The sequence below is a fragment of the Gossypium arboreum genome, chromosome 12 (assembly GCF_025698485.1).
Source record: "Gossypium arboreum isolate Shixiya-1 chromosome 12, ASM2569848v2, whole genome shotgun sequence".
Lineage (NCBI taxonomy): Eukaryota > Viridiplantae > Streptophyta > Magnoliopsida > Malvales > Malvaceae > Gossypium > Gossypium arboreum.
The window spans coordinates 98,395,550-98,467,638 of NC_069081.1; the positions used below are offsets into that span (position 1 = coordinate 98,395,550).

General features: G+C 32.2%; 4 protein-coding genes across 14 annotated transcripts; 1 reads left to right on the plus strand and 3 right to left on the minus strand.

The window, feature by feature from the left end:
• The first annotated feature begins 10,481 nt into the window (after positions 1-10,481).
• LOC108479885 (GSH-induced LITAF domain protein-like) lies at positions 10,482-11,547 on the plus strand. Its single transcript, XM_017782725.2, has 3 exons — positions 10,482-10,778; positions 10,937-11,063; positions 11,231-11,547. Exons 1-3 carry the CDS (start codon positions 10,585-10,587, stop codon positions 11,312-11,314), a joined length of 405 nt encoding a protein of 134 aa, XP_017638214.1. The 5' UTR covers positions 10,482-10,584; the 3' UTR covers positions 11,315-11,547.
• LOC108479884 (uncharacterized protein At2g33490-like) lies at positions 11,318-19,016 on the minus strand. 4 transcript variants are annotated; one of them, XR_001870524.2, is made up of 13 exons: positions 18,658-19,016; positions 18,211-18,283; positions 18,021-18,080; positions 17,310-17,381; positions 16,840-16,901; positions 16,654-16,722; positions 15,738-15,766; positions 15,438-15,645; positions 15,050-15,331; positions 14,778-14,825; positions 13,151-14,103; positions 12,618-12,669; positions 11,318-11,883 (listed from the first exon to the last, which is right to left on the minus strand). XR_001870524.2 is itself a non-coding variant. In XM_017782723.2 (12 exons), exons 1-11 carry the CDS (start codon positions 18,775-18,777, stop codon positions 13,189-13,191), a joined length of 1,938 nt encoding a protein of 645 aa, XP_017638212.1. In that variant the 5' UTR covers positions 18,778-19,014; the 3' UTR covers positions 11,318-12,669; positions 13,151-13,188. The 4 variants fall into 4 exon arrangements, 2 of the variants coding, with proteins under 2 accessions (XP_017638212.1, XP_017638213.1); XR_008276034.1 differs by lacking the exon at positions 18,021-18,080 and having other exon boundaries at positions 18,658-19,010; XM_017782723.2 differs by having other exon boundaries at positions 11,318-12,669; positions 18,658-19,014.
• A 10,980-nt stretch (positions 19,017-29,996) lies between these two features.
• Positions 29,997-37,179, minus strand: LOC108479742 (pyruvate dehydrogenase E1 component subunit beta-1, mitochondrial-like). Of its 8 annotated transcripts, none has more exons than XM_053023088.1 (17): positions 37,049-37,179; positions 36,803-36,936; positions 36,414-36,462; positions 36,235-36,309; positions 35,777-35,857; positions 35,647-35,673; positions 35,497-35,559; positions 35,240-35,326; positions 34,131-34,256; positions 33,773-33,906; positions 33,582-33,654; positions 33,360-33,425; positions 31,069-31,107; positions 30,857-30,981; positions 30,653-30,767; positions 30,425-30,507; positions 29,997-30,224 (listed from the first exon to the last, which is right to left on the minus strand). In XM_053023088.1, the coding sequence occupies exons 3-16, from the start codon at positions 36,435-36,437 to the stop codon at positions 30,439-30,441; spliced, it is 1,104 nt and encodes a 367-aa protein (XP_052879048.1). In that variant the 5' UTR covers positions 36,438-36,462; positions 36,803-36,936; positions 37,049-37,179; the 3' UTR covers positions 29,997-30,224; positions 30,425-30,438. The 8 variants fall into 8 exon arrangements, with proteins under 8 accessions (XP_052879048.1, XP_052879047.1, XP_052879046.1 ...); XM_053023087.1 differs by having other exon boundaries at positions 29,997-30,271; XM_053023086.1 differs by having other exon boundaries at positions 29,997-30,271; positions 36,803-36,942.
• Positions 37,180-55,600: 18,421 nt separating this feature from the next.
• LOC108478051 (probable LRR receptor-like serine/threonine-protein kinase At4g36180) lies at positions 55,601-57,454 on the minus strand. The gene is made up of 5 exons (XM_017780486.1): positions 57,160-57,454; positions 56,905-57,007; positions 56,443-56,629; positions 56,219-56,353; positions 55,601-56,170 (listed from the first exon to the last, which is right to left on the minus strand). Exons 1-5 carry the CDS (start codon positions 57,452-57,454, stop codon positions 55,601-55,603), a joined length of 1,290 nt encoding a protein of 429 aa, XP_017635975.1.
• Between the last annotated feature and the right edge of the window lie 14,635 nt (positions 57,455-72,089).

Sequence of the window (72,089 nt, forward strand, 5' to 3'; positions counted from 1 at the left end):
TTCGGTTGCAAGAGTTGATGGATAGAGGTTTCGCTCGATCGAAGTTTCTCGCCTTAGGGTGCACCAAGATTGTTTGTGAAAAGAAGGACGGAACCATGAGGTTGTGCATCGACTATCGTCACCGAATAAAGCGACAATAAAGAATAAATATCCGTTACAGCGTATTGATGATTTGTTTGATCAACTAAAGGGAGCCTCGGTGTTTTCAAAGATAGATTTGAGATCGGGTTATTATCGATTCTTGAATTCGAGATTCGGATATACCCAAACCGCTTTCGAATGAGATACGGTCACTACGAGTTTTTAGTGATGCCGTTTGGGCTTACTAATGCCCCGGCGGTATTTATTGATTTGATGAATTGGATCTTCAGACCGTATTTGGATCGGTTTGTAGTTGTGTTTATCGATGATATTTTGGTCTATTCGGAAAATGAAACCGAACATCTTTGAGCACACGAGATTAGTGTTGCAGATTCTACGGGATAAGCAGTTATATGCTAAGTTCAGTAAATGTGAGTTCTGGTTGAGAGAAGTTAGCTTTTTGGGGTATGTGGTATCTACATTGGGTATTCGAGTTGATCCGAGCAAAATTTTAGCCATACTTAACTGGAAGCCTCCGAGAAATATTACTGAGGTTCGGAGCTTTTGGGACTTGCTTACTTACTACTGACGGTTTGTAAAGAGTTTCGATGATAGCCACACCAATAATGAAACTACTTGAAAAGATGTTAAGTTTGAATGGACGGAAAAATGTCGAAAAAGTTTTGATCAATTGAAAACTTATTTGATGAAGCTCGATACTAGTGCAAATTTAATCGGGCAAGGAGTTTGTCATTTACGGTGATGCATCCTCACTTGGGTTGGGTGGTGTATTGATGCAAGAAGGTCGAGTTGTAGCTTATGCGTCGAGACAATTGAAGCCACATGAGAAAAATTATCCAACCCATGATCTCGAACTGGCTGCCATCGTATTCGCCTTGAAAATATGGCGACATTACTTATTTGGTGAGAAGTGCCATGTATATTCGGATCACAAAAGTCTCAAATATTTGATGACTCAAAGAGACTTGAATCTGCGACAAAGGCTTTGGCTTGAGTTATTGAAAGATTATGAGCTTGTCATTGACTATCACCCGGGAAAGGCTAATGTGGTTGCGGATGCTTTAAGTCGTAAATCACTTTTTTGCTTTCTGACGATGAATGTACACTTGTGCATTCTATCCGACAATGTGTTAGTAGCTGAATTAAAGGCCAAACCATTGTTGATTCATCAAATTCGTGAAGCTCAGAAAGTCGATGATGAATTGGTTGCAAAACGGGCTGAATGTGTTTTGGATATGGAATCAGAGTTTCAAATTGACAATGACGATTGTTTGAGGTTCCGAAGTTGTTTGTGTGTTCCAAGAAATTCAGAACTTATTTCGATGATTCTGAACGAAGCTCATTGTAGCCGAATGTCAATTCACCGGGAGTCGAAAATGTACAACGATCCGAGGCGTCGGTTTTGGTGGCATGGTATGAAACGAGACATTTTCGATTTTGTTTCGAAGTGTTTAATATGTCAACAAGTGAAAGCGGAACATCAAGTGCCTACTGGTTTACTTCAGCCGATCATGATACCTGAATGGAAATAGGATCGAGTCACGATGGATTTTGTATCTGGGTTGCCATTGTCGGCAAGTAAGAAATATGTGATTTGGGTTGTTGTTGATAGACTGACTAAGTCGACTCACTTTATCCCCGTACGTACGGATTTTTCATTGGATAAACTAGCTGAATTGTATGTTTCTCAGATTGTAAGATTACACGGGGTACCTATTTCTATTATGTCGGATAGAGATCCGAGATTCACCTCGATTTTGAAAGAAATTGCAAGAAGCTTTGGGTACCAAGTTGCATTTTAGCACCGCTTTTCATCCACAGACTGATGGTCAATCCGAGCGGATAATTCAGATACTCGAGGATATGTTGAGATGTTGCATCCTTGAGTTTAGTGGTTTATGGGAGCGGTATTTACCTTTGATTGAATTCGCTTACAACAATAGTTTTCAATCAAGTATTAAGATGGCACCTTACGAGGCTTTGTACGGTCGTAAATGCCGTACACCATTGTTTTGGACCGAGCTCGGTGAAAGTAAAATTTTGAGTTGATTTGATTAAAGATCTTTGAAAGAAAGTAAAAATAATTCGCGAAAGTCTGAAGGCAGCATCAGATCGTCAGAAGTCGTACGCGGATTTAAAACGAAGAGATATTGAGTATCAGGTGGGAGACAAAGTATTTCTTAAAGTTTCACCTTGGAAAAAGATACTCAGATTTGGCCGTAAGGGCAAACCGAGTCCGAGGTTCATAGGGTCGTATGAAATATCCGAACGAGTTGGTCCAGTGGCATATAGATTGATTTTACCCCCTGATCTCGAGAAGATTCACAACGTTTTTCATGTTTCAATACTTCGACGATATAGATCTGATCCTTCGCACATAATAAATCCCTCTGAGGTTGAAATTCAAGCCGATATAAGTTATGAAGAAGAACCGATTCGTATCCTAGCCCGTGAAGTGAAAGAGTTGCGAAACAAAAGGGTTCCATTAGTAAAGGTGCTATGGCTCAAACACGGGATCGAAGAAGCTACTTGGGAAACCGAGAACTCTATGAAAGAACGATACCCAAACCTATTTACCGGTAAGATTTTCGGGGACGAAAATTTCTTAAGTGGTGGAGAGTTGTGACAGCCCTAAATTGACCCTAGTCGGAAAGCGATTTCGGGACCGCTAAACTGAGTCACCAAAGTATTTGAATATGATATTTATTGTCTAAAATATGTGAATATGAATGTGTGAAAGTTTTAAGCTTCGATTTAGTCGATTGCATGTGAATTTAGTTAACAGGACTTATGTGTGACACTTTTGAAATGTGATAGGTTAATCTATAAGGACCTATTAATGCATGTTGTATAAATGATGGGTTTGCATGTCAAATTACCCAAGTTTTAGATAGTGGCCGGCCATGCAATGGGTTAAAACATATTATAAACATTTTGTGTTAATGTGTTGTGTTAAAATAATAAAATAAAAGGTTAGTAATAAAATAATGAAAAGGAGGGTGATGAAAACAAAGTTGTTTCATCCATGCTCCTCCATTGCCGTGACTTGAGGAAGGAAGAAGAAGAGGATTCTCTTGCTTCATGTTCGGTTGGTTGATGTTTAGGAAGAGGTATGTTTGATGATTATTCCATAAAACTCATGCATACTTTTAGTTGTTAGTTTGAATTCTACCTAGCCCATGGTTTAAATTTTTGCTATTTGAGGGAGATGATACTCGGCCATGGAAGTTGCCTTCCTTAGTTGGTGTTTGATGTTGTGGTAATGAGGCTTGAAGATGATTGAGTTTGAGTTCTTAACAAAAAGGATTGGATGTGAGGGTGTGTGAGAATTAGAACAGGATGGGTCTTAGCAACTTCATGAAGTATTCGGCCATGGTACTAGAATGTTGTAATTGTGTTTAAACTTAGAATTATGTAGTTGTATGGTTAGTATAGGTAGGGATGACCGAATATGAGAGCATGAATAGATGAAGAGTTTTGTAATTATAAAAAAATTGGTTAATTGATATGTGGTAAATGTTAAGTGTTAAATGAAATAGGAATGATATCATGTTGGAATAGGTGTATTCGGCCTTTGATTAAGTATGTAGATGATAGTGATAGATTGATGTTGCACATTCGGCTATAGGTAAGCATATTGATGATCTATCTTGACTTAGATAATCGGCTAAAGGAGAATATTAGCTAATATGTTGAATTTGATTCATGATTTCATATATATGACTCTAATGTCTGATATATATATGGGCTAAGTACCTTGAATTTCTCTCGATGTTCAAGATGATTAAATCAATTTATTTGTTAAATTAAGCTCAAGAGCAAAGGGGAACTAAATCCGATAAAGGGAAGGAAAAAGTAATTGAATAGCCGTTGGAGTCGTTCGACAACATCCGAGGTAAATTTTCGAGTAATGGAACTTAGTTTATGATTTGTTTAAGTCATGACATATAAGCATAACAAATAAACGGTGATATAATGATTCTATTTGAGTTATATATTGAGGTAATTAGTTCATGCTTATGACGGGCAGCTGAATGCGTATAGAGATCATGTTATAAAGCAAATCGAAATCATGTTCTTTGTATGTGGCTATTGAGCCGAAAATGGTAATGGTTGATAAATGTCTTGTGTTTGAATTCTAGTATGAAAATGAAATATAGATGTGTTATGACTTATTGATATATGTGCATGATTATTCGGATGATATCCGGGCTAAGTCCCGAAGGCCTTTGTGCTAGTGACTATATTCGGGCTAAGTCCCGAAGGCATTTATGCTAGTGACTATATCCGGGCTAAGTCCCGAAGGCCTTTGTGCTAGTGACTATATCCGAGCTAAGTCCCGAAGGCATTTATGCTAGTGACTATATCCGGGCTAAGTCCCGAAGGCATTTGTGCTAGTGACTATATCCGGGCTAAGATCCGAAGGCATTTGTGCGAGTTGCTATATCCGGCTAATTCCCGAAGGTACTTGGGTTTGGAAATGAGTGATCTTGCTGTAATAATTTCAATTAACACGCTCATAAAATCCAAACGATAAGGTATGTTCTGTATATGCATTGGAAAGGTTGAATCCTTTCAAATAGTATTCGCTCAATTGATTAACGAGCTTCCGGCCTCTAGTTAGGTTTGATTCCCTGTGTATGAATATAATGGTTGAAGCGTGAAGTGAGTACTATTTTGAGAACATGCATATATGAAATTATTCATTTAGTCATATGAACGCTATACTTTAGTCGTAAATAATTTCATTACTCAAAACTTACTAAGCATTAAATGCTTACTCCGTTTCTTTAATTCTCTGTTTTATAGATTTTGTTCGTCAGCTATCGGACTCGGGATTGTCAAAGTCAAAGTCGTCCACACTATCTAAGCCCTTTTGGTACTCTTTTAGTTGAACTTTGATAGAGGCATGTATAGGACTGACCTTGTTGTTAATTAAGTACCTTTTGGTAATGTATATATTCGGTTGGCCATGCGAAAATGGCTTATATATTTTGAGCATAGCGTTATAATCATTTTGTATATATATGGTTATTGAGAGGTGTGGAATTGCTTGGCAATGATTAGCCATTGGAATGGTTAATCACGATCATATTTGGTGCTATGAACGTCAAATGGCTAGTTGAATCATGGAAACTATGAAATAGGTGAGATTTGCCTTAAAATAGATGCTGACAGCAGCAGTGATGTGAGTTTGAAAAATCACTAAAAATAGTAGGAATGTAATTAAATAACGAATAAATTATGTAATCGAATCTTGATGAGTCTATTTTCATATGAAAGAAGCGAAACGACCATATGAGCCGTATTTTATGAGATGTTTAAGTTTTCGTGAAACAGGGCCAGAGCGATTACTGGATCCCCTGTTCTGACTTTGGAAATTCACCATAAATTAACCAGAGATAATTAGAAGTCATGCCTTATATGTACAGATTCCTTTTTGAGTCTAGTTTCATTAGAAACAAACGGAACATGTATTGGAGCCCTGTACAGGGAGATATCTAAGTCATAATGGATGAAGGTCAGAGTAGTCGAACCCTGAAATAGGGGAGACTTTAACTAATAAACTGTACTAATTGGCACGATCAAAAATTCTAGAAAAAAATTTGTAGATGGATATATGAGTCTAGTTTCAGGAAAAATTTATCAAATCAGTTTTCGAATTTTGGAACTCGAGATATGATTTTTGAGGTGACTGTGATGCAGTTAGCCAGCTTGACTGGAAATTTTAAAATAATCTGTGTATATAAATGAATTAAGTCCGTTAACACCTCGTGTTCGACTCCGGAAACGGTCTCGGGTACGGGGCATTACATAACACCCCTGAAATGAGAACAGTGTCAATTCGATTTTACATGTGTTAGAATTTTTCGATGTAGATAAAATAAAATATTTAAAATTTGTGTGAAAGGTAATTGGATCTTATAAGAAATTAAAAAGGCTTTTGGATTTAGATAAAATAAATTGAGGTATTAACTAAATCGTAAATGTGTGAGAAGTGTTGGCCAATAACGTAAAAATTAAAAATAAGAAAAGACTAGATTAGATGGATAGGAAAAAGATCAAAGGACCTGAAAAGTAACTTGACCAAGGAGGTATAAGAAATTTTGGATGAAATTGAAGTGTAAGTGAATCACATATATGGCATGATATGATACGATTTGATTTGATTAAATATTATTAAAATTTTAAAATAAAAGAAAATGGAATAGATTATTAAAAGAAGAAGAAGAAGAGTGGAATAGATATTTTATTAGACAGATGTAGAAAAGCTAATATCATCATCTTCATCTTATCACTCTCACTCTCCCTCATCTCTCTTTTAGCTCATTTTTTTTATTTCTTTCATGTTAGTCCCTATCTTCTATTTCTAACCCTTTTAAGCTTTAATCTTCAAATTTCCTTTATAAATTTTTAGTGAAATCACAAGGGGTAACTCCTTGGCAAGCTAAGTTTTATGTGAACTTAGCTAGAATACATATTTGAGGAGAGAGAAAAGAGAAGTTATGGATTGAGAAAGGTTAAGGTAAAGATGATGAGATTTTCTAAAGGGATTTCATATTTATCTCATTTGAAATACATGGAAATGGTATGTGATTATTGTATTGATGTTTAAATATTGTGTATATGTGCTATATTTATGAAGAGAAAGAAAAGAGAAGTGAAGAACAAGTTGGGGATAAAGGCAAAGGTGTGGCAAATGAGTGAAGGAAGGGGGAAGATCTCATTCCAAGCATTTTATTGTAAGTATATCAAGAATTTTACTTTACCTAAGTAAAACCCAAAATGAAAACTTGATAAATTGTTTTAGAAATATTTATGGGATTTATGTGTATATGAACATGATGGTTTGAATTATGAAAATTATTTGAAAGTGAAGTTGAATTCTTATAATGAATTAAAATTTGTGTATGTGTAGCGAATTTGGAGAAAAAATACTAAATTGCAAAGAGTGTAAAATTTAGATAGGTGAAATAAGTATTATTATTTTGAAATATTTAAGTGAAATGTTAAATGTGGATAAAATAAATGTTAGATGAAATTTTGATGTTTGTTAATTATATTTAGATAAGGACTAAATTGTAAAAAGGGTAAAGTTTGAATTGGTTTATTTGTTGAGTAAATGTACTAAAATTGTATAATTTAAATGTTCATGTAGACAAAATGAGAACTAGTAGGATATAAATGGCATGCTATTAGGAAATAAAATTTTCTATGCGCACAAGTGATAATAGCACTATAGTGTAAAGTGATGTTTGAAAAAATCCGGTTTAAAAACGATTTTCTTGCACAGCAGAAAATTAAAATTTTGAAATTTGAGCCAGTTTGTGATATTTATAGCAATAAACACTTTACCAAAATCGCACATATGTTGTAACGCCCCAAATTTTTGGATGTCTAACTATTAAATTTCATTGTATTTAAACCTGTTGTATCTGTGGTTATGTGCTTTGTGTATATGTTTGAGGTTAGGGGTTCAACTTGCATCTTTGGAAAATTTTGCTATTTTATTCTAAGTTAATCTTTATCCTTAACTATCAACATAAGTTTAATTCTTTATGAATTGATGTTAAGAATGAGCCTGCTAGTTTACTAGTTAAGCTTTTGTTTTCTACTTGGTTTTATGTTCATGTCTCGGTGTATGCGTTAAGGAATATTTTTGCTAAATGTTAGAAATCTTACCGATAGTTAAAATATAAATTTAACGCTCTCTTTATCTCTTTCCCTTTTCCATTTTCTTTTCTTCTTTTCTTTCTTTCTCCTTTCTCCTTTTTCCTTTTACTTTTCTTTTTGATTACGTTTGTAAAGTGGCTATCGGGACTAATTGAGTTGTTCATTGCGTCATTGGAAGATCTCTATGTAAGTTCTGTCGTAAATTCTTTTCATTTCTGCGAGTTTTTGCTACTAAAATTTCTGTTTCAATCATACATTTGGCTCCCTTTTTAGGCAAGGATCTTGTGAGAATCGTTTCACCAACAAGTTAGTTCCATTTTCGCGATTGTGTGCGAGGTGAGTGTTGAAATCTAAGTGGACAGATTGTGTCGAAGTTTTTTGACATAAGAGTTAGTTTTGTATGTTAATTCCTGTGTTTGTTGAGAATAATTGTTGAATTTGTTATTGGATGGTCGTTCTAGGGTTCGGGGTTTTTTTGCGTTGCTCCTATGTCAAAAACTACATCAGGTGCGTACCAAAAACTCGAATATTTACTAATTTTGAACACCGAAAAACATGACTGTCAATGCCACACGACCGTATGGTAGGCTGTGTGGCAGGCCGTGTAACTCACTGTCTACCAAGTAAGAGCCACACGAGCAAGGGACACCGGCATGTGTCCATACCGTGTATGGCCATGTTAGTGCAGGGTGCACACGGGCGTGTCTAAGCTATGTAACTCACTGAATATAAAATAATGTCACACAGGCGTGGTTACAAGCTGTGTAACTGTCTGATTACAAAATAAGGATTACATGGGCGAAAGACACGGCTGTGTAGGGCCGCACGAGCCAGCTACCTAGGCCGTGTGAGACCACAAGGGCGTGTGGGTCAATTTACGAAATTTTACCATATTTCAAGCATCACGCGAACTGAATACAAGCCTTTCGTGAGGCCGTTTAAACTGAATTTTAACTGCATATACTGATATTCTGTGATCCGGAACTTGAATACTGATTATCAATGTGTGTATTGTGTTTGACTAAAATTACTAGAATTGATCTATTGTGTACGAGTATGAGTTGTATTTGAATATTAGTATAGAACTCTGTATTAACTGTTATTGTATTTGAATATTAGTATAGAACTATGTATTAACTGTTATGTGAAGAATGAATATGCATTGGATGGGAATTCAAATTAAGAGGAAGTATTCTGTTCTGAACTAGTGGTTAAATCCTTGGTATTCGTATACTAATCTGACGGCTTGTTTGCAATCTCTGAAACGTGCCAGACTGACATTAAGTGGTGTATAAGATTGGATGGGTAATGAATACATTATTTGGTGTGTTGGGTTGGTCAGAGATGGTGTGTAGTGGTTGGTATTAAGTGACTGCATCTGTTATGTTCTGTCTTACATCTGATTATAGCTTGATCTATTATCCGTTTGTATGACCTTGATTTGTAACTGAATGAACTGTTTCCTTATTCTGAGTCAACATCTGCACTTGGATATCCTGGTTTTACAAATAATCTATTGTATATGTAAATAGTTAGGTCCTTTCTAGTATATTAACTCAGTTATTGTTGAATAAATTTTAGGTAAATCACAGACTTGATTGGGCCGGCGGATGGGGAGCTCGGTTATGTGTTTATACCGTTTAGTACTATGACCATGCTAGTTTTTTTCGTAGTTTCAGTTAGTTGGAAGATAATATTGAGATACCGATTTGTCTTTATTAAACTTTATCAGACTTAAAAGGTGTGTTATTATAAATTGCAGAATGTGTTTTGATTATCATTCATTGTAACTCTCAAGGCTTGACCTTGTCTTCTAGGCCGGGTATGAGGTGTTACATGTGCTTTCGACTAGACGGATCCTTATTGTTCCAAGCTTTCAATTGAACGACCTTTTTCGCTATTTTTTGTACCACGAACTGCTTTGAGTGTAGGCTCAAACACTTTTGAATCAAACACAGAACAAAAAATATTTACTTTATTTTTAGTGGGAAATTAAATCCCTCTTCAATAAAAACTGGTAGAATTGTTATTCCGGAAAATAGGATTTATACTTAGAAAATAAATTCTCACTATTTTTGGGTAGAATAACAATATCTTAAAGTTGTGTATTTAGCTCTACCGGTGCCATCTATTTATAGAGAAACAAAATCATAGTCTAATACTTGTTAAATCTATTTATAGAGAAAGGGGCAACAACCCTAGTTAAATCTACTAGGGTTTGTTGTCCCATGTATTTGTCACGATTGTCTTTTGGGCCTCTCTCGTATCAGGTCCAATTATAAATATTTTCTGGATTTTTAACACAGTACTTTATAATTCAATCCAACCTAATACTTGTTTTTTTTATTTCCCAAAATAAATATCATAAATTAATTTAAATAAATAAAATTTCCAATTAAATAATTTACTTAACCTGATTCTGATTCCGTTAAAATCATTAAGATTGTGTCACATATAAAAAAAATTATAATTTTTAAGTGATAACGTGGCAAAATATCAAATTACAGTATTATCATATAAATCAAAACAGGAAAAAATTGCTAAGTTCCATAACTAATATGGTCAAACAAATATTTAGAGACTAAGTTGAAAAAGGTTGTCAATTAAGGGGACTAATTGTTACTTTATCCCTTTAATTAAGTGATACCTACAAGTTATGCGGTAGGAACGGACGCAAGATATAATTTTTCCTCCAAGGTTTGACTTAAGAGTTAAGACGCAGCTTACCAACAATAAGACGATTAGAGGAATCCCGGATTAGTAGTACTAGACATTTTCAATTCGGCCAAGCCCCAAAAGGAACAAGGAATGTCCAAGACAGAGCAGCCGGCGGTGGGAGTTCCATACTATGTGGGGATGAACCCGTACCAGGCGGGAATGATACCGCCGAACGCCATATACGGTGATCCCAAGGGAATTCCAATTCAGCAAACCATGTATCGGGATACCCCTGCTCCTTTTAACTGCCCATTTTGTGGTAATTCCGGACTCACTCTGGTCAGGTATGATAAACCCTCTTGCCCTTTGTTCCCTTATGATTTGTTTTCTTTAAATCGGACAACTTCCTGTTGATCGATTTAAGGATGTTGCTGGTTTATGTTTTTGTGAGTGTATGTTCTGATATAATGGCGGATTACATTCAGTTTAATGTGTTATTCAGATCTAAACCTAGCCTAGCAGCGGTTGTTGGATGCATGATGCCATTTATGCTTGGAATCTGCTTCCTTTGCCCTTCAATGGACTGCCTTTGGCATAAGTATCATTATTGCCCCAAATGCACTGAACAGGTGAGTCTGGGTACTTCAATTTAGGGTGAGCTATAAAAAGGAAGATAGCTCTCACCTCTTCTCCCCCTAATATATTCCCAATCCTTAACGAGTGAGGAGACTTTTTGGCAGGCTTGATCCCACCTTAATTTCAATCATTTTTCTTGTTTGCTGATATTCTCTTGTAGGTTGCTAATTTCGAGAAATCAGATCCGTGCGCAGTGGTGGACATGCCGCAATGGGTGCAGGAGAGTTTTGGTGTGCCTGCATGATAACCCTACGACAAGCATTTTGCGACGCTGCTTTAACAATTTCTATGTGCTTTGATCGCTTTACGGATGACTATATAGCCCATACAAGTACCCAAAAAAAGAGAATCAATGGTTTTAGTATATATATTTTGAATTGTCATACCGCTACTTTGTGGTATTGGAGTCCTTCGCAAGGCTGTTGTGAATATTGTCGTTTCCCACATTTAGTAAATAACATGGATGATGCTTCTGAACCTTCATGATTTTTTTTTTTTAATTTTATCTTAAAGAACATCCTATACTACTAGCAAATAAATATTTAGAGCACTAGATCCCAATAGCCCATTTTATTTTCCATTTTATGTTTGGATATATAGCAGAGAAGAAATAAAGCTAATGGAAATGGAGTACTCGATATTTGTGGAGAAACCTTGGAATTGGAAAACTGCTTCAACAGTTTTATTCATACAGTCATGTTTGACACTTGCAGAATCTTTCAATTACATAAAAAACTTCTAAGAAAAAAATCCAACATATCCATACCTGAATGTGTAACATAGCTTTTCACTACGAATTACTCTACACCTTCACTATAATACAAAAGAAATTGCAAATAAGAATATTTGATTAAACAGGAGATAGTTAAAAGAAAAAGGAGCAAGAAAACAGATCCGAACAAGATAAAATGGGCCTTGAATCAAAATCTAATCCTCAAATTCAACAGAATATGACCGTTTATGTAATCATTATCTTCTGCATAACAGCTGAATTTTGCAACCAAAGGAACCTTATTCGTCTGGCAATGGCAAGACAGAACTGGGCAGAAAAAAATATAGCAGACATCTGGGGAAAAGCAGTTCAGAACTAGAGGAATGACTCAAACTCTAATGTTAGGTGAACTTGAGGAGAACGCCAAATATGATCATGTTCAATCCTTCCAAAAGATTTCATATCTTTAGAGGGCAGACTCTATATCGAAGTTCTTCATATATGTCAAGCATAAGTATTTCAAGAAAAATGTAAATTCGGAAAAACTTAATCATAAACTCGTGAAAATAAGATAACCATAAGACAAACCAATCCACCTATACTGCTAAATAGTATTTAGTGTAGTAATTTGCATAGAGTAAAATAATTAAATTGTCTATTAATACCCTGGAGAAGATACAAAATTTCTCAAAACTTGGAACACATGGCAAGCATCCATGCCAAGAATTCATTGTAATAGACGAGATGCACTAAAATATATAACAATGATTATAGGAAATATTAATTGACAATATGCACAGCTACACCTGTTCAATATAGGAATCACAAATCTTACCTGTGGGTCAGGAATGAAATCAGTACTACAATTAGTTTTAATCAACCATTTCCTGCATTAATCACATACCAACAGTCAGAAATAGAAAAGGATATAAAGAATGCTCCATCTAATGTTGAATATAGCATTTCTATGCTACTGACTATAGATCTTGCATAATAGGGGATGACACCAAAGAAGAAGACCACTGATGATTCAATCTAACCCAACCAATGTTTCTAAAAATGTTGATTGTTTAAAAAAAGGGGGGAACAAGCCACTGCCAACCACTGTAGAATATTATGATGCATTTACTTTTTATTCACAACCTTCATACTGAAAACAGAAATGCTCAAAGTTCTCACACAAGGCATATTCAGTTTCTAAAAAGTATTGAAAAGTTCATATATGCATATACTGAGAAAAAAATTAGCACAATCAATTATCTATCAACTGGTAAAGTCATCTCATCACAGTGTTCCCCAGATAGTACCAACCAACTTACTGAATTTTCATAATTTTAGTGCAAGATTTTCTAAATGGAATTTGATTACCTATCAACAGTCAGTGAGCAAGTTGATGATGGCCAGATTCAAGATAAAGATATTGGTGTCAAAGGAGGTGAGGCAACATCTTGAGACATCCCTGAACTGATGGCAGTTTCCAGTGGATTGGACACAGGTAATGACACCACTCTATGAGTGCTTGAGGGTATGGAGAAACTGCGAGTAACTACCTGCGGAGGTTGTGGCAGTGGAGAGGCAGCTCTTGACATTACCGATTGATTTGTAGCAGAGAGCCCATGACCTGTAGGCATCAAGGGACCTGAATAACCTACAAAGCCTAAAGGTCTTGAAGACTTTGCGGCTGGACTGGCTGGCGGTCTAGGAAGTTCATGAAGCTCACTTATTTTAGGTGAGGAAATAAAAGTAGGGGAAGCACTTGGTGATGCTTTTGGAGATGCTGCTGATCGTTGAGGCATTGGATTTCTCAAAATTGACCCAGAGAACAATTGGGGCTGTTCCACTGAAACAGTTTTGGTAGGCCATGGTTTACTGGTCAATGGACCAGAAAAGGATTGTCGTTTGATTTTCTTAGAATAAGCAGCAGTTGGATTAACTCGAGGGGGTAGTCGAGTTGAAGAGGCAGGACTATTGCTCTCTCTGAGAAAAGACTGTGCATTTATAATAGCAGATCCACAAAATTTCTCATCTCCCAAAATCATCTCATGTTTCTTATGTTCAAGTGGAGATGAATGCCATGAATTGTTTGATTGCTCATTCAAACTTGCTTTTGAAGATTGGGGAGCCAGATTACCTAATCCAATAGAACTTTCTGTAGCAACTGGTGTCGGTAATACATATGAGCTAAACTTTCGTGCTGATAACGGTTGAATTTTCTCATAAGGGTCAGATTTATTCTCAGAAAGAAGTGGAGCTGATTGGCTGCTGGTCCTTATTTCCCCTCTAAATGAAAAAGAATGGCGACGAGCTTTTTCTAGATTTTCCTGTAACATAAGGAAAAGTAAATTATCTCCCAACAGAGTAGATATTTGCTGCAAACACAAGTTGGAGGGGGGGGGGGGGGGATAACCATATAAAATTTGAGACTATAAAGTTGCTTCAGTAGAAGCATAACAGATGTGTTCAGAAAAAGTCAATGGATATAAATCAGTTGACCAATAATATCAGATATTGAACTTGTATGGTTCATCGTAAATCCAGTGAAACAAGCTATGTACTAGAAGGGGTGTAGGGAGGAGGCGAGGCAGGGCCCCTTCCCCTCCATATTGTTTTTATTTTTTTATTAGTTTTTAGTATTTATATACTTCAAAAATTGTAAAAGAATTATTTTGCTCCCATAAAATTTATAATATGATCATTTTTTATCCTAGCCCCCCGATTTAGAATTCCTGGCTTTGCCCCAATGTACTTGGATGATTAGTTTCTAAATATTTGATCGTAACTACTAAATGGAATGTGTGGGAGATAAAAATGTTATATTAAAAATCAATGTCATTACTACGCAGATCAAGGATACATAATATGAAATACAATCAACGGAGTTCATTATTATTAGGAACTGCTTACATGAAAGCTCTATGTGCATATACATACCCCAAATTTGCAAAATCTAGCCTCATATTGCGAACTATAATTAATAACATAATAAGCTCTTTACCTTTGCAGCCTCCACCATTGCAACTTGGGGAAATGCTACTTGATCCAACTGCAAAAATTCACATGGAAGCCATTCTACAATTAATAAAATTAGAGGTGCAAATTACTTCTTGTGTTTTGCATGTGAACCCTATGTGAGGTCCATTGAAGTTTCTTTATAACACTAGGGAGAATGAAATCCATTCCATACAAAAGAAGAAACAACAATTGTGTTTCCGCAAGGAAAAAGTGAGTTAGCTTTTTTTAGCCAGAAATAGCATGTTAAGTAGTCACCTCCATTGAATGCCGTGATGCAAAAAACATGTTCTGATCTTGGTCATTTTGTCTATAATCAAAGCTCAATTCACCATCATTGTGGTCCTCAGCATCATCCTCATAGTTCTCGTCATCACTCTCATCATCATCGTTTTCATAATTTTCATCAGGATCACCATTTTCTGCTTCAGAATCTTCTAGTCCATGAAAGTGGTAATCAATATGCTGCTTTTCAGTGATCTTCTGCACATGTGGCTCTACTTCTTCAAGAGATTTAAGAGCCTTCTTAAAAAAGTTCAGCTGATTTCAAGCAAAAGGAAATGGGTCAATAACCAACAGTAATAAAGATTAAAAATAAAATAAATAATAAAAGAAGTTCAACAAAGAAGAAAAACAGAAAAGAAACCTGAGCAGCATGGTGTCTAGCTGCTTGCGTAAGAAGGCTTCTTGATTGTCCTTGCTTTAGAGATTTCAATCTGAAAAAAAGTAAAGTTGCTTCCTCCTGATATTCGTCATGTGCTACTTGTAAATGTTGTACGGAGAAATTCTCCCCTTTCCCACTTTTTGATCTTCCTTTTTCTTTGTGTCTCATTGCCATGTACTCGTATACATTTCTGTATATAATGCATCGAATATCATAAGCCATTATCCTTGAAAAATGAACTTTGTGTCTCATTATTTTTTAAAAGTTAAATAAAAGTTGGACCTTTTCTCATCGCATTGTCGCTTCATCTCCTGTATCAGCAGAGGGGGAGGGGGGGGAGAGTCAATATTACATCATATAAATGCTTAACCGGCTCTATAATATGTAGTGCAGTAATTTGTGTAACTAAAGAAAGTGATTCAACTACAAAAATTTAAGCTTGGTAAACAATATGAACATAATATCTAAGAAAATGGTTATATCTTAATTCTTTTGACAGGAAATACACACACATGCATACATAACAGATTTGAGATATCAAGAGAAGCCCACAAGAAATCATGTATCCGATGTCAGATTCTTATCTGAGCCCTTAAGATGCTTGAATGTACTTCACCAAAAGTGATTAAAATATTATGCTAAAAAAGCCGATAACAATAAATAAAGCAAGTTCCCTAAGGGTAGGCCTTTTGAGAACATTTTGCATATCATCCGAAGGGGTTCATATATTTTAAGAACAACATGAAGTGGGAGGCATTTCTTGGCATTGATTGGCGAATTCTATCACTTGAAAGAAGTAATAAACAAACAAATATGATAAAGGCTTCTTTTCCCCACAGTTGTTCACTCTTTCAGACAATTTCCAGGTTCCAAACTTTCAAAATTGTTCATATTAAGAGCACAAAAGAGGGTTAATAAATCTTAAAAGAATACCTACTCCTAATCACTTTATCTTGAAGTGTTGGTCTCATCACTAGCCACATCTTGGAATGTACATGTCCAGAAAGTAGAAAATTAAAGAACATTTAAAAGAAGAACGATAGAATCACATAATGGAGCACTAAATCAACATTAAGAGATAAAAAGGCAAACTGGAGGTGACAATCCTCACATGATATAATGATGAGAAATAGCTTAGCACGGCAAAAGACCAAACAGAAGTAGACAAAACTGGATGAAATAGTCCCTATGAACTAACCTCAACTGTTTGAAGTTCATTAAGAAGGGACTCTGATGGGCTTGTGATTGTCTGGATTATATGAGATCGCTGAAGGATGCAAAGTAATAATAATTATTAGAACAGTAAGAAATAAGATATAACATTTTGCAAGAGCTTTCAGATTGTTACCCCGCCCCCAGACCTTAAAGAAGAAGAGAGACTCACATAGCTGTCAACAAGTTTCTGCAGTCCAAGCTGTACTTTTCCAAGCATTGATAATACTTTACCTGCATAAAAGCAGCTTATTTTAACACATCCTTTTGCACAATGGTTAGCTGCTACATATAACAACTATACCATCTGAATGTGCCCAACTGGGTAAAAATAGCATCTATGCTATTTTAAAAAAATTGCATCCTTCTAGAACTTGAGATATTGAATGTAAAAACACAAAGGAATATTCCACATGTCAGATATACTGAAAGTGAATCAAAGATTTCACTTGATTCATCTCTTAAATCCAAGATGACAACTAAAACACAAGTACTTTCGAAGTGGCAATTTATAGTAAAAAAACTTATTTAAGGGCAAGGAAATCAGTTCGAATGTAAAGTCTTACACAGAAAGTTATATGCTATTTGTTCAAGTAAATGGCAACATTGGGGATAATAGTAGAATAATATATATCTGCTTACCACTTTCTTCATCATCATTTACTGCAATTTTTCCAAGACAATCACCCATTTCCTGCAATGACTCCGAGAATTCTGAGAAAAAAAGGACTACACGAGTGATTTCAAGATTGGCATGGCAAACAAAATCTTCCACACCAAAAATTCAAGACCAGATAATTAATGTTTGATCATCATGCTTGTGCTTGAGCCAATATATAAACTACCATCGATGAACCAATACCATCATTCTTACAGCATGGCTGTATGGGTAGATATATAATGTAGTCAATCTCGAGGGCTAGGACTTGAAAAGAAAATAAAAGAACAATTAAGTTCATCATGCAGAAACAAGCATTTAAAACTAGTAGATGATAATAATGCTAGGTCATTCCTAGCCCGGTGGTCAAGTGCTTACATGTTATCCCTTAGTCACGAAATTAAATCCAAGAAAGTCTCTCTATATAAAAGAGGACAGCTACAAACTGTGGGACTTTCTCCTGAGCCTGCTCATAGCAGAACACTTGTGCACTGCATACGGATTTTGGATGATGATGAAGCTAGAGTTTAACTCAATGAATTAATTACAGTTAAAACAACGAAATCAAATCATGCCTTGTGTATTGGGCACAATTTTTAGATAATAATGCTAGAACTGAAATCAGTGTATTAAATTAATATGAAAAAAATTAAACCATTGCATCGAGGAAAGAGCTTGAAATAATTTAATGATACCTATACAAGTGTAACATGGATAATCGACCGAACTCACAGCGGATATCAAAATGATCAACCCTCGAAAAGCATAACAAGAAAGAAGATTCATAACAAACTTAAATGAATTTCATGAAAAGGTCCATTTCAGTTGCACAAATAAGAAATACAACAAATTCAGAATAACAGAGGAAACATATCAATAAATTACCGAAAGCACTATTTGCAGCTGCTGCAGCTGCAGAAAGTAAGCTGTCGTAGCAATCTCTCATATCCTGCATATCCTGCACATTATACAAAACCATAGATAAATCACGTTTGCCCTAACGGCATAATCACATCGGTTCAATTATTTACCGAAAAACTTTAGGAGAATCGAAATTCGAAGCCACAATTTTGAGTGAATGAAATTGAATAGAAAAACACAAGCTCTCTAATAATAATAATAATAATAATAATAATAATAATAATAATAAGATAATGCATTGATGTTTCACTAAAATTAAAAAAAAAATCTCTTAATTATAAAAAGAGCTCCCAAAGCAGAAGGAAAACGCTAAGCGAACATTTGAAAAAAAGAAAAGAGAAATGAAAATTAGAAAATGATTCAAAAAGAAAATGAAAAGAGAAATGTCAGGAAGCAGAGAAAGAGAAAGACCTGAGAAGCCTGATCGAACTCGTCAAATTGAGGCAAAGGCGGAGGATCTTGTTGGTCATTGGTTTCCCCACCGTGCCTGTGAAGTGCAATATTTCGCAATCTTCTCAGAGAAGTCTTCATTTTATTTTGCAAAAATCCTCTCTATCTCTCTACTTCTCAATATAAATATATAGTTTATGCAATTTCAATTTCGGAAATTGAAGGAGTTGCAAAACAAAATCCCCTCCTCCTCCCCTTCTGTTCTTTCAACTTTGCTCCCTGCAGTATTATTATTTTATTTATTTTTTCTCATATCGCACATATATACAATTTTTTTAAGAAAAAATATTTATTATATAAATGATTTTCGTATCTAATAATGTTAAATTCTTTTTATTATAAATGTATACTCTCAATGTGGATAAATATTTAGTTTAGTTAGCACGGTTGTTTCTTAATGTGGATTAAATTTTAGTTTAGTTAGTACGGTTGTTTCTCAATGTGAATTAAATTTTAGTTTAATTAACACGTTCGTTATGATACTAACAAATTAGAAGGATGTTAGTTTAAATAGGTTTACTTATTTATTTTCTTTCGAATAAATGTATATTATCTAATTTATGGGTTAAAAATAAGAATTAATATAAGTTTTTACTGAAGTAATATTATATCATCTTATCAAATCAATTAAAATAACTAGATTGTTATTAATTAGATGTTACGTGACTAATCTTCTCTCTAAAAGCATTACTCTCATCGTAGAGGATGTTCATCTAAACACCCTAGTTTTGCCTTAAGGTTTCAAGTCGTAGCTTTTATCTCTAATTGCTTTTGGTTCCTTTGTGGTTCATTGCTTGTTCAAAATCAAGAAATTGCTTGGTTGTTAGATGTGTTGAGGCAAGTTGTGAAGTAATATTCCGAGTGGTACTTGTTAGTGCCCATTGCAATCCTTCACACAGAGGTAGTGAAAGAAAACTTGCTATATTTGAATTACCAATTTAATGAAGCAAAATCTTTAGGCTATTAAATAAGTTAATATCTTGGAGATATAGAAGTTGATCTATGGAAACTAATCTATTGCTTATAGAGATTGGATTGGTTTGAATCGAGACACCCCTTGAATTGTGGAGATTTATGTGGATCGAGTTGTTTTGCTAGAATACTATATCTTCATCAAAGTGTGTTTAATTGGACTTTATAGTATCTTTGGTATTTTGTAGCTGTTCAATTTAAAGAGTTGTTTTGTCTTCAATCACTAGTATGTTAGTAGGCTAAAACCTAGTATATATATTTCGACGCTTGTATAAGTTATGTAACAAGAGCATATGAGAGAGTTTGTTATTGTTCATTAAGGAACCTATTATGTAAGTGCAATTGAATTGTAAACCTTAGGTGTTTATAACCTAAATTCTTAGGGAGAGGATTTAGAGGTGAGTGATCAGTGTTTAGGTATAAAGGTGAGATCTTTATACTGTGGGAGTGATAGAGTGTGATTTACTTGTTGTACTGGTGGTTAAAGATAGGGAATTACTCATTAAGCTAGGTTCCACAAACATACAAAAATTTAACTACATAAACAAACTCCTGTGTTATTTGTTATTTGTTTACATAGTTTTCACAATACCAAGTCATAGTGGTCACTACAGTCAAGCACTGCTATTCTAAGTTAACAGTTCAAGCAATTAACGACTTAAGGTCCCAACAAGTGGACTTTGTTGATGTGAAGAAAGTGTTTGTGATTCTATTTTTCTTACTTTGTTACATCTGGTGAGGAGGGTACGCCCCGCAAGTGTATTCTTCAGATTGAATTAGAGCGTTGTTGTGGTTGCTCAAAAGAGGTAATTATTGGAGTATTTATTGGGCGAATTGGACATTCTTATAGTTGAAATGCGAAGGATGGTTGCAAGGTGTGATTGGCTGAACTTATTTGCAACCTTAGGAAAACACCATAGAGGGGGCTCTCTGAGCATTTTGAAAAAAAGAGTGAGTAGAAGTTGCTTATGTTTGTTGGTTATTTTTTAAAGTTTCAAGTTTCTTATCTTCTAGGAAGGATGAATAAAGTGCTCATGTTGAGCCTTTTTGCCTTGAAACTATGCACGTTTTGAATTTTCTAATTTTTTTTATATTTTATTGAAAGATTTTATTCTCAAGTGCAAGCTTTGTTTTTTGAAGTATATATTCCATTATTACGTCATTACCTTCAATTGTCTTGAGAATTGTTGCATACTATGGGGGAGTTCTTTAGCTTTGTTTCATTATTGGTTGTTTATTAATTATTTAGCCACATATCATTTTTATATTTTAGCCCCTATTAATCGATCTCAAACTCAAGGACGAATACACGAATCTATCCCCTAACACTCTAGATTATGCTCACGACCCTCATGGAATTAGAGCTAATGATATGTTCTTGATTCTCAAGGAATTAGAGAACTCTTCCACCCTCAGAGAACACGGGAGTCAAATAAAATGTACTCATCACTTAAACTTCCTCTGACACAAATGAATCCTATAGCATTCCAATTATATTCAAAACTATATTTGACATCGTTTAATAGCGTAATCTCATTATCATTTATTTTCGAAACACAATTCAATATAGTTTTCATCAAGAATCATCACATAGTAATATATACATATTGCAACAACCCATTTTCCAGTGGCGTCGGAAATAGTAGTTTCTAGATCACAAATTTGAGGAGTGAGATCGTAAATATTATTAAAATAATATTTACGAGTCAAATATAGTATTTTATTAAAGTTTGATTTGATAATTTTTGTTAATTGAATGAATAGTTAAGTACAAGTGGTTTGTCCCTAAAGTAAGTGGTTTAAAAAAAATGAGGCATCGAGACCTCGTTTCTATAGATCAAGCTCGTAAATATTTTTATTAAATATTTATAGATTTATTAAATTGGTATGTGAAGATTTGGTTAAGGAATTTTAGTGTTTAGCTAATTAATTAAAGAAAAAGAACTAAATCGTAAAAGATGTAAAACTTAATCACTATTGAAATTTATTAGTTAAATGGTCCAATCAATAAATGTGTAAGGGTTTATGATATAATTTGTCCACAATTAAGTTTACTGGACGGTTGGTGGAGATTTTTGGTTGAAATTTAATTAAAAAATTATAAATTAAATTAAATAAAGTAATTAAAAAGCTTAAAAATGAAAACCATCATCTTCCACTTAGCATTCTACCATCAAAATAGGAGAAATAAAAGCTTGAGAAGCCATTGTTGATAGCTTAAGGTTCGGCCAACATTTGCATATAAGTGTATTTTTATTTAGTTTCTTGTAAATTTTTTGTTTTTGAGATATTGTAGCTTAATCTAGCTAACCCAAGGACTATTTCATAAAAATGTTAAAGATTTTAGGATTTTCCATTAATGAATTTTAGTTATTTTTATGTTAGTTAAAAGATATAAAATCTTGGTTGTTGTTTAGAACTAATTCGTAAAAGAATTTTTGTTAGTTTTAAACCTAAAGGCTAATATGAAATTTTGTAAAAGTTTAGCATTCTAAATTATAAATTTTTGAATGATTAAAGGCTGTATCAGGGTTTTATTAAATTCGATTGAGAGTATTAGGGGTTAAAAATGAAAAATTAAATAGTTTTGCTGTTAAGGACTAAATTGAATAAAGTGTAAAAGTTTAGAAAAAATTTATAAAATAAAATTGAAAGGTCACATGCATCGAAATAAGATTGATAATGTATTTGAATTTGATAAGCGAATCTAATCATTATATAGATCAAGAATGAAACCGTATGGAGGAAAACCGGGGAAAAGGGAAAATCGTGGATTAGCCCCTACGAGTCAACCGATAGCGTATCTTAGGTAAGTTCATAGTATAGATGAACAAGTTTATATATTTGTAATTTATATTGTTTTGAATTTGTTTGAATTGAAATGTTGTTGAATATTTGACATTGGAATGTTAATTATAATTTTTTACCAATAAGTATAAGGTAAGTGTGTATTTATTTGGGAAATGGTTGTGAATATGAGTTATTTGATCTCAGAATGGACATAATGGATTTACATTATGTGTACAGATAATATGGAAGTGCCTCTGATTGATTAATATGATGAAGTCAATTAAAATGCTTGTCTGAATGTAGTAAATAATTAGGATACGATTGGCATGCCAATAGGGTTAGAACGCACGCTTGTACGGGATTGCACTTTAGTGCCTCTGTTAGCATTTCAATGCTCTCTGCTGTGTTTTACTGAAATATTGTATCAAGAATGATCAAGCACGTATGTTACATTATAACATTGTTATAATGAAAATTAGAGATATTTATATATTAAAATGTATGAAATGTTGTGGTTTGAACCATTGTGGGATATGAATTATACGATGAAATGTTTCAATACTAATGTTATGTGATCTTGTAAACGGTTTTCAAGGTTAAATAATTTAAGCTCTTTTTTGTATTCAAATATTAATTGAGGTAAGTTTATTTGAATTTTAGCTATTTTAGCTATGGACTTACTAAGCTTCTTAAGCTTACTCGTTTTATTCTTATTTTTTGTAGTTAACGTTTTGCAAAACTGGTTGGATGGGTCAATTGCAGAGCTCACACTATCTAACCTTTGTTCGATAGTTTTTGATTTGGTTAATTTGGTTTGTGGCATGTATATAGGGTTTTGAAGTTGTCAAATTTTAAAGGTATAGTTGAAAATTTTAAATTAAGTGAATGTTGTTACATGATATTAAGTGTATGTTTCATGTTGATCTTGTGATGAATGTGAAGTAAATAGTTGAATTATCATGTTGATCTTATTTGGTATGATGGTTTGTGCCATTTGATTTGTAGGCATGACTGGGTAAGTGGTGAAATAAAATGGTAGTTAGTTTTGGAGTCTTGCTTGTGAATAGATCTAGAAATGGTCATTTTGGTTTGGTAGATTATAGTTTTGGGAATGGCTATGTTGGCAATTGAAAGGCGGTATAAAGGATTGGTTTTGGTATATGGCAATTGAAACTTTGTTGATGATTGAATGAGACTATCATGTTGTTTATGTCTTTAGTGTGTAAGGTTGTTGCATATGTTTTAATTTGTGGTGCCAATGAGGGCATATAGGTTAAGTGATTTTGGTAGGTTTTAGGTATGTTTATATGTGTTTTGAATATGTGAATATGGTTGGAAATGGTATGGCTTGATACCTAAGAAATAGTTGGTGAATTTGCTTCTTTAAGAAGTGATTTTGGTTGAACACAGCCTAAGACACGGGCTGTCACATGATCGTGTACCACACATGGCCACCCCACACGATCATGTGTTTTATTGATTTTTAGGTGCAGGAATTTTCACATGACATCAGTCTATTACACGGCCTGGCGACGTGACCGTGTGACCTTATTTCAAAGTGTACACAGTCTAAGGACATGGGCGTGTGGAATAGCTACATCGGCTGGTCCCTTTCACACGGTCGTGTGATCCTTGTTTTCAATTTCTACCTTATTTTCATGTTTTGATTCAATTTAATCCCTGATTATTTCTAAACCATTTTTTTAATGCCTTCTATGCTTGAATTAAGCCCCGTTTATGTTTGAACGACATGTTTATTAAATGAAATTATTGTTCAGTGATTTACAAAAAAAAAAAAAAGAATGAAATGAAATATTCTACTTGTGTTTCTTTATTTACTGTAACTTCCTGTAACCTTAATCTGGTGACGGAGACGGGTGAGAGGTGTTAATCATATCATTTTTAGTTTACCACTATTTTAAACAACACATACTAATTTTTTCATACCTTATAACCAATCAAAACATCATCAAATCAAGACGACACCATTTCATAATATCAAATGAATCATTATGACTCATCATAATATCATAACTAATCACACATCTAGTTAATTATCATCATACTAACCATATTTAAACCATCAAAACTTAGTGGCATATTTCATACTTTTAGTCATTATTAATAATAACTTAAGCTTAATTACTTAACAAGTTTATGTAAAGAAAAAAAATTATATTAGCACAAACTAATATCGCCACTCATCTACCACCCTTTTCCTTTCTTTTATCTTTCGAAATCTCAGCCTCATCTTTAACTACGTTCGATATTCAAGCAAAAGCAATATTAGATTCCACATTCACACATAGATATCATTGAAATCAAACATGTTATGCATAGTCTCAACTTCACTCTTTAGAACATTATTATTTAAAATTCATGTAACTCAAAATTCTCTCTTTTGAATCGATTTTTGACTTTAGAACTATAATTTATGGACCCCAAGGTATCCAAAAAATAGCTTTTAAGTTCTCATTATTCTCTCTCTAGTTCCTAAGTATTCATCAATGATAACTTAGACGAACCTTAACAATTTCTAATTCTAATAAATGGACTTAGCTTATATATCATCTTAAAATAAAACTCCAATTAGAATTGTAAGAAAAACTCTTCTTACCTTGGAAGATGGCTCTCATAGTTATAAAGGATAATAACTTGAAAGTTCTTTTCTTTCTTTTCCCTATTTTCGTTTGATGAAGATGAAAATGGCCACTAACATGTTTCATCTTTTCTTTTATTATTATGATTAAGCTTAACTAAACTTAATCTAATGGCTATCGTTTTAATTAAAAAGTGTTTAGTGGAATTTAATGACAAAGATCATCCCTCTCTCTTATCTTAATCTTAGTGATCATTTTATTGCTAACAAGTCCTTGGTGTAATAACACACTAAGGATTTTCTTAATCTCTCACCTACTTCCTTAAATTCTAGTTATGTTGCAGTTAGTCATTATGCATTAATTACTAAATCATCTAACTAATTACTAAATAATTCTATCCTCTAATTTCATATTTGTCTTGTAAACTCCTCATTTAAAATTTTTGGACCAACTTAGTTTAAGAAATTCGGCCCCGAAATTGATTTTACCAACACCAATGAAAATTCGAGTTATTACATTGTTGAAATATTTGAAGTGTTGCAATTTGCCAATGGAAGTTCCCACTTCCATCACCACTGCGACAAACAACAACTTACCTTATTTGAAAGATTAACAATTTATTGAAATAAATCTCTAGGTTGTGATAATATCGTAGAATGATTCAAGCCCATCAATGAATATTAATTCACTTGGAGAAACATATCCTGAGGATAGGATCAAACTGATGTACCAAATCCCTTGGATCAAGGATATTGGGTCAAGACAGAAACTTGAAGACTTATCTACCAATAGTCTATATTACTTTGGTTGTTAATATTATATTGTATTTAGCTATTTTAGTTGTTATTTAGAAGAGAGTTGTGATTGATCTTTTAGTATGCTAGAAAGTCTAAAAAATCTTTATATATTTGAGGGACTTGTATAGGTTTATGTACTAAATATTGAGAGCACTTATTGTTGAAAAAATCCGATTAAGAAAATGGTTTTAATAGTTACAATGAAAGTTTTAAAATTTAAAATTGGGCCACTTTGTGATATATATAGTAATAAACCTTTACGAAAAAATACTTGTGCTTTGTGCGAGACAGATTCGAATCGATACTGACTTTTAACAAACAACCTTATACATTATCCTTGTACCCCGAATTGCACCGAATGTAGGCTAAAGCAACATGAACCAGACACAGAAAAAGAAATTATGTAATTATTTTTAGTAGGAAAGTAATTTCTCTCAATAGAAACCGGCAAGCATCGTAATTCCTAAAAAAATAGAATTTATTCTTAAATACTAAATTCCCACCATTTTCTGGCAGAATAACAGTGTGTCAAACTTATGATTTTAGGTCAGTCGATGACATCTATTTATAGAGAGAGATATAAGAATCTTGGTTGAATAAGTCATTGTAAAATAATATTATTTAAATAGAAAACACTCCTCTAATCTAATTAGAAGAGAGGTAGGCGGCACCCCTTAGTAAATATTACTAGGGTTGTCGACCCTTCATGTACATGAGGGGTAGTATTTGATATTTCATGTATTGGATCCAATTATATATGCTTTCTTGACTTTTGATCTAACACTTTATAATTTAATTCAACGCAATACTTGTTTTCTATTTCCAAAATAAATTTTATTTATTTAAATAATTTAATTAACTAAATCAATTTCCTAATTAAATAATTTTCCCAACCTAATTCTAATTACATTAAAGTTATAACAAATTTACCATAAAAGAATCTATAATTAATTAATTTAATTTCATTTTGAATAATTAAATAATAATTTGAAAAACCTTAAATTAATTTCAAATCATTTCGTACTTAGTGAGAAAACACATTCATTTCTGGATGCGACCCATTTCTCTTCATCATTTCTATTCATTTGGTTCTAAATACAATCCATTTCTAATTTCACCGAACTAGCGGAAGAGCTGATTGGACATAAATAATTAGGGGTCAAATAATTTATAATTAAGTTCCAACTTTTCGCCTGTTAATTATAAATTTATTTAATCACAAAATCATTCCATTATAGTATCGTAATTGAGCTCTCCCTAATTACATCCCATTATGAAAGTTACTTAATAAGTGCTCGTCCAATGACCTTGTCATAAATGTGTTACCCTTATAGGATATTCTTAATCTCTTTGGATAAATTTGTTCTCCCAATATGATCCTATTTTATCTTATGATAACCATTACATATTCCTTCGTGAAAAACCAATTATTATAAAATAAAATCAAGTCATTTATCACAAAGAAAACGACTTGTGGTCATACTTACTTTTTATCTATCATGTAATGCAAATGGGAAGATATGATTTATCCTTGGGTTATGAATTCCATCATTGTGAATAATGTTACATACTGCAGAACTCATATACCCAACGCACCAGCTTTTAGTTCCTCATCTTTTGAACTCAGACTTTTACTTACATCAAAGGATACCAGTCAAGTATACATAGTCCATCATCCACTCAGAATTAAGGCATGTCATACTATAAACATCACAAGTGAATAAATCTATAAACGAATCTAAGATCTATTTTAACTTGGGTCTTATCTAATGTATTCTCAATATAGTCTGTCACATCTATGTTTCTATCTTTTAGGAGTCGTTCGCACCGATGCTCCAAATAAAGCATCTCCTCAATTGGACTTTATAGACGATATATTAGTTAAACGTTAGATAATTAGACGTCAATATATGTTTCCATTTTGTTTTACATGCAAAAACCATTAAGGACAATATACAAAGAATATTAATGTAATAAACGAATATTTTACTAAACCAATTTGTTCGAAAAATACAAGTATACATAGACGAAAATACTACACTAAAAGCACTAGATCTAACACTTATCAATTCCTCAAGGAACATTGTTTGTGAGAGTGCCTTTGTGAAAGTAAAGCATTTGTGATTGGTTTTACAAGCTAAGTTATTATGAGGAGAATTTAATGGTGAGAGGTCTAGTTATTTACTACAAAAGTGACAATTTTTAGTCGGGATGTGTTAGAACTAGGATGGTTGTATTTGCTTCAAAGATAGTAGATTCTTCTCACTAAGCTAGGCTCCATAGATATAGGGAAATCGAACTGCGTAGCAATTTTGTTGTCTCCTACTTTTATTATGATTGTCTCAGTTTGATCAAAAGTGCCCAATTTCGCTGTCACTTTTACTCATACTCTGTTCTTATAGTTTAACAACTAGTTCATATTAACAAGTTAGAAATAAGTAGAAATCAATACTTCTAACTAATTTAAACATAAAATATATATCATTCAATCGGAATATGTATGTATGTATGTATGTATGTATGTATGTATGTATGTATGTATGTATGTATGTATGTATGTATGTATGTATGTATGTATGTGTGTGTGTGTGTGTGTGTGTGTGTGTGTGTGTGTGTGTATGTATGTATGTATGTATGTATGTATGTATGTATGTATGTATGTATGTATGTATGTATGTATGTATGTATGTATGTATGTATGTATGTATGTATGTATGTATGTATGTATGTATGTATGTATGTATGTATGTATGTATGTATGTGTGAAAGTTGAGCGTCGATAATGACAATGATTCATAAAGAAAGAGAGAAAAAAACACACAAAATTTTATATGGAAACCCTTTCAAGAAAAAACTAGGGGCAGAGGAAAAGAAAATTCATATGTCGAAATTTGAATGATACAAGAGAAGTACAGACTGTGTCTATTATTCTAATTAAAGTCAAATAAAAGTAATGCAGTAAGGTTAAAACATCTTATTCTAATTAACATCAAATAAATGAAATAAACTTTTATACGAATTTCATTTGTGCACCCCCAGTTGCGACCTCAGTCCAATATTTTGCTTATTGGGGATCTACAATGGGCTACAGCCTTGACCCTTATAGATTCCCTATCTTGCCACTTATATTATATTTTAACAAGAATATAAGTCACACAATTTTTTAACACTATGCCAAATATTATCAGGATATAATATATAATAAAATCAACCAATAAAATAAAACACAATAAATTATAGATGAATTTATACAATGATAAAAAATAACATATCAATCGTAATTCATTTATAATGAGAAACATTTCAAAAGACATTATCATTTAATAAAATAAAACGTATCAACTTACAAATGCTTTATTATTATGCTTGAAAATTCCTAAACATATATGCTATCCTACTGATAAAGAGAAGTTGGCGTAACAATAGTGTGAAAAATTACTTTTAAAGGAAGATAAAATGGAAGGATAATTCTATTTTTTATTTGGATGCCATAAATTTATACACACTCTAATTATAGAGTTTTAATCACAGTAGGTTACAAATTCATATATAAGAGGATTTCTAAATAATGTATTTAATAATTTACAAATTGAGTTGAAAGTTCAATTCATAATTAGTTCCCAATCACAAAACCTATTTTTATTTATAATCTCTCCTATCCTTAAATTGAAGGGAAAAAACAAGACTTGTTTGTTAAAATAACAATAGTGATAATTGTGCTAAGGCTGAATCCACAACCAGATATGAAGATATTACTTAAATGTGAAAACGATCCAATAAAAAAGTTTAAAACACTAACCACAATATTGTAATATTTATCATTTTTACCACTTATAAATAGAAATTTCCGAATATTTTCTAAAAAGAATCGGATATACAAACATCTATAATCAATTAATCAAAAGTTCCAAAAATATTAAAAACCTTCCCAGGTTAGCAGGGTTAGTTTCAACTACGGAAAGTTCGAAAGACAAATTCATGCCAACTCGCTTTCAAATGAATTTTTTTTTTTTTTTTGTGTTTTTAAGATTTGAATTTTGTTATTCTAATCAAATCAAGTTGGTGAAACGGATTCGAATACGTACAGGCAAATCTTAGAATTACAATACATTTGGGATGAAACTTGGGCCATTTTCACATATTGGTGTCATCCACCTTGTAAAGCCAAGTGGTAATCTTTTATTACTTGGTATTAGTTGTAATCATCCTCCACGAACATTGAATGATTCAGCGCCATAATATTTGAAATACAAGCTCAGAAACAGTAAACTACTTAAAATGTGGGAAAGGTTATGGTCCAATGACAAATAAGTCAAAATTTCCAGCCATTTCTAACAATTTCTGTGTTATTAAGTTAAAGCACTTCTTCCTGCACCCAAGTGTCGACAAAGGCAAAAATCAGTATCCCTCTAATTCCTGAAATAATTCCATTTATTATGTTAGGAACTGACAGCAGATAAACAGGCCCAAAGGCAGGACAAAAATTTATAAAATACCTCATTTTAAAAAATAATAAATAATAATAGAAAATGATGATACAAATTGCCTATATTAGGATAAGTTTCCTGCCTGGATTGGTTCAATTAGGCAGTAGCAGCCAATGGTACAGATCGGTAGCATGCTCTCTTTGCAGCACGGACAATATCTTCAACCTACAGAATTCATAAACCAATAAACATATACAATGACAACTGTACAAATATAACATAAATGCAGCCATCATACTAGCTGGTTTGACTAATGATTGTACTAGAAAGAAGAGGGAATGGATTAAAGAAAAGGGAGGAATAGAATCACCTGCGGCACAGCCATTCTCTCAAGATTTGCTGCATATGGCATGGGAACATCAGCTCCAGCGATTCTCTCAACTGGTGCATCAAGATATGAAAAACTCTCCTCCACAACAGATGCACTGTGAAATAAGTAGGCTTCATAAATATATAAGATGCCAAAATATGTGGTGAGGAGAAACTAAACGATTCAAGAAGAAAGAACTCAAACCAGATTTCAGCACCGACACCGTGCTGGGGAAACCCTTCTTCAACTGTTATTAGTCTGTTGGTTTTCCTGACTGATGTGTTTATTGTGGATCTATCTAGCGGCCTAATAGAACGCAAATTTATAACCTGTATTTTACAAAATAGTAATTGCTCTTCTTAGCTGAAAGATCAAATCAACTTGTAAGACTTGCATTTCTATGTGTTATAATTTACCTCAGCATAAATTCCATCCTTTTCAAGCATCTCAGCTGCCTGAACAACAAACAGTCTATTAGTTGATAACTCCACAGCCAACATATTACCATAAAGTTACATTTTCAGGAAATTACAACCGAGGCAAACAGAAAGAAACAATACTGGACATCCCATTAAGAAGTGCACTAAGCTGTAATCCTAAAATTTGCACTCATATTCAACTCATTCAATCAGAGGCAACCTAATAGCCACACCATATTTCAGGCAGTTCTCGAGCCCAGAGATTAAAAGATAGTCTAACGAAACATGGGACCCTGCAACGCGCAAGATAAATAAAGAATCCACCACAGTCACTAGCAGCAACGAATAAATCTGAATAACATGTTGAATATTATAAATAAATCTGGTCCAATAATCTTTTAAGCTCAGAAGTTATTACCAAATAATGTTTTAAGCCAATCAACCAAAAGTCTATTTAACGCAGTCCAATATTATAAGAAAATTCTAGAAAGAGCTTCTTAAATGAGCTCCCCATGAGCTCAATAGAATTTTGTAAGAAATTCGGCATTATCCAGTTATAAGTAACTTTATAAGAGATTCGATTATTTGCATTAAAAGAAATTTAGTTATTTACTGAAAACATTACAGTCTCGTAACAGAACACCCCAATATTATAGCCAAGTTTCATCCAATTTGGCAATATATGAACACATTTGTCTCTTCCTTCCTAAATATGTAGCAACTGGAATTGCTTGGTTGAATATAACAGCTAGGGCTGAGTTCAGTTCGGGCAAACTTTTTGGATTTTTTAATTGCCCATGATAATTCGGTTCTGTTCGATTCTTGGTTCTTTCATACTTTTTTTTTTTTTTGGATTTTTTAACTTCATTTTGACATAATAGCTTTGCTTTAGGGCTTTCAAATATTATTCAACAAAGTTTCAAAGTCTTTTTCATATATATTTCTTAAAAATTAAAATTTTCAAGTAAAAAAAAAAACCTATAACTTTTATATTGTATTTTTTCAAATTAGTTTTTATATAGTATTTTAAAGTTATTTTTACTATATAAGATATTTATCGTTACATCATAAAAACATTTAAATAAAAATAGAATTCGGTTCAGTTCAGGTTACAGCCAGTTTTTAGCTTATGAACCAAAACCATCCAAACATCACTAGTTCAGATTGCATTTTGGTTTCTTGTTTGTTTTTTTACTCAATCCTATTAATAACCACCATCTCCTGGACCATCTTCTAACTTTTCACCACTAAGGTTTTGTTTAGCATTGCTCATAGAGGTGGAAAAGCACTTTTTGACAGCATAAGCAATGCCAAACAATCAGCTTTTAACATCAAATTAATTTTCACCACTAAGGTTTTGTTTACCATTGCTCATAGAGGTGGAAAAGCACTTTTTGACAGCATAAGCAATGCCAAACAATCAGCTTTAAAATCAAAATAATTGAAAAAAGCTAAAAAGCCAAATTTAAGTGCTTTTGATTTTTATAAAAGCTATTTTGGAGATGAAAATCTAAAATTATTCTCTCATTTCCCTTTTGAAATTTATTTTAAATATATAATATTATTGTATTTTAATATCTAAATGTTACAAAATAATTTATATTAATTGCTTAAAGAATATTTAAAATTTATATTTCATATGTCATAATATTAGTGAATTTGAATATAATCTAAATTAAATTATCTTTTACTTTCCAACATCATGCCTAAATGGACATTTTAACTTTTCACATCACTTTTTGACAACCATGCTAAACACTTAAAATTAAAAACCAATTTTTCCATAACACTCTTCAAAAGCACTTGTTCCAAACAAAGTTTCTCAAAAGTATTTTTCAACCGCAATAGCAATGTTAAACTAGCCCTAACTGGAGTATCAACTACACATTAACCCCAAGGCCAAAAGGAAAAAAGATTGGTTTGTTCTCAATGTTTCCGTGTTCTATTTCTTTGGTTAGTAACCACTAACACTAATTTTATTTTCAATGCCAACAGCAGGAACCTTTTTCCCCTTATTGCTGTGTCCATGCTGAATCTGGTATAATAAGTTCATTATTTTTATTTTTCTGGCATATCCAGCAGTACTTGACACATCTGCTATTTCAAACAAGTGTCCATGTCGGAAACATATCCTACATGAATACATGAGAATAGCAGCTGTATCCATGCTTCATATCTTTAGATTATTCTTTTATATATCGTATAGAATCTTGTGCAATTGCATACAATCTACCTCAAATAGAAATTAGGCACAGCTTATCCAAATAGACACTACATAGAAGACATACCTTAAGTGCATAGCCCACCATTTTTGAAAAAGCTGTAATAGTCACATCTTTTCCTTCTCTCTCAATCTGTCAAAGTAGATGGTCAAAAGATAACTTTAACTGCTATCAAAATGCAACATCATGGATACGAGTTACAGCAGAATCACTGACTGCAGAAGCATCAATAATAGTTATAACAATATCCGTGAGAGTAAAATTTAAGGAGAATCATATCAGCATTACCTTAGCTTTCCCAATTGGAAGGCAAAAACTGGAATCAAGAACTTCATCAGAAACAGGGAATGACTCACCATATCTGAAACAGTATGATTATATGAGAGCAATGTCAGACATTAAAACTCTAACTGAACACTGGACCAGTAGAGTGGCAGCGCTCAATACATAATTCAATCACATTTTATTAATTCACTTACAACAACTCGTTTTCAAGGAAAACAACTGGATCAGGATCTCTAATAGCAGCTTTGAGCAGTCCACGAGCATCTTCAGAATTATATGGTGACAATACTTTCAACCCAGGACAAGAAGCATACCATGCTGCATAACACTGGATATTAACCAAAAAGACAAGTAATTAAAACAAGTTCTTAATATATTTAAAGTCAGCTACACCTCTATAAAATGGGAATAATCAAATGGTAAATGCGATATGTAATACAAAATAAATCAATTTTCAACCTCTGTAGGCTCTCTCAGGAACAGAGGAGAGTTGTGTAGGTGACCAAACCAAATAACAGGTCACAGTGCCAGTAACATACGAGGAAACCATACCTGAGAGTGTTGGGCACCAACACCAGCAGCGGCACCATTAGGTCCTCTAAAAACAATGGGTACAGATATCTGGCCAGCAGACATATAGTTGGACTTTGCAGCAGAGTTAATAATGTGGTCAATTGCCTGCAATAAAAGACAAAAATGTATTAAAGAAAATTTTGCATCGGGGATTCAGGACAAGAATCTCATAAAAACACATTGAAAGAAAGTAATTAAAATTTTTTATTACCATTAAAATGACCAATAACTAATGTAGTACTAAATCCGAAAAAGTCTGGCACACAATGACTAAATCTAGACCTAGGCAAAACATCATTCCTATATCCAAGTACACATGATGTTAAAACAACATAGAGACATCCAAACCATTTGCTCTCTTAACATCTCAAGCCAGGACATCTTACACAGCAAGAAGGCAACCAAAAGAACTCCAAAGATCCCGCATTTAAAAAAAATGCATCTCAATGAAAGAGTTTTCAGGATATCTTCTGAAGCACCATTTCTCGGCTTGTCTTAACACTAATTCTTTGGTGATTAGCATATAACAAAGCGAATTACAAAATTGAAACAAAAATTTGAATCACTTATAGCCAAACAAACTTGCATTCCAACAACATGATTTGGCTTCTTCAACCAGAACTATAAAAGCAGGACCAATTACTGGTAACAGCATGACCAGCTATGAAACACATTTTAAATGCTATCTCTTTCCTTTACAGTTTCCATTTGTAATCTACAACCACAAGTACCAATACTTTATTGCTATGTGTTGTCAAATATAGAAAGAGAAGATCAAAATAACAAATACATAAATTCTATTGCCCTTCATTAATCAGCCACTATATCTGATCACAGGTGTACCTTCAAAGAAAACATGCATACTTCATTCATACAAGCTCCAAAGAATTTCAACACTACATTACAGTAGTAGTTATAACTTCACTGTCTTTAAAATAGAAAGCACATGATAATATACTACCACTACTTTCTTTTTTATGACATGCATGCCACTTCATTTAGAATTCGTTTTCAAAACTTATGAATACTCTAGCACGCAAACTAAAAAAAGCATACAGCAGCATAGATTCAAAACAGAACCATCTAACCTGCATGGAGAAGTTAAATGTCATAAACTCCACTACTGGCTTCAGACCATAGTAAGCAGCACCAACCCCAATCCCAGTAAAACCAGCCTGTGAAACAATAAATAGACAACTTAGGTGAGAAAATAATGTAATGAAAACTAAAAAGCATCAAATAACACATATAATAGGCATGTGAGATTAATCATTCAATAAAATAATAATAAAATTCACAAACTGAATAAAAGAGAAACAGTATAGGCATGGATAAACATAATAACCTCAGTAATTGGAGTATCAAGAACCCTTTCAGGTCCATACTTCTCCAAAAGTCCCTTGGTTATCTACAAAAAAAGGGAAATAAAAATCAATCTTTGCTCTTCAGATACTTGTAGCAATGGCCTGTATTATATGTAGCAAGAAATGCTAACCTTGTATGCACCTTGATATTCTCCAACCTGCATTTTATGAGTTCAAGAAATAAAAATCATAAGAATGGCATATAAATAAAAGGAACAGCCAAAATATTATCAAAAAATTGTTCTGTTAATGTTTTCTCACCTCTTCACCCATCAAAAAGACTTTTGGATCAGCCGACATCTCCTCATCAAGAGCAGAGTTTAATGCCTCTCTCACTGTAATCTGTACATAATTATCATTAAACAAACAAACAAATAAACAATAATCCTTGAAGGTTAGGCCTTTTGGATATTAATAATCACAAAAGCCATTTAACATTAACTGCAAGATGATGCAAACTACATACAAAGAAACACAAATATAAAGATAACCATATCTGTGTGCATATGGTTGTGTGCTTGAGCGGAAAAATATGAGCCGTGGGTCTTTCTTCTGAATGTTGCTTACGTAAGTAAGCTACAGAGCAGCCGCTAAAATTGTACATAGATACTCTTCTGAACGAGTGAACACTTGCAGTATGCAACTTGAAATATCTAATAGCATTAAACCCACAAAAAGTACAGAACTACACCAAGAATAAAAAAGGTGAAAAATATTACCTGTTTTGCAGCAGATGAGTAACTTCTCAAGACAGATACTGCAGGCAGAATCTTCTTAAATGATTGTCCCAACATCTAAATAAACAAAAAAGAATTTTTTTTTTTTTAAAAAAACCTATCAGATTAACTGAAACGTCAACAAAGGTATATGAAAGAGTAGGAGAGTTTCCAGAACTCACCCTTTGCCTTGCTATTGCTAACATCTTTCCTCCTCCACTTTGCTTTTCTCTGAACAAAAATACAACAAGCTATTTTTTAATTGTTCCTTGCAATGCTAATCCCAGTTTCATATAAATCAAAGATGCATTAAATAAATGCTAGTGCAATTAAAGCATTGATTAGTGTAAAATGCTTATTTCACTCACTAACTATGAGGATTATCTATTCAAACAAGTAAATCTGAGAACTAATCACTAAAATATGATTCAGAAAAATAAACGAAATTATATTTACATAAATCGAGAAATCTAAATCAGAAAATATATATTTATATAAGATACTGGAAAGTGGGAACCAAACGGTAATGGATGGAAAATAAAATCGGATAAAGAAGGTAAGAAAAACGTACCTGCTTTTGAAAAAAAAAAAAAAAAAAGAGTGTGGGATTAGGGTTTTCTGAAAGGAAATTAATCGGCAGGGAGATGACCAATACTGAAATTGGAGAGATGCAGGTGGGGGCGGTGAGCTAACGCATCTGCTGTGCTGAAACTTAAAACAGAAATAGAAATAAATAAAAATAAGGAATGTTTTCTATAAACATACTTAAAAAGAGTGACAGCAGCGACCAAAGTGATATCAAGGGTCAGGAATCAACTGGGAAAACAACCAACAGTCGGGCGGCTCAGTTGTGATAGGGGAAGATAGATATTTAATAATTTAATACTACTTCTATGACGGGGAATTTTTAAAGCTTAATTCGTTATCACATATTATACTATATGGCTTAAAAAATTAAAAATTGTTACAAAATAAATAAATATGGAGAGAATGAATAAAAAATATAAAAATAATAGAGAATGTACTTTATTGATCAAATGAATGATTATAATGCTTCATCAAACTCTCTCCTTATATGCATAAGAAATATAAAAGAAGTAAAAATCTAATTCTAATAACTATCATAATTTAAATTACATTAAAACTTTATATTAATCATAATAAACATCTACTTAATAAAATATTCATAATAATATATATTTAAACGTAAGTTTAAGTTTGAGATTGTTGACTATACTTATTTTATAATTCAATTAATTGGAAGTTATAATTGGTAGATTTTTTTATTTGATAAATTTAAATAAATTTCTTAAAATTATTTTTAATTATTTCAAATGTTTTTATTATCTCAAGGCAAATTATTTATCTTTAGATCAATATCTCAATTTACAAATAATTTTTTAAAAGTGAAGTGAATATCTAAATATTAATATGTGCATCCATTGTCTTAAAATATTTTTAATACTTAACACCCACAAATATTTGAATATATCATCGTTTTTCTTAAGTCTAATCAAGTGTTTAACCATTTTAAAAACTTTGATATAAAATAAAAGGGTATATGCACAGCAAATGATGAAGGAAGTTTACTTTAGACATAAAATAGGATCCAAGTCAAATAAACTTGTTCCCAATAGTACTAGTAAAATATTAAAATTGATGAATTTTAAAATATTAAAAATTTGATATATAATTTTTCATTTTATTAAATTATTTTTAATAAAATTTGATTGTATTACTATATATTTTCTATAACAGCTTTTTATATTTTAAATGTGATTAATGAATTAAACAAAAAAAGTTATTAGTGAATGTATATTTTATTGCAAGATACAATAATTTTACTTTTAAAAAATTACAATATTATTTTTATAATTTTTACAATATTTTACAATTTCTAATAATTTTTATAAGTTGTTGATAGTTTTCTATAATAATTATTATATTTACATTTTAAAATTCTAACATATTTTTAAAATTTTTACACAATTTATATATTTATAATTTTATTTATATTTTCTGTATTTTTATAATTTTTCAATAGTTTTTAAGGGTTTTTTCTAAACAATAATATTATTATGATGTCGAGTATGTCATACGATAATTATAATTATAATATTTTAATCATGTCCTTAATGTCTAAAGGATTAAATTATAAATGTTTGATAACATTAAAAGTCATATAAGCTAAAGAATTGGGGTGAATAAAAAAATATTAAGAATAAAAGTGAGAAAAATAATATACATTAAGGCTAAAATGTGCATTAAGGCAATTTTTAATTAGTTACCCTCAAAAGAAAATGTAATTAGTTGTCAAAATAGGCGCATGTTTGATATACTTTGGCTGGGGTTAAATATGAGAAGCTGATAAAAACGGCTCTTGAAGATTAGGGGGGTCGTCCACTTCACATTTCTTTTATCTAATCTCTTTCTTCATCGATGAAAAAAAAATTTTAATATAAAAATTAAGGTTGCTTTTGAAAATTACTTTTGAAAAATGATTTTTTGGATAATTGATTAGTTTTCTTTTGTAAAACTTATATTTTTAGTGTTTGGTTATTTTGCATAAAATACTTTCTATTATTTGACAAATTTTTCTAAAATAATTTTCTAAAAGTTATTATTAGTGAAATGAACACAACATAAATATATTTGTTACAAAATATTATAGTACACTTTCCTTGTAACAATTGAAATTTATTTTATAATAATTAATTCATATATAAACTTAATAATAAATAACGCCTAATTAAAACTTAATTTAAATTACATATGTCTCATAAGAGTACATATTGACACATTAGAGTTGGAAGGAAAATGAAGTTAAGCATTATTTAAACAAATATTCATATTTGTATAATTAAAATATTTATATTTTATTCTAGGTTAAAATATGTCATAAGTCTATGTACTTTTCAGAATTTAGAATTTAGTCCCTATACTTCTATTTTAAAATTTTAATCATTTTACTTTTTAGATTTCAAAGTTTAAGTCTAATTGTTAACACTATTAATTATTCTGTTAATTTTTAAGTCCATTACAACACTATTCTTTAGTTACTTATCTATCAAGTGAGTATTTTAAAAAGTCAAATCAATAAAATTGACAAAAACAATAATAATAATGTTAACAACTAGACTTGAACTTTGAAAGCTGAAAATAAAGGGACTAAATTACTTAAAATAAAAGTATTATGACTAAATTTCAAATTTATGAATAGAATTATGACATATTTTAACATTTATACTAACAATTTATTATTATATTTATAATTGTAATATATATTTATTATTAAAATATTAATATAAATAATTTTCACTAATATATCAAGAATATTATTTAAAATTTAAAATTACTATAAAAATAAAATGTAATATTAAATAAATTATTAAAATAATTCATTATATTATTAAATATAAATAATTAAATAATATTGAAAATTATAGTATTTGATATTAATATTTTAAATATTTTTAAAATTAAATTAAAATTTTATTTTAATATAATAATATTAGGTTTGATTTAAATTAATTTTATATAAAAATAAAACTGCTCATAAAAAGAATTTTAAAAAAAATAATTTATGCTTTTCAAATGAGTAAATTATTTTATAAGAAAAATAACTTATTTTCAGTTAACTCTGTAAGCCTTTTTTATTGACCAAGTTATTTTCTATTAAATAAATACAGAAAATTACAAAAATATCTTTAATAAATCATTTTTATGAAACAAACACACCCTAAAATTAATTTTTTTCAATTAACAAATAGATTTTTTTGTCAAAAGGAATAATAGAAAAATAAAATAAAATAAAATAAAAACTTCCTAAAGGAAAAGAAAAGCAATGATTATAACAGTCATATAAAAGGTTTTGTGCAGTAGATGAGATTGGTTGATTGGATAAACTAATTAGATTAAGATTCGGTTAGAGTATTACTTTGAGGAGTAACAAAATTGATTAATTTGTGAAACCATATAAATTGGTTGAATCGGATTTATAACTTTTAAATATTTTTGAATTTTCAAGGTTTATTATATCATTTGATACTTGAGTTTGGCACTTTTTTTTAATGTGATACTTATATTCGACAAAAATAATTATTTTAGTACTCATAGGAAATAATGTTACCCTTTCAATGTTTAATTCGGGTTTAGAATTGATTTGATAAAAATTAATTATTAATATTATTAAGTTTGAATTTTCATAATTTTCTTAATAAAATAAATTTAGTATTAATTATGAATTTATTTAATTTTGTGAAATATAGTCCAACCATGAATGTGATTGAATAATAAAAATCACATATAAAAAATGAAGTTCACTAATCTGGAACGGTAATAAACATAGTTCAATCTTTGAATAGTTGTTGAGGGTGAATGTTTAAGCTTGCCATAAGAAGATTAACATTTTTTTCCACTCTAATATTTTTACTACTTATTACAAATATCACTCAATTTGTTAAAAGAAAATGCAAGTTTCAATCTCCAACCATCACATACATAAACCTGAGCTAGAAAATTCTCTTCATTTAAATGTTGTATTTTTTTTTTTTTTTGTTTGTTTAAAAGGAGTTGTCAAGCCTAGCTTACGACAATGAGCACAACCATGACTAAATCATCCAAGTAGTAAATGAATCCGTGGAATTTGAGAAACATATGGAAGTTGTTTTTATCTATAGCTAATTGGATTTTCTTATATCAGAGTAAGCTTTGTGCAAATAACGCATATTCAAAACTCTCAGTTAAGACTCACCTTCCCTTAAGCTTCAAGAAAAATCAACAACACTTGATAAAAGGTAAATTCAATAAATGGTCATGTCACGCCCGGTTATATGATATCTTTTGTACAATTGAATATAAATGAGTTATTAGTCTAATGATTAAGTGTTAGTGAAGTTGTCAAGTTTGAATCCCTTCCCTTGCATAACTTTTATTTTCAGCATTTTTGTTCCAAATCTCTAACTATGTTGTCCCATGCATTGTAAACCTAAGTATATATTGTATTTTATTTTCTGTTTAGCCTTTCTTTTTTTATTTTCTTCTTCTCCTTGACGTCTTCTCTTCTTCCGTCCCATTCTCTCAATTTTTCTTCCATCTTCTTCATTGTTGTGCTGCCCATTTTCTCCTTCTTCCTCCATTTGTGGTTGTCGATTCAGCACTGTTTGTCTTCTCCTCCTCTCTTTTCTTTTTCTATCTTTTTATCAACATTCTTCTTGCTTTGGTTGAATATTTGCTACCTATTTTTCTTCCATTGCCGCACCACTCCTCTCCCTTTTTGCTCTCACTTTTGTTTCTCCATTGTCACATTTCTACTTGTTTGTGCACTGGTCTTCCCCTCATCATCATTCGTTATTATTGCTGTAACACCCCAAACTCGGCTTAGAAGTTATGACCGGATATTGAGGAGTTACATTAACTTATTTAAAAGCCTTTGTTTCGATCAAACCAAAAGCACGTTTCGAAAACATGAAATTTTGGTAAAAACTCTCAAAGATGATTAGAAAAGCCAAGATTCGAAAACTCTTATTTAAAACCCAGAATTCACATTCAAAATTGCACGTTTTGAAAGTACCAACATTAGCATATCATTTCTAGTATTAAAACAAACATTAGTTAAAAATAATATATTTTATTTACCTCAAAATACTTAAATGATTACCAAATCTTGTAGCATAAAATTATCAAAGTTTCAGTTCTTTGAAAATCGCGGTCTCGATAGGTGAAAATGAACAATTCGTCAATTGGGCGTATTCTGAATCATTCGTTATAAATTTTCATAAAAACCCCTTTCAAATTTTCAACAGAAAATCCTTAGCTTGTTTTAGTTTTGAAAACCGAAATCAAACTTGTTAGCTCTTATGATTTACAGTTTTATGCTGGGCAACATTAAATGCTAACGAATAAAACAAAAACCAAAACCAGACCAAAAAATAAATTACAGTTCTATAAATCCAAAATAGATAATTACGAAAATCACCATATTTTAATTTACTTGAGAAAACAATCTGAGCTCCCGCACGCCATCCGATCCTAATTTAGAAGTTCACCTGAAACAAATTAAACAAACGAGTTAGCTAGAAGCTCAGTGTGTGACTTAACTCGCGTACAAAATTTTCTTACTACAACATGCACAATTGCAAACATAAAAACAAAGTTTTATTTTTAGTAATCACATATGGAAAAACCATATCGAAAGCAGTGAAGCCGAAAAATTTTTAGGGGGACCGGATAAAATTTTAATTTTTTATAGTTTATATCTTTATAATTTTTAAAGGATTAAATTGAATTTTTATAATTTTAGGGGGGCCAAAGTGAAATTTTACCTTTACTAATTTAAATTTTTTTTAAAAATTTAAGGGCCAAAAATGCAATTTTACATTTTAAGGGGGGCCGGGGCCCATGCCAGCCCCCCTGGCTATGCCCCTGATCAGAAGGTCATATATCTAGAAACATTTGTCAAATCGAAATGTCATATTTTCATAATCATATATTAGAATGGAATTCTTAATTTTCATAATCAAAATCTCAAACACATTCTATTATACAGAATCAAATGTATTTCATAATCAAATATAGATGTAATCACAGATCCTATCCCCATACGCTACACACTATCTCCATCCAGCCAATCGTAGCAATTAGGACTACAAAAGTCCATCCATCCAATCACACTAGGTCATGGTGGTATACCACTCTTAATAGCGCAGTTGAGCTACCAGACAGATATTGCAGTTTAACCACCAAAATTACAGTAAAACTGTCGAAAAACATTTCTTCCTTCATATCCAAAAACCCACCCAAATGCCCATACGCAATCAAATGGTATAGTATGCAAACCTAACCAAATTTTTTTCAGATCATAGCATATTCTATTACATAATCGAATCGGATAGCTTATCAGAACATATAATAGAATATGTAAAACATATATGGTTTACAAAATAATCATGCTTAACTCACGTGCCTATTTATTGCAAAACATAACATATTTTTTTATACTTATTAGAACTTATTCAACATACCTCCTACATTTACCCGTGTTTGTTTACTGTAACTTATGTTTTTCTGGGCCTACATAATGCCCACGGACCCAATTTCTAAGTCCCTAAATCAGGCCTAAAAATTGGCCCCAAAGGCCCACACGGCCCAAAAAGCTAGCCCGTGTGGTGCACACGGTCTACCTACACACCCTACATGATTTCACACGGCCGTGTGAGACTGGACAATTTTGAAGAACAACCCAGTTTCACGATTTTGTTGAGTTTCTAACGAGTTTTTAGGTTGATTTTACACATCTGATTGTTAAGTTGATAATCCACACGACTAATGCATTTCGAAACCTATAGTAAAAGTTTAAACAAACTAATTAAGACAAAATCCCATCTCGAATCCACATCTATACGCTATTAAATGTTATCGTATAATTGATTGCATGTAAGCATGCCATTGTTCCTTACCGATCATACTAATTGCATGCAAATCATGCCATCGATTCTATTTGATTGAATACATGTTAAGCATGCCACTGTTATTGAAATTGGTATTGATGAGCATGAGTTGCTACATTATTGATATGACATGTCGCATTGCATAGGGACTGGGATTGATGGGTGACGGAGGAGTTCTGTGGAGTATTGTCGGTTTACCCACAAATTATATACTGACAGTTAATCTGCAACCCTGAAGTATTGCTCAAAGTACTGATGATTTATCTACAATTACTAGCAACTACTCTACAAATTACTGACAATCTAACTGAAAAATTGTTATTGGTGATTTATCCACATTGAGCTGTGACTCTTATTGTTTTGGTGTTCAGATGATGAGTTCTGAGAAACTCATGGTGTGTAGCAAATAGATGGATAGGGAATATGCATTGTTTTCATATGAGCATACCCATGAATACGTGTATATATATACTGTATTTTTATGATGCATGATTTACTATGGTTTTAGAAATGTTGTTGGCTATATGCTTTACTGTAAATTGATTGACTGTATGTATATATATTGTTAGCCATGTTTAAGATTCACATTGAGCTTTTTAAAGCTCACCCTTATAGTTTTTTTTCTTATAGATTATCCTCGAGGTTAGGATTAGACACAACATTCGGAGGACTCGTCTCGAACTTTTTAAATAAAGTACTTTAAAACTAAATTTTATTATTGATTTTGGGACTGTAATTTTGTTAATTTTGGGCTGTGGCATGGGATTTTTTTTATTGGGATTTTGCTTTCATGCAATTTTATTAAAAATCGAACAATTCTAATAATTGCTTAACATTGCATAAGACACAGTTTTTCTTTAAAAAAAAAAACGAAAGGCTTCACTTTTCCACTGCCCAACGATGAAAAATGAGTTTCAAAAAGGCAAATTGACAAAATCAATTAAGTTTTTTTTTTTTTTCAAATGACACAACTTTTAATAAACTAGACTCTAAATTTAATCGACTTAATAATCAGATGATTTAACAACTATCCTAAGTTTTTTAAAATCAGACAAATTAATACTAATGAAACTAAATAGTTTAACTAGGCAATTTCGGTGGCCAATGTAGCCTTCAGGATTCGGCCATAACGTCTGGGCCGGGTTAGGGAGGTTATTGGTCACACAACTATTCTCACATTCTTATTTTGGTCACTTAGCTTAATTTTCAATTCAGGTATTTACGTTTGAATTCGTTCCTGTTTTGGTCATCCACCATTAAATTGATAATGAAATACCTTTTTCTAACTACTATAATAACACATTTAGTCCCCAATACTTACATTTATCAATTTGTTCCTCAAACTTCCTAACCAAAGCTTTCAACTTTTAAAATAGAGGCATTTCATATCTATCATTTGTTTTATTTATGGTTAAAATTATCCAATTCAATATACAACCCTTTTTGTTTATATTTTTAAGAAGCTCGTGTTAGAAATGAATTAAACTCCATTAAAAATAGAAAATACAAATTTTAAAATGTGATATATAATAAAATTATATAAATAATTTAATATTTTTAAAAATAAATTTTCACTTTGACTAGCATAATTTTTGTTTTTAATTAATTTGGTAAATGATTTGACACTAAATCATATTATTAGTGATATGTATTGTTATGTGAATTTAAAATTAAAAATAAATAGAATACATATTAATCTCTTAATCAATTTATATATATATATAAACTAGTATCAATGTATCAAAAGAAATTTTAATTAGTTCTTTCACATTTTTTTCTTTTGAAAAATTAAATGTTCATATTTTATCTTATATAATTATTGATTGAGCAATTAGATTTTTCAAAGCCATATTTTTTAACTTTGGATTTAATTTCCAATTCAATGAACAACTTTGAGAACTATTTCTAGGTACCTTGAAGGAAAGATCATACGGTTAAAAACAAGAATAAATCTAAAGTGTTTTTCATTTTCTTTAGTCAAAATCTTATCAATTAAAGGGTTATAAGATAATATATGTAGAAGAAAACTAATAAAAAGAAGAAGAAAGGAAATAAAGTTTCAAGATAAACTTATTGGTATCTGAAATAGGCTTAGAAAACAGCTAGTTAGTTGAGAGAAGTTTTTTTTTTTTGGGTTTTACAAATTTATAGATGTGGAACGTTTATGTTTCAAAAGTTGAAAGCTTTGGTTAGAAAACTTGAGGATCAAGTTGATAGAATTTGTAAATGTAAAGAGTTAAATTTATTTGAATTATTTAAAATTAAGGTCAAATTGATGAAATATATATGTATTGAAAATTAAATGTGTTATCATATGAGTTAGAAAAAAATTTTCCATTATCAATTTAAAATAAGTGACCAAAATAGGAATGTCGACATAATTGAATACCCATATGTATCATTTATCTTAAATAGATGATTTTGGCGTGTGGGATGCTGTATTTTTTGATCTATTTAAGAGATGAAACTTACTATCACTACGCCTTTGCTTTTCAAATTTCCAACAGTTTCACCATTGGATGTAAGTATGTCAAAGCCTCTTTCTTGATGTCTATATCCAGAATGCAAGATGAATATGCATCTTCACTATCCACTTTCAACTCAATCTAGTTCTAGATGAAAATTTAAAAAGTAACTTTAAGAAGGATCAACTGTTACTCCAACGTTTAGTACGACCTTTTTACATGATTTAGTACCATTGTTACTAAAGTTAATATTAATCGATAATTTTAGTTATTTATATTATTTGTTTGTGATAAAGAGAATTTTTTTGTTTATTTTGGAGGAATCTTAATTTTTATAAGAGTGTTATCATTTTAATTTAAGTTTAAATTTGTATAAATTATTGTTTATTTTTGTCTAATTTTTTATATATATATATATATATATTAAATAAGTCCTTTCTTTACATTACCATATTAATAATCGAAAGAGTGATAAATGTGTTGCACTATGTAAATTAATAAGTAACATTTTGGGCGTGGATTCATATTTCAATTTTTAGATTACACAAAAAATAACAGTAATACATTAAGTCCATTTCTTTTAATTAAAAAAGAAAAATAATTGATATGAAAGTTGAATAAACAACTCAAAGTGACTTAGATTCTTTCTAGCTTTTTAAGTAACTTGCAGCTATGATAGACCCGAGCACCAAGAACCTTTGGAATTTCATTAATATTAAGGAAAACTTAAAATTAAATTAAAATAGAATTCAAGAGAAGAAGATAAAAGAATCCTTATGAATTAGACAAACAAAAGAACTTTCTTGGGAAGAAAAAAGCTTGCGGCAACAAGGGTTTTTTGGACCTTCAAATTCAACTAAAAAGATTAAAATCAAACCAAAATTTTTATATTTTTAAATAATCTAATAAATCAAACAAATAAAGAAAATGAATTCATGAAACCAAATGCAGAAAATGAAGATTATTGGCGGCAAGGTAGATGGATAGTTGGTTTGTATCACATTTCAATATACTTTCAGAAGTTAAAACAACTTTTTTATCCATAAGTAGACAATTTAAATAAAAAAAAAAAAGATCCCATTTAAAAATGTATCACAAAATAAGTAATTTTTCAAACTTAAAAAATAACATTTACTGTGAATGTTTTCTCCGTAAAATGTGATTTTATTAATAGAAGACAAAAAAGTCACTAAATAGTGGCTAAACCAAAAAACACGCCACACAAAGGTTTACAAGTATACACATCAACATCTTAAAGCATCCATGAAGACATGGTTGTTCATGTAAAACCAACCAAGTGAGCCCCGCAACGACAACTCAGTAAAATACAACAGATAATACCAGTCAAAGCTGATTGAGCCCAAGATATTAACAGCGTTGCTAATCATTCATTTGAATGCCTTCGACATTGTGTGTGAAAAACACCAACTTTGCTCCAATCAAAATGACAAACCTCAACTCCTAAACAAACGAGGCTTCACAATAATGCACAAATTTTTAAACAAAATCTCAGACCAATTGAACTCCATAAACAAAACAAAGGACAAGAGAAATGGGAATCTTCACCACTGATATATATATATTTTCGCTTATCAAACAAATCCCATGTAAATAAAATGTATGAAAAAAAAAGCAAAACCGTGCGTCCACCCAAAACCAGACACTGTAGAAACAATAACCATAGGCGTCGCTACGAGCCACCTTAAAGTGTCAACATACGCTAGTAAAGTTGTTGCAGCACAAACGGCCACAAGACCTGCTCTTCAAGACACCAAACAAACACCAAAAGGGAGCACACCAATACATCAAGAATCAACAACTAACAGCAAACGCACCTCAATACCAAGCCCTTAAAGAAGCAACCTATCCATCTATAATTTTATATTAAATCCCCTAGCTTCTATATTTTCCAACAGTTTAATAACCTCTTCCTCTTGACAGTCATCAACTCCAATCCCAACATTTTACCAAGTTCCTTCGCTTCCTTCCAAATAAACATTTTCTGATTACTAAAACCCGAATCAGAAAGTAATTCGTTAGCAAACTTACCACTTGAATAAGATCAGGCATAGGGAATTTGTTCTTCTCCTTTCTACCTCGACCTTTTTTCTTTATATTAAACGATGCAGACCATCAATTCATGTATTAGCAGTGATGCTGAGGGAGGGGGAAGAGTGAGTTAAAAAATAATTTCATTTTTATTTAATTAAACTTAAGAACAGATTAAACACCACCTGACACGTTACTATGGGATGGCTTTTTCTTAACGCTATTTAAGTTTTTGGACTTAAAAATGTAATAGAATAAAATGAGATAAAAAAAATTAGATATTGATGTGGAAAAATAAGTATATAGTTGAATAGTTAAATTGTGACATAAGCCTTTAGAATATACAACATCATTTGCATCTCACAAGATCGATTGCTTTCTCTGCTCTAACAGTGGATATGTCACGTCATAACGGTTAGTTTTTCTTCATTAATGGTTATAGAAAATAAATTTTAAAAAATGAAATTATTTTTAATAAAAATGATATTTTCCGGGCAAAACATTTTTTTTTATTGTTTAGCAACTTTTTGGAAAAATCTAATTGAGTAATGTTGAGCATTAAATATCAATAATACTTTTTATTCAAAGCTACTTTCAAAAATTTTCTTTAACATAAATTAATATTTTTATGGTAAAATATTTTTATTGAATAAGTTGCAAAGTAGAAAATGTTAGAATCACCCTACCTCAACGTACCATCAAAACCATACATTATGCCCAAGATACATAAAACCTATAATTTCTAAATGCACCGGACTAAGCAAAAAATCAGCAATACACTAGCTTACCAAAATTTGTGACATAAGCACACCTTGCCAAAAAAAAAAAAACAAAAAAACAACAACTTTGTATTAGAACACCATAGCACAACAAAGAAAGAATTTGGCATTACCTAGCTTGCCCTTCGACTACGAGTGTAAAAAAATCTCCAAGGCCATCTATACCACTGTTAACTCTACCGTCTCAAATTTCCTGATCTCTAGAGGGCATGAAACCTAACCCTCACTAACCAATATTCAAAACATCAAAAATTACTCTTCTAAAAGATAAAATCAGTCCAAACTAATTTACACTAACAAGATTTGTAACACCCCAAAATCCAACTTAAAAGTTTAGACCAGATTCCAGAGGTTACATTAATCACCAAAGAGATCTAAAAGCAGCTTACAAAACGAAAGCTTAATAACCATTATGAACAAAGTTTGTTAAAAACCGAACAAACCGTTTAATAATTTATGGTTTAAAACATTAGTTAAGTGGTGACAAAAACTTTTAGAAACAAACAATTTAACGTGTTGCTTTTGTACAGTTTCAAAATATTCGTCCATTTTGGCAAACCTATCTTAGAATATTCAAATCAAAAGTTATGCGAAAAATACATTGTTTTCTCAAAAGTGTGCAAACCTTGAGACAATAGTAGTACCTAATTAAAACCGAGCGTGGAATTTTTGAAACTATTTTTCAAATTGAAAATACATAATTTATCAAAAGGTTCGAATCAAAACTCATACCACAATTTGTATAATCGCCTTACAAATAGTCTTAAAACCAATCATATAAAACTAATGAAAATTTTAGACAAATCGGATCAACCACACTTTCTGAGACCTCCAATGTGCCTAGTACGTATCTCCAGAACACAAGAGTATCTGAAAGGGGAAAACTAAGGCGGTGAGCTACACGAGCTCAGTGTGAGTTCGAAACATAAGCGAGTATCAAAAAACAAGTATCAAATACAAACATTTCAAGATAAGGTACACAGACTGTGAATACTAAAACAAAACTTGTGCCAGAAGTCAGATACAACCACACGTATTGATCAAAACAAACACTAATATTTTATTCATACAAACCGGCGCATGTTCAAATGCAAACTGGATGCAAAATAAATTAAAAATGAACCCATCCCACCAGTCGAACACCACTTCGACCACCCTGCACACCACATATGAGCTAATCAAGTCTAACCTGTAACACCCCTTAACCCCAACGCGTCGCCAAAACAGGGTTACGAGGCATTACCGGAATTAAACATTAATAACGAACAACACCGAGTCATAAATCTATATTTCAATTTAAAATTTCTTAAATTCCACCTTTAAGACCCTAATATGGACTTAAGAGGCCCAAAATATACTTAGGAACTGATTTAGGATTAAACCAGGAACTTTGGAAACTTTTCCTTAAGAATAGGGGCACAAGCTCGTGTGGCTTGGAACATGCCCATGTGGCCTGCCCACAGGTTAGTCCCATGGCCGTGTGAAAACCTAATTTTTCACCATTTTTAAACTATTTTCACATACTAAACACATCTAATTCATGCCCAAAACATTTACTTATAAATCTTGATCAAATAACATTCATCAAACCTTTCAAACTTAGCAAATTTTCATTCATTCATTTCATTACCTCTTAAGGATTATGCACCACATTTACAAGTGACAAACACCAAACCTAGTACATGCCACATTTCTAAAAGATAGATGCACACCAAAATTGAGCTGAGGTCAGGATTGACTCGGATGCTTGATTGAACTTCAACTCTACCTAACCTGCGCACGGGAAACAACCGTACGCTGAGTATTTGAAATACTTAGTGGTATTATCATAATTCAAATTATAACAACAATAAAATATCATAACATACATAGATAATTAGCAAATAATACATACAAATCATATATTTAAATTCATACCAAACTATCATATTTCCATTATATCATTTCCAATGATAGATCCAATAAATCATCAATGAGATTTCAAATAACTCATGAACCTTTGATTCATCTCTCAACCACATATAATTATTCAATTCACATTTCAAATATGAACACTTCATGAACCTTTGGTTCATACCTTCAATCTATTTACAAATTTCATCTCACATTCCATCCTACAATATCACTTTCTCATTTCATTCAATAACTCAATTAATCAAATTCATTTGATTTTATTATTTCACTTATTTTCCCCTATTAACATGACTCAGACTTTGGCGGATACACGGATTCAACCAAACACACCCGAATGGCGACCAACGCCTCATTGGATAGTTCGAAGTAAATAAGTGACGACCAACGTCTCATTGGCTAAGCCGAAGTAAAGTGGCGACCAACGCCTCATCGAATCTATCCGAAGCAATAATGACACACCAAGTGTCTCATCGACTCGAAGTCGAAGTATCCCTGAACCTTTCCAATCCTATGGCATTCCAACTATATCCACTAAGCCCGACTAGTTAATAGGGTATCAGATTACTTCCTCTATTTCAGTCAATTCACATCAATTGCACTTTGACCACATTTTCTCACATATTTCTCAATTCAAATTCATATGCATACCAACATTACTCAATTCAATCATACAATTCAATTTCACATACATATATTTATTCATCAAATAAATCTAATTCACATTCAACTTAAATATCAATATTTACCTCACATTCAAATTCCATACACATATATTAAAATTAAGCATTTAATAAGAAATAACTTGAATTATGATAATACAAACCGATATTTTTCTCGAGCTATTCATCGATCACTTTTTTTCCCTTCGTATTCGACGTCTCAGTTTCCTTGTTTGCTACGAAAAATAGCATAAGTACAATTAATTAATAACACACATATTTTATATAAAATAATAACTTTTCATGCAACTTTTACCTAAATCCCAAATTTGTCCTAACCATTTTCATCTTCTTTCTTTTTACAATTCACATCATTTTCTTATTCAATTTCCATCAAAACTTCAATATAACCATCAAATTTTCATCATTTTACCATAATTTTAAACTTCTTTCAATTTAGCCCATAAACTCAAAACTTATAGCCTAGTTTACAATTTAGTCCTCTAATCAATTCTAATCAATGATTCTATCAGTTTAATCCATAATTTCATCATTTGCTCAACATAAACCCTTTTCAAAAATCTATTAATTTTCAATATTTCCACATAAACTCAAAAGTATTCAACTCTAGGACTTCAAAAACATCAAAAGCACAAGAAAAGGGCTTAATTAAACTTACCAATTAAAACTTCAAGCATTAAAACCCTAATTCTCTCTTTTTCTTTTCTTTCCTTTCTTTCCTTTCCCCAATTTCGTGACTTCCCTGTATCCTTTTCTATTCTTTTTCTTTTATCCTTTATTTTATTACATTATTTAATTAATTAATATTTAATTATAAAATATCTATATAATAACAAATAAAATTAATACATGTGTATTTATACACACATGTACACATGTGTTAGTTCATCACCATACAATTATCACCATTTGTAAATTATAGTATGACATAATAATAATAATAATAATAATAATAATAATAATAAGTAAATATCTTTTACTTAATTTATAAGTAAATATATATAACATACATTTGTACTAATAATTTAAATACACATTTATTTATTCTCTATCTTACACATGTCACTAATTTGGTTTAATTACTAATTTAGTCCTTTGTCATTTTCTCTATTTTAAAATTAATCTTTTACACTCTATTCAATTTAGTCCTTTTTAATAATTACTTCTAATTAAACTAAATTCACCTAATCAAAATCTAATTCAACCCATAACTAACTTCGTAAATATTTTTAATAAATATTTACGGACTCATTTTCCTAAGACGGAGGCCCTAAATTCACTTTTCCGATACCCGTGAAATATGGGTCGTTACATAACCAACCATGCACACCACATAGGACCTCAAAAGGCCCATCCACCCTACACACCATATATGTAGAACTAAGCCATTGAAATAATAATATGCAGCTAAGCCAACATATGTACAGTACATTATGGTAAACCGCTGTACAGATGTGTTGTAGTTAAAACTGCCAAATTAAATCAGACTTTCTTCTCTTTGCAACCAAAACCCAAATTTATATGCAAATGCTACAATGCACTCAACATTCTAACGGACTTATAGAACAGAATACATAATCAATGGACCATTTTCAGAGTCAATATCAATTGAATGCAAGTAGTATGTATCAATAGCATTTTAACAAACTATTATATTAATTCCATAATTAAAAACAAACGTACAAACCTGAGATGAAACAGAGTTCCAACCACCCTTTCTAGGGCCTAACTGAGGGTCAAAACAAACAGAATCACATACGAGTCAAAATCTGACACCGAATGAAAATTTGAGAAATAGGGCCATACGGCCGTGTGCCCCGGTCGTGTGGGGGCCTACACGCCCATGTGAAGGAGGCATATGCTCGTGAAAGGAGGCACACGGCCGTGTGTCGATAACACATGCCCGTGTGACCTAGGGACATGGCCGTGTGAACAGCCTGTGTAACTTTCTGTCCAAATTGGCTAATATATGGTGCACATGGGCATATGAAAGTCTCACACGCTCGTGTGCCCATAGGACATGGTCATGTGTCCTGAACACACGCCCATGTGAAAATTGACTAAAATCTCCAAATTTAGCCACACGACCGTGTGGCCAGACTATGTGGCACCAAAATTTGCCCAAAAACCCTAATTCCCAAATGCATACGACAGTGTGAACCGCCCATGTGTGGAACACGCTTGTGTGGCCAGCCATGTGGTCACAAAACCACATCGAAACTGACTGTGGAACGTGCATTTGTTGTCGAAATGATCCCCAACCCTCAATAACTCAGAAATACACCAAAAACACACATAACTTCAAGCCATTCCACAATAATCGACCCTTCGATTGGTCAATTTCAAAAACACACAAACTATGTCGAATTTCCCGAAACCAAGTCAGAAATTCGATAATGAAAAGGAAGAGTCTCCAAACACACACCTGAATTCGCGATTAAAGCACTCAGAATCGTTCGACTCGCCCCACCAAGCCGATTAAGAGAACTCAATTACAAGCATCAATTTTGAAACCAATCAAACAGAATACATGAGCCCAATCAATCAACAATGACGAAGATAAACCTGAAATTAATTTGAGAAAAAAAAGAGAAAAAGAAGAAAATAAAAACTCAAAATTGAGAAACAAAAGGAGAAGGAAGAAAATGTCGAGAAAGAGAGGAAGAGAACGTGCTTTCTTTTTTTTTAAAAAGAAATTTCCTACAACCGAATTTAAATAAAAATAAAAAAAATAAATACTCAAAACTTAAAAGCTACAAAATTAAAACAAATTCCTCAATGTACACATAAGGATTCAAACCTAAGACTTAAGCATAAGCTAACACCTTACCACTAAACTAATAAGCTCATTCTTACATTATAACGCGACTATAAACCCAAATGCTCAACCTACTCACTGGCTCTAAACACATACCTCTAAACTTTTAACCCCAAATTTTGGAGTGTTACAAGATTCTTCCCATCCATCATTGTCTTCTACTACAGTTAAAATAATTTTAGTTATTTTTAACCTTTTCAATTTGTTACTCATTTTAGAGATTATGAATCTTTTAATTGTTTATTTTAATCATTAATTGTTGAATTTTTTTCTCTATATAAGCATTAATTTTTGGTTCAATGAAATATACACTTTCCATCAACAAAAATGATTTCTACTTTATTTTTGTCTTTCTCAATCTCAAAAACTCCAATATTATTAATGGTTGAATTCAATTTAAATCATATAAACTAACATGTACATATATTTTAATCACAATATCTACTTCAAGTGAGAATATAATTCTAATTCACCATTATAAGCTCCCTTGATAGTTTGATGCCACATTATTTACGGGCTAAATCAAGAACAACCATGACTATTGCTTTTGATTCCAAGCACGTCTATAGTTTTTACCCTTCACCAAAGAACATTCAAGTCCCTTGACTCCTCTTTCTTTTTTTTTTTTTTTTTTTTTTAACATTTGTACACAAGTCTTTGCCTCCATAAGCGTAAGAAAATTGCAGTGACATTTTAGTGAAGCTTTTGAGGTCCTTATACATGGTAGGATTAATGCAAAATTTTTAAAGATTTGCTCTTCACATTGTTGGACTTCCACATTTCCTCTCCCTCTTCCCTTTCTTTCTCTTCTCCTATTACTCAAACACTAGCTTAGGTAACAAAAACCAGATCAACCAAACATGACAGAGATGTTGATATGAAATATGCTATTCACACACCTTTAAGAAAAGGAAAATCTGCTTCTAATGCTATAAATTCTCCTTGGGATAATCATAACATTATCGTAAAATTTAATTGAATAACTGATGCGACAATAAAAGACTTACTATGTAAATTTTCATTAACATAGGAACCCAATTAGTAACACTGAACACTACATAGATAGATACAATGCAACCACTATAATAAGAAGGAAATAGCATAGACTCAATGCAAACTTACCAAGGAAATTAAAGGAAGAAATAAAACACACATTTTTAAACAAGTAGATACAACAACCCTAAACATCTTAATTATTTCCCTTCTCAATCACCCTTCACGAGCGAGCAACTGTCAATGCTATCCAAAGTAACAATTTTTCCTTCAGCTCATCAACATACTGGAAATAAGCTTGCCTCCATGACTCTTTCATAACTAAGGTACCACAAACACCCCAAAATCCTACAATGTATCCCATAGTGATGCTAAGATAGAGCCACAGCTTGTCTTTTGAACCACCCAGAGATGATGATGTGGGAGGAGAGTTAATGTCTTCTGGACACCTTGTTAAGAGCGGAACCCTACACAACAATAGATTGCCTTCGTAGTTGGATGAATCGTTGAGCGTTTGGAGCTGATATCCTGTTGGAATTCTTTCCGACAAGTTGTAAGACAGCTTCAAGTGATTCAAGAGCGTTAGTGATGATAAGCTCGAAGGAATCGGACCTGAAAAATTGTTGACCGACAAATCAAGGGACTCCAACCATCGCATGTCACCAATGTTATCGGGAATGTTTCCACTTAAATAATTTGTCGACAAATTCAACGTGTCCAGAAAAGCCAACCTGCATATCCCTTTGGGGAATTCTCCTATAAGATTATTCTCGGAAAGGTCAATGTTCTTGACCTACAGAAAGGTTCTGCTATATTCAAGTTCTCTTCCCTTGGTCCCTACCAGCATCATTTGCTCATTAATTGTGCCATTCTGGAGATCAAATAACTCTTCATAGTCCAAACTTCTGTTGCCAAATTTCAAGGCGGTGAAATTTTCTGAATTGACCCAATAAGATGATTGTTTGAAAGATCCAAACTGCGCATATTAGAAAGACAACAAATTTCTTCAGGAATGTTCCCACCAAGCAGGTTCGACCAAAGTTGTAGAATATAAAGCAATGGTACTTGCCGACAACTATTTGGTGGTAAAGGAATATCATTATGAAGATTATTGTCACCTAACATTAATAAAATGAGGTGACATAACGAAGTTAGGGAACTTGGGATTTCACCAGATAGGCTGTTGTTGGAGGCATCCACAACTTTCAAGCTTCTCAATTTATTCCAACAATCTGGAAGTTGTCCAGACAATCTGTTGTGGCTTACAGAGAGAAATTTTAGCCCCATCAGCTTGCATATTGATGATGGCAGCCCGCCGCTAATCTGCTAGTGGCATTAGTTCCTCGATGTTCTCTGGAATAGAACCTGAAAATGAATTTCTCTGTAGATACAGTTGCGTTGCGTTGGTCTCCTAAAGTGGGATTTGGCCCTCGAAATATTTCTAACTTTTCCGAGTAAATTCTGGAGGGTTGCTTGGCAGTGATTAAATTGTTTGATAGGTCTACAAACCAACAACTAGAAAATAACCTGGCAAGCCATTCTTCTTCCACGATGTCCGAAATCCCAGCGTTTGAGACTATAACATAGGAAAGATTGGTTTGAACTAGAAGCCAAACTGGAAAAGAAGGACCTATCAAGCAATTAATTAATACCAAAGTTGTAAGCCTGAAAGGAGGAACCCAGTAATGTTTCAGATTGAAAACCAATGACTTATTATGGTATGTTGTGAGCCTAAAGCATCCAGTCTTGTGAGGTTAGCTAAATGTGTTTCTGTCAAAACACCTTCCATTTGGTTCGATTCTAGGCTCACGGTTGATAGCTTAGCTAGTCTCCAGAAACTTTCGGGTATTGTGCCATTGAGATTATTATCAGAGAGTTCCAAAAATTCCAAGGATGACAAATTCCCTATAGAAGCCGGATTTGAACCCCAAAAGAAATTAGTATTGAGGTCAAGTTCTTGCAAATTCCTTAATGTTCCTAATGATTGCGGAAGACTTCCTACTAGATAATTGCCTCCTAAATAGAGGATCTCCAGGCTATTATTTTGGCAAGCCGAGAAACGGTCCAAAACCCCCATGATTCCACCGTGAATACGGTTAGAATTAAGTCTCAATAGTCTCAACTTGCACAAACTTCCAATCCAAAACGGGATGGAACCATAGAATTTATTCGATCTTTATTGGAACCCACCATTCTTTGAAAAGTCAAATGGGGTGGGCACCGAAAGTAGGAAGTAATATTGGTTGACAAGTTGGGTTAAAAGTTGGCATGGGATAATTGTATAGGGACATTGCAAGTTGATCCTTGAACCTCAACTATAAATAGGTCTAACCATTTCTTACTTTCTTCATCCCATAATTGCCATTCTCTACTTAAGGCATTATTCTCTCTCTATTTGTAAATTTCACTTGTAATTTTGGAGTGAAATATATTTGGTAGTGCCCGAGGACGTAGGCAAAATTTCTTTGAACCTCGTTAAAATTCTGTGTTCTTTATTATTTGTTTTGCATATTTTGTGAATGTGATTGTAGTGATTTATTGTGCTATTAAATTACGATAGAGGGATATTCTGGCTAGGAAAGACTTGGTATTTAAGTGATCTTCATGATCTACCTCTCTTTCCTGGGAATTGAACTTGGTGTGATTTTTCAGTACAATAATTTTACTCTTTCACACGCTTCCGCGCAACAATCTTAGATTAAACACTTGAAGATTGGTTAGGTTAGAGAACCAGTGCGGTAATGGAGACTTGATTAGATTGTAAAACAAGTCGAGGACCTCAAGTGATGTGAGGTTGAGTGATGGGAGCGTGAGGTCAAGGCTTTTAAGTTGGAAACCATCCAAATATAATCTCACAAGAGAAGGAAGCATGTTCACTGCTTTCAATCAAGACCCTCTTATCTTACGTTATAAAGGTCTACCCTTCCTAGATCTAAAGATTCCAGTGAGGATAAACCTGAAAGCCAAACAAGGTCTTCGGCACGCAAGCCAAAATTCCCACCCAGGTTAAGAACTTGCAAGTGCGACAAGTTCCCAAGATGGGACGGAATCTCTCCACCATAGCCTGAGCTATACAGATCAAGGTATCTTAAGTTATTTAACATCTTGGGAATCTGGGTCCCCGAAAAGAAATTCTCAGCAAGATTCAAGTTAGTCAAATGTTTCAAGTGAAGCAAAGAGGGTTTTATTGTACCTCCCAAATGATAGTTTTGGAGATTGAGCACTGTGACATGTCCAGTTCGGTTTCTGCATCTCATGCCTTGCTGTTTGCAACAATCCAACCCAACCCAAGACGAAAGCCACCCGAAAGGATCCATGAGGCCTTCCTTGAAGTCGAGGAGTTGTTGTCTCTCACTCTCCATGCATCTCACGCCAACATTGCTATTGCCTAAACATGATGACAGCAGCAGTAGCAAGACAACAAAACATAACAGCAAAATACTACATGGGTTGTTGCTGTGACGGATGTCCATAGTGGAAAGGTTTAGGTTGTTATATGCTGTTATGGGGATCTATCTACTTTCTAACCATTAAACTGAAGCTTGCTTTATATGCGAAAACTTTAATCAGACATTTGAATTTGTCGTAATGGACGCGTTTTTGGCTTTGTAATGAATATAATGTACGTCACTCATTGCTATTATCATGATCTTATTTTTATTTTTTATATAAATTATTATAAAACATAATAATCATAATTATAATCATAATAATAAAATTTATTTTTATATACTTTTCAAAATTTCTTTATTCCTTTTATAAATAAACAAAAAAACTATAAACGGTAAATTAAATTTATATGCATGTAAATAGCACTATAAATTGTTAATCATTTTATTTGGTCTAATTATTTACTTTTTGCACATTTTAGATTTAGAGTATCTATTTTTAATATTGCTTTACTTTCTTGATTTAATAACCAAGTCCGATTAACAAAATTGTAACTTTACTTTATTATTAAAGAAATTTTCGATCTTATATTCAAAATTCGGAACCTTATAATTACAAACTTAATATATTTATTTATTTAACCTCGAATTCAAAACCTTATAACTACAAACTTAATTGTGCTTACTATATTTATTTATTTAACCTCTCCCACATGCAAAATTAACAACATGATTAAATATATATATTTTATTTTAAAAATATCACATAATTTAGACATTTTAGTTTTAATTGCAATAAACAACGGCAACGAAAAGAAACTAAAATCACAAATTAAAGGTCCTAGAATCAATCTAGGTAAATCTATATTTATTTTTTAATTTTTGAAGGATTAAATCCTTTCAAGTGAAGTGTGAAACTTTAGGACCCTAATGTCTGGATCACGACAAACTGAAGGAGAAGAATCAAGGTCATTTCTATTTGTTGACAATAAGGCACTCTTGTTGAATTTGTCCATACATAATTTGAAGACATCCAGTCTCAATTGACAAAAATAACTTGACCCCTAAAATATAGGTGTGCAATCTTTCAATTAATTAAACAGCATGGGCAATGACCTTGACTTCTTGCTAATGGGTATAATATTAACTTTAAATTTTTTCAGTTATAAAATATTTCTTTTATTTTTCTTAGACAAATTTTTTTATCTTTTCATTTTTGTTTTGGCAGTCCCAATATCAAAATTTTAACTTTGTGATACATTATATTTGACCCGATCGTTGGATCCAAATGCGTGATGTCACATTACGTTGCTAGAGCAACTCATACTGACTCAAATCATTTATAGAATAATTAACCATATGTACATAACATAGTTTAAACATTTTCAATGACGAACATAAACATGCATTACAAATGTCTAACAATCTCATTTAAGTAGTCCCGGGGTTATACGAGATCAACCATGGAGTTAAGTCTCAAATCCTAACTCAACTATCAAAATTCAACTAAGTGTCTAGAGACATGATTGCAAGCTTCCGACCTCTAGCTTTGATGTGTTCTAGTCTCAAGAAATTCGGGTTCATGTTTGGAGACATAGCTCCCTTGTTTTTTTATTTTTACATTTGATATTTAAGTGTCTCGAGATAGTAGAGCTCTAGCCTTGAGACTTGACAGTTGACCTAGAATTGCTTGGATTGGACATTTCGTTCTTAGTCTCTTGAAATTAAATAATAAAAATGTCAAAATGTAATTTTACTTCAAACCCTAAGGATGTCAATTCTTACCTTTATGAAAACACATAACATTCAATTGTCAACCAACAATTTAGCATCCAAAAATATATCATCAACACTTAATATCATCTAAACTAATGCATCACACCTAGATATACATGATTCACTTTCTAGCAGCATTAAAATTCATGTATACTGACTGATTACCATCATTAATGATTGCAAAATGGCTAGAATATGTCCTAACTTAAGTGTTAACGATTCATACCTTTTAAAGGATCTTATAGGACCCTTAATACCTAGGTGCATGCCAGTATAACTAACAAACATGATGAAACTTGATAGAAATTTAGTTGAGCTTATGTAAGATATGGATGCTACTAACACTCCTTGATTGGTCCAAGGTCTAATCGTCACCTGCGCACGGAAACAACAAATTCACATGCTGAACAAAAGAACTTAGTAGTGTTTACATAATATGATAACAATGCTTATACATAACAAACAAATATCAAGCTATTGAAACAATTATAAACAACTATAGTGTAAGGTATTACTCCTATAACCATCTGTTTTTCAGTGGTGCCAAAAACAGTAATTTTGGGGCCCCAATTCCTACAAGTGAGCCCGTAAATATTATTATTTAATATTTACGAGTCAATTATAATGTTATATTGAATTTTAATTTGATAAATTTGCTAATTGAATAGTTAGTTAAAGTACAAGTGGTTCGACCCTAAAGTCAATGGTGTGGAAAAATGAGGTTCGGGACCTCGTTTCCGTAAACCAAGCTCATAAAAACCGTAAAATTTAATCGGTTTTGATTTTTATTGGTTAAAATGCTTAATTAATAAATGTTTGAGGGTTGGAAAATTAACCACTTTTAAGATTGTGGGACGGTTAGTGCTTGGTTTTGTATTAAAATATATGTTAAAATTAAATTATTAAGTAATTAAAATATGTTAAAACATAAAAAAAAAATGAAAACACCAAGCCATCTTCATCTTTTCTTCTCTTCATTGCCGAAATCACCATTTTTGAAATTTAAAGAATTCAGCCAAGCTTTTTTTTTTTCCATGTAAGTCCAATCCAAGCCCTTTTTTTTTGTAAATTTTATATATTTGAAATAGTTGTCTCTTAGTCTAGCTAACCAAGGTATTAAATCATAAAATTGTCAAAGTTTTAAAATGTTTCCATTGATGGTTTTTTATGTTAAATAGCTTGATTGTAAGCTTAGATTTAATTATGGACTAAATTGTAAAATGAAATTTGTTAGTTTTGAGTTTAGGGACTCAAATGTTATTATTTTGAAACTGTCATGGAATTTTTGTAATTATTGAATTTAGAGGGCTGTAGAAGGATGTAATTGGAATCAAATTATAAAAATAGGGTTTAAATGTGAAAGATATGATAGCTTAAGTTTTAGGGACTAAATTGAATAAAATGTAAAAGTTTAGAAAAAATTGTAATATGAAATTAAAAGGTCATATGCATATATTTAGACACTATAAGGTATTTGAATTGATAATTTGAAATTAATTGTCAGATAGATCAAGATTTGGATCGACTAGATAATAATCAGGAAAAAGGGAAATTTTGTTGAATAGTCCCTACGATTCAATTCGCTAGCGGATTTTATTAGGTAGTTCATAGGGTATAGTTATGTACTATTAGGCATTGATTTTGGTTAAATTGTGAATTTATATATTATTACATTGTAATTTCACAAGATTTACAGTTTTGTCCGAAAGGTTAGAAACAAATTAAGGATCTAATCAGTTAAGCATACATGATGGATATGGTTTATGTGAAACTCTGAATGAATGCAACTTGATTATGACATGTTTATTGAAAACATGGAAGTGCCCTTGTATTATAAATGTTACTAATCTTGTACAAATGTCTGTTTGAACATAGTAAACACTTAGGATACAATTGGCATGGTAATAGTTTAGTTGTGTACTTGTACGAGATTGCACTTCGATGCCCCTGTTTATAATTCAGTGCCCCTACTAACACCACAGTTCTCTCTGGTGTGGTGTAGGGACCTGAGTATCCAAGTTACATTTGCTATAGTTCATCAGGCTAATCAGTTAATGAAATAGGGAAATGACAAAATAATGATTTGTGTTTAATTGGAAATGTTATATGTTGTTGGAATGATATGAATGAGAAATAATTAATGATTCTGAATGAATGACAATGAATTGGATTGATATGTTATATGATGATTGAATAATGTAACTGTAGTAGATAAGAATTCGATGATGCTGATCAAATGACATTGAATTGAATTAAATGGATGTTATGATGGATTGTTATTGAATGGTATTGTATGAATTGAAATGAAGTATTATATGATTGAATGTGGCATACTCACCTTGTATTTATGAAATGTGGTAACAGGAAAGTTGTATAATTAGCTAGTTTGTTATGTTAATTGTGATTTAAGGTGAATTTATTGTTTTAGTTAATATGAACTTACTCAGCATTCGAAATACTTACTCAACTACGTTTCTATTTTGTAGTTATCTTTTGCGAATCGTGACAATCGAATTACACTAGATCACACACAATTAAGACTTCGATTCGATAGTCTTAATTGTTCTAAACTCAGTTATGTGGCATGTATATAGATATGGATGTGATCAAGTGTTTTTGAGCTTTAAGTGATGATGTTCCAAGGTTTTGTAATGGTTGTTACTTAATGTTGATTTTAAAGGTTTATACGGTATGCTTAGATGGCATGAATGATATTTATATGTCTACCTAAGGTATTTATGGTTTTAAATCAAGAATGAGTTTAACTATAGGTAATGCTTGAAGGCATGCATGTCAAATGTCATTTGCTAGGTTTGAGACCTATTTGTTCAAAATTGTTAGGTGATAAGGTAATTCTTGGCATGCTTTAAAGTGACATTTGGTAAGTTTATCATGACAAAATGTATTATTGCAATATAGACTAATATGCATGATTGAACCATATGAATAGAATATTTTGGTATCAATTTTAGTTTGATGTTTGGTAATGTTTATAACTTGTTTATGATGGTGACAATGTGGCATATTGGTTAGACTAGTGTGTTTTGTGACATGTTTTGATTTGGTTTTGAAGTGTTCTATATGCATTTTGAAGTTACCTAAATGTTTGGCTTGATTCAATTACTAAAAATGGCATATTGTGGTGTCACACGGTTAGCCACACAGCCATGTGTCACACAAGAGATTAAGACATAGTTGTGTGCCATTAGGAAATAGGTTGCATTTAGGATTGTGTAACAAATATATCATAACTCTATCTAAGATTGTTAATAACTCTATGTAATACCAAATATATAATAACTCTATCTAAGATTGTTAATAAAATTTTGTTCTTTGTTTTTTATTACTAAACTCATGGTATCATATATTATATCACTTCATCAAACACAATTCATAATGGCAATGATATATATAATTCAACATATTTTAATTGAATGAAGTAGTCAAATGTATACATACTTAACTTTATTCATCACCAATATTATTTGGTTTTAATTAACTACTTAATTACACAATAAATTAGGAACAAATTATGAAAGCACAAACTAGATTCATTGTTTGTTGCCTGTTCTTGTTTTTTCACTGTTCCTTGATGTTTTGATCTTGTTTTTAGCCTCGTTCGATTGTTCGATTACAAAATAGTATTAATTCATAGTCAAGGGATAACCAATAACCAAACATAGTTGCATACTTTTACAATTAAATCAGTTTTTAACCTTAATATCCAAAACGTTCGTCTCTCACAATCTATCCGATCATATTTAAATCTGACTTCATATTTATTTATTAAGGACCTCATATTATCATTATTCATTATCAAATTCCAAGTTCTTGCCCCTTCCAATTAGGTCTTTGATAATTTAAACATAATCACTAGCTGTAAGCTTAATTTAACAATATTGCAAGCTAAACCATTTCAGTTTTAAACATGTACATAATATAATCACGCATACACCATCAAGTATTTCATAATGTAGTATTCAACTATCTTTGCATTCTCTAATGGAAGCTATCACAACCTTTAAACATTCATCAATGTTTAACTTAAATAAGACTAAACAATTGATAAATCTATTGCTTGGGTTGTCATTATCTATCATTTTACACCATTAATCTATCAACATTTTAAAAGGAAAAGTCACCTACCTTTACAAATTAGCTCACGGCAATGGAGGTTTCAAACATGCAATTTCTTTCTTCTTTTCTTTCCAAGCCGTGTGATGAAGATGGAAGAATGAAAGCACTAATTCTCTCACTATTCTTCATGTTTCCTTAATTATTAATATTAATATCATTAAACTTAATCTATTTGTTACCATTTATTATGACATAATTTAATGAAAATTGATGGATAAGATCATGCCAATCCCCTAGCTCTAATTGCACTCAAGGTCATGGCTAAATAACATAATAAATACTTGCTTACTTTCCAGTCAATTTTCTCTATTTTAATCAACCCTAATTTAGCCTTTGTACTATAAGTAATCACTTATCTAATTTAATCAATTAACGATTCAACCTTATAATTTTATATATAACCCACAAACTCTTTTTAAACAAAATCTTCGTATTAATTTGGCTAAAAGTTTTGGCCTTGAACTGAGCTTTCCGACATCTACAAAAATCGAATTATTATATTATGCATATCATTCACTACTATTCATTTTGTGTGAATTTATTTTTTATACTTTTATTTATACCCTATTATTAAAGTTGTCCTCAAACTCAATATAATTCTAGAATTGAACTTTTAAAGGCTTCAACAACGTCATAATTACATCTCAAATTATCAATGTTGTATCAATCAGATTTTCATTATTAAAATCGTTAATTTAACCATTAAATAACACGTAAAATCTTATGTGACATAATTTAAAATGAATTTTTTAAAAAAAAGAGTAAAATGATGTCCCATAAAATTTAAAATAAAAACTAAAAATAAAGTAAAATCGAAAAGAGATAGAGTGAACAATAATTTCTGTAAAAGCGTCGAAAACCTAAAAATCAAGAATTTTGCAACATCCATTTTTACAATATTCATTTTCTTTAAACTTTTCACTTTAAATTATGTCACATAAGATCTGACATCTCATTTAACGGTTAATTTAACTATTTTAGTAACGAAAGGTCTTTATTGATATAATATTGATTGTTTAAGGATGTAATTAGAATATTTTAAAATTTAAAGATCATTTTACAATGAAAAACATAGTGTAAAGATGTTTGATACAATTAACTCATACTTTCTCCAAAAGTGTGTAATAGATCAATTTTGGCCTGGCCTAGTTGATAAAATAAAACCCAAACAAATAAATAATTAAACAGTCCAAAATGAATGTCGATTTACATATTGAACCAAAACCAAAACTAAACTAGTCCAAAATTTAAAACCTAATTACAAACTCAATAACCTAAACTCTAATAGCCCAATTAACCCAAAACATTTTAGCAAAATAAACCCTAACCCCCTTGACCAGCGCCCCACGTCACTCTGCCACTGCTGCTCGCATGCCATTGCCATAAAAGCAAAAACGATTTCTTTGTAATTTTTTACGCACATCAGAAATAAAAAAACATAATAGAAGCTTTAGAAGGTTGATTTTGATCTTTTCTTTTTTATCTTGGTTTTCTTGTTTATTTCTATTTTATTTTTTATTTTTTATTTTTCAATCTACTTTAAAACAAAAAAAAAGGCAAAAGAAAAGAGGGAGAAGAGAAAACTTACCCGAATCCCCATGGTCGTGTCGTCAGAGTTCCTCTCCGTCGCTGAAATCAAATCCGAAAGGGGAATGGGAGAGACCTTCTTCTCTCGATCCGTTGGGCTAAGAAGGATTTTCCTTCGAACATGTCTTAAATGGGGCTGAAAAACCCGTTTTGTGCCGCTCTGACCACCATCCACGGCGGAGGAGCGGTGGGCTAGCGACGGTGCAAGGATGGGTTTTGGAAACCCTAGCAGAGAAAATGAAGGAAATAGTTGAAATTTTTCTTAAAAATGGGCTGAAAATGAAAGTTTTAAAAATTTTGGGTTTAAATACCGAGACTGAAACGGTGCCGTTTTGCACCAAGGCCACCAGCGCCAAAACGGCGCCTTTTGCGGTGACCCACGCACAGCCGGACCCCCTTCAAGGGGGTCCGCGCGTTTTTGACCATTGGGCTATTTATGCCATTGGTCCCTCCGCTTTTGTGGGCTACTCTAATTAAGTTTTTTTTTCATTTTCTTTTTTTAAATTTGACCATGAAAGTTGTCGCGTGCTTCAAACTAGTCCCTAACCCACTGACTCGTTGAAGATAAGATGCGTGTCCAAAGTTTGGGTTATTTTTCGAATCGAACCCCGATAGTTTAAGTGCATTTAATTTTGGTCCCTGGTAACCTTTTCTGTTATTTATAATTTATACCTTAAATTTTGATTTGATTTCAACCTAATCCTTAGTCTGCCTAATTTATTTATTTATTCCTTTTAAAAACTGTTTGGTTATTATTATTTATTTTAAGTTTTTTCTTATATTATTTATTTTAAATCGTTTTATTATTATTTATGTTAAGTTTTTACGTATTATGTATTTAAACTATTATCAATTTTAAGTTTTTTTAAATGTTATTTATTTTAAACTTTTATATATATTATTTATTTTGGATTATTTATATATATTTTATTTAAACTGTTTTTGGACATTATTTATTTTAAATTTCCTTTTTACATATTATTTATTTTAAACTCTTTTATATGTTATTTTAAAGTGTCTTATATATTTTATTACTTTGTATATTATTTATTTTAATTTGTTTTACATATTATTTATTTGAAATTGTTTTATATTATTGACTTCAAATTGTTTTATATAATATTTTGTTGCATATTCTTCATTTGTTAATATTGGTATTAAAATAGTGTATCATGTGAATATTGTCATTATATGCTCTAGAAATCATTTATTAATATCTTCATATTGTTGACATTCATTAACATAGCATCTAATTCGTGTATTATTATTCCATGCTCTATGTTACCTTTTATTTATTTAGTTTAAATCACATTGCGTGTTAAGCTCCAACGTATTTGTCCAAATATAGACCAATTTGTTTCTGTCCAAACAAAATAAATGCGCATCGTTAAATGCTATACTTGTTATTATTCAAAAATAATTTTTTTAAGGCAATATTTCGCATTTTGGGAATTCAAGAAATCATACCCTAGCTTACGGGGTTTCGATTTCCTTGTTAAACCTAAATAGTCAAATATCCTTTTAGATTCCAAAATACATGAAGTTTCGAAAAATTTAAAAGTAAACTTGTTCTCGAATGTTCGAATGTCATATCCTAACTTACGGGATGTGGCATTTCATTTTCTCGGGACGAGTGGGCCTTTGATGTTCGTTTCAATTTAATTCAAGCTTTTTTAAAAAAAAACGAGCTTTAATAAAAAGGGATCGTATTTTAAAATCTTTTCAAAATTTCAACTATTGACATTAAGACATTAATTAATTAAATTTGGTACCAATTTTGGGCGTGATGAGGGTGCTAATCCTTCCTTGCACGTAACCGACTCCCGAACCTATTTTCTCAAATTTCGTAGACCAAAATCTCCGTTTTAGTAAATCAAAATTGTTTATTAAAACGATCAAATTACGAGGTGATCCGATCATACCTCATAAAAAGGATTGGTGGCGACTCCCATGTTCGTTTTCGTTTTCAAAACCAAAGTCAACCATTTTTCAAAAAAAATCGTTTCGACAGCTTGGCAACTCTACTGGGGATTCGAGAGTCAAGCCATAAATTGATTAATTTTTATCTTTTTGTTGAAATTGAAAATCTGTTTTAAATTTACGGTTGCTCACAACTTTTTATCCGATACTTTCGTGGTTTTATCATAATATGCTTGCTTGAATGGTTTAAATCTTTTGATGTATCTTTGCATATTACATCTCATAAATTGGTCAATTTTACCCTTTTAAGTGAGAGTGAGAAACTATTCCTTCGTGAAGTCTTCACCTCCGTATAGGATAGTGGATCGCTTTCGGGATACATCCGTACCTACGTCTTCGTGAGATTTTCATCTCTGTACAGCCATAGGGAAATGTATTCCCCTGAACTGAACTCGGTTCGTATGAGCCTATAATGGGTAAGGATCAAGGAATCTGCCGGTTCAAGTATCTTTACTTTAGAACCAAACCACATGTAGTGAGCCCTAAGAGCCTATCCTAGGTAGAACCATGCCAAACCCTAGTGGTCAGCTGAATAGGTGTTTCATTATTTATTGTTACTTTGAATTCTATTTTTTGTACATAATACTGACTTGCCGTGTTTTGCTGTTATTACATGGCATTTCATCATAAAAAGGTGTTGATTTACGTTGATTTACGTCCAGTTACTAAATAGAGAGCTTATCAAGAAAAAGGGGTTTCTTGATAGAGTAGAGGATAATGCGGTCGTCTGAATATGGTCCGAGAGGACGCAGCAAGAGAAATAAGATAGTTTGGTCGAAGGATATGAATCAGAGTTGTGGGATTTCACTCGCATTAGTGTGACCTGGAATGATCTTCAAGAATTGAAGGAGATATGGAACCATTTGAACGACGAGATCAAGCAGCTATTTTACCATAATTATGGAGACTTGCCCTATTTACTCGATGTGAAAGTAGGCAAGCACTTATTCTGAGCTCTCGCCCAGTACTGAAATCTCGCCTACAGTTGCTTCACTTTTGGGAGGGTTGATTTGGTACCTATCGTGGAAGAGTATATGGCCTTACTTCATTTCCCAATGATTAAAGTCGATAAGGCCTATTCCAGGGCTGCTAATGTCCCGACCTTTGTAAAGAAATTGATGAACATAACGGGAATGAGCGAGTAGTGGGTTGCAGCCCGGATTAAGCAAAAGGGAGACGGTAAGTGTATTCCCTAGAAGAACTTGAGAGATCTAATTCTATCACATCCGGATATGAAGAAGAGGGTTGACGTTTTCGCTTTGAGCAGCTACGGTTTGGTTGTCTTTCCTAAAGCATTAGGGCACGTAGATGAAGCAGTCTCAGACCTATTTGATCAAATTGATAAAGGGGTCACCCCGTCCCTGCGATTTTTTAGCTGAAACTTTCAGATCATTGAATTCTTGCTAGAGATCGGGCGAAGGGAGGTTCATAGAATGTGCACAGCTTTTGCTATCGTGGTTCCATAACCACTTTTGGAAGGGAGAAAAAGTTTCATATCGAGTTTTTTCTGAGAACTACTCTTCATTAAAGGAATTAGTGGCTACGCCTAGGCGGGACGATATTTCCGAAGAGAAGTGGATGGCGATTCTTTAGAACTTACAAATTGAAGATGTTGAATGGAGGGCTCCATGGATGATCCCCGATGAGATCTTGTATCGGTGTGGTGACTTTGACTGGGTCCCTCTAGTTGGGATATGGGAAGTCATTGGATACACTCTACTACTCGTGTTAAAGCAGTATTGATCAATGCAGTTCATACCAGTGACACAAAGGTTAGCTCAGTGCGAGTTTTCATACAAGGACGATAATTATAAGAAGAAAGTTCGTAAGATATCAAATGCGTGAAACTAAACCCGTAGAATGAAAGGGCTCGCCGCAGATCCGATGACGACCCCCGAGTATGATTGGTGGTGGGGTAAAAGAATCAACGACAACATCTTAATGCTAAGTCAAGAAAATGCTCGACTGATAGAGGAGCATTTACAAGTAGTCCCGTTTGAATCAGAAATCATTAAGCAAGATTTTGAAAAAAGAAGTTGGGAATTGGGAAAGAAGATAGAGCAGTTAGAGGAGGAAAAGATGCGACGTCGACATCCATAAGCTAGAGGTCGAGAAACTAAGGAAAGGAAAGAATAAGGCCGAAAAAGATTTGGGTAGTCTAAAAACGGATTAAAAGAAGCTGCATATGTCAATAAGAACTATCGGTTTGGGTAAAACATCAAAGCAATGGTGGCAAGAAATCGAGGAAGAAAAGACTAGAGCTGACCAATGGGAGAAGAAGTTTCAAGATGCTCGGATACGGGAGGACACTGTAAAAAAGAGTTTTTTGGAGAGCTAAAACGAAAATGAGAGGTTAAGAGCTCGAGTGGTAGAGTTGGAAAAGTCATTACATCAGCATCGTAATTGCAACTCTGTGATTGAATTAAGGGCCAGCCTAAACAAGATTGAGGAGTTGAAAGGAAGGATAGAAGAGCTCAAGACCGTACTGCGAAATGGTAAACTTCGAGTTGAACTTCTTGAAGTAAGCAATGAACATTACAAAGAATAGCTCCACCACTCTCAAGATCAGATCAGAGATAGAGATTATGTCAAGGGCAAACTTGTGCCTTAAGTACGAGAAGTGGCTGACCATCTGCAAAACCTGGTGGTTCAGGCCGATGTACTAAGTGTAAAATATGAGTCGGAATTAGATCGAGGCCGAGAGTTAGCTTGGCTTCTTAGGAAGGTTAAGGCTTTGGGCACGAGGGAAAAGTTATATATGTAATCCATTTTATGTAAAGAAATTTATTTTCTAGCAAAGTTGCTCTAAAGAAATTGAATCAGAATCAACGCCTCTTTTTGCATTCATTTCATTCATTTGCATTGCATTTCATTCATTTGCATTGCATTTCATCATATACATTAAGTTTCATAAAAAGACCCTAATTAAATAAAATTATTTCAGTTAATCTAGAAACCAACAAGAGTAAACCAACCAAATGCCGCTACAATACCCGTCGTAAAACCAAAGTAATGGATCAGAGATTAGAAAGATTAGAACAAATGCAAAGGGATATTCAAGAGCAATTGCAAGTACAGATACAAGAGAAATTAGCTAAAATACAACAAGACATGAGGGAACAAATGCAAGAGTGCCAAAATAGTATGATAAGCCAATTGGTGCAGTTGCTGGCTAGAGAACGTGAAAAAGGGAATAGCACTACGAATAACTCAAGGAACGATAATGAAGACCCTATCTATCCTCCAGGCTTTTCCCCAAAAAACACCCAACCACAACCAGATGTGTGCACACGAGGAGTAACCGTCACTATTAGGCCCCAGTAATATCAGGCTAGTGCCTCGGCACCAATGAACTTTTCAACAGGCTCGGGCTCCAATCTGGAGGATAATCCGACTGATCCAGTTGTTCCTGACCTTGATAACATGGCAAAAATGAAAAAGGCAAGAGTAGATATGCCATAACAACTCAAGGACCAATGCAAATGGCTTGAACAGAAATTCAAAGTAATGGAAACCGCTGACTACCATTGCGGGGTTGATGCCAAAGATTTGAGCTTGGTCCAAGATTTGATCCTCCCACCAAAATTGAAAACTCCGGAGTTCGAAAAGTACAACGAGACTAGCTGTCCCAAAGGTCACATCACAATCTTCTGTTGAAGGATGACAAGATACGTTAATAACTATCAGTTACTAATTCACTACTTCCTGGATAGTTTGATCGGGTCTGCGGCCAAATGGTATAACTAGCTAAGCCATGCCCAAGTTAATTCATGGAAGGACTTGGCACGAACTTTAATGAAGTAATATGGCCATGTGACGAACATAACGCCTGACAGAATCACG

What these genes read in the sequence shown, in the direction of transcription:
- LOC108479884 (XM_017782723.2), bottom strand. Translation starts at nt 18,777, where the DNA reads ATGAAGACTTCTCTGAGAAGATTGCGAAATATTGCACTTCACAGGCAC. An exon ending in AGCTGCAAATAGTGCTTTCG is followed by an intron (nt 18,081 to 18,210) that starts GTAATTTATTGA and finishes ATGCTTTTCGAG; the next exon opens with GGTTGATCATTTTGATATCC. An exon ending in CGACAATGCGATGAGAAAAG is followed by an intron (nt 15,646 to 15,737) that starts GTCCAACTTTTA and finishes CATTATATACAG; the next exon opens with AAATGTATACGAGTACATGG.
- LOC108479885 (XM_017782725.2), top strand. Translation starts at nt 10,585, where the DNA reads ATGTCCAAGACAGAGCAGCCGGCGGTGGGAGTTCCATACTATGTGGGG. An exon ending in TCCGGACTCACTCTGGTCAG is followed by an intron (nt 10,779 to 10,936) that starts GTATGATAAACC and finishes TGTGTTATTCAG; the next exon opens with ATCTAAACCTAGCCTAGCAG. An exon ending in GCCCCAAATGCACTGAACAG is followed by an intron (nt 11,064 to 11,230) that starts GTGAGTCTGGGT and finishes ATTCTCTTGTAG; the next exon opens with GTTGCTAATTTCGAGAAATC.
- LOC108479742 (XM_053023088.1), bottom strand. Translation starts at nt 36,437, where the DNA reads ATGTTAGCAATAGCAAGGCAAAGG. An exon ending in ACTCATCTGCTGCAAAACAG is followed by an intron (nt 35,858 to 36,234) that starts GTAATATTTTTC and finishes AATTATGTACAG; the next exon opens with ATTACAGTGAGAGAGGCATT. An exon ending in GGTGTCGGTGCTGAAATCTG is followed by an intron (nt 30,768 to 30,856) that starts GTTTGAGTTCTT and finishes CTTATTTCACAG; the next exon opens with TGCATCTGTTGTGGAGGAGA.
- LOC108478051 (XM_017780486.1), bottom strand. Translation starts at nt 57,454, where the DNA reads ATGGGGGTTTTGGACCGTTTCTCGGCTTGCCAAAATAATAGCCTGGAG. An exon ending in CACCAAATAGTTGTCGGCAA is followed by an intron (nt 56,354 to 56,442) that starts GTACCATTGCTT and finishes TAATATGCGCAG; the next exon opens with TTTGGATCTTTCAAACAATC. An exon ending in TTAATGAGCAAATGATGCTG is followed by an intron (nt 56,171 to 56,218) that starts GTAGGGACCAAG and finishes ACCTTTCTGTAG; the next exon opens with GTCAAGAACATTGACCTTTC.